Below are 60,948 nucleotides of genomic sequence, written 5' to 3'. Positions count from 1 at the left end.
GCGCCTGGGTGGCTCAGTTGGTTAAACATCCGACTTTGGCTCAGGTCATGATCTCACGTTCCGTGAGTTCGAGCCCCGCGTCGGGCTCTGTGCTGACAGCTCAGAGCCTGGAGCCTGCTTCAGATTCTGTGTCTCCTTCTCTCTCTGACCCTCCCCCGTTCATGCTCTCTCTCTGTCTCAAAAATAAATAAACATTAAAAAAATTAAAAAAATAAATAAAAAATAAAAACTTAAAAAATGTAAAAAACAAGTCCATCTTTTAACGTTAGAGAAACGTTTAGTAAACAGGCTATATAGAAAACAGCTTTATGATGACAAGATACAGATTTAGACTTAACTTTATTGTTTATAAACTGACTTGAACTATTTCTAACCTTATTCTGTGACTGTCTAATCAAAGGCTGATGATTGACATAGCACTCCTAGAAACTTGTGGGTGTGATTTCCATCCAGAGTGTGAACGAAGACTGGGACTATTAAAAAATTTTATTAAGAGACATCTTAAAAGACCTAAGTAATTGGGATTAGAAGACTCAGTGTTACAAAGACGTCAATTCTTCACAGAGGCATCTATAGATTCAACACAATCTCAATCTAAATTCCAACATTTTCTCATTGTGGAATCAAGCATGTGGAAATATAAAAGTCCAAGAGTGGCCAAAATATTCGTGGTACCAAATAGCAACATTTATTTTGTTTTTTTAAGATTTTTAAATTCAGGGGTGCCTGGGTGGCTCAGTCGGTTGAGTGTCCGACTTTGGCTCAGGTCATGATCTCACAGTCTGTGAGTTCGAGCTCCGCGTCGGGCTCTGTGCTGACAGCTCGGAGCCTGGAGCCTGCTTCACATTCTGTGTCTCCCTCTCTCTCTGCCCCTCCCCCGCTCATGCTCTGTCTCTCTCTCTCTCTCTCTCTCTCTCTCTCTGTCAAAAATAAATAAATGTTAAAAAAAAATTTTTTTTAAAAATAAAGAACTGCATGCTCCAGCCAGTGAGCAAGCCAGGTGCCACAACGACAATTATCTTAACGCCACAGTAATTAAGACAATTTGATGTCAGCCCAAGGACAGATCAATATAGTGGTGGAACATATTAGAATCCCGAAGTAGAGACACATTATAGATGGGCATTGACTTACGACAAAATAGCTCAGCAGAGCAGTGGTACTGGGTCAGTCAGAAATCTATATGAAACACTGAAATTTGGGATCTCTGGCTGGCTCAGTCAGGAGAGCATGTGACTCTCGATCTCAAGGTCATGAGTTTAAGCCCCACGTTGGGTATAGCGATTACTAAAAATAAATAAATAAAAAATAAAAACAAGTGAAAGCTATTTTTTTTTTTGAAAAATGAAATTTGACCCCTTCCTCACACTATACTCAAAAAAATCAGTTTCAGATTAACTAAAGCTCTGTGAACAGCAAACAAAATTTCTAGCAGGGTCATGTTTCTGGAACAGCACCCCAAGGCCACTGACCAGGAAAGAAAAGTTTGATAAATTTGAATACACTTAGATTCAGATCTTCTGTTCATTCACAGAGTGGGAGAAAATATTTGTACAATTGACAAATGGATGTGTAGCAGGTGGAACTCTCTTATGCTCTTCGTGATATACTTTTTCTGGAAAGCAATCTGTCATTACCCAGGTTGAGCATGGAGATACCCTACGATAATTCTCTTGGGTAATGACCCAGGAGTAGATCGAATTGCCTTGTGAACCAAGAGATAGGGGAGCACTATCCAAACTGGAAAAACCACCCTTATTGTGTGTATTTCCCAGTCGCTTGTTTTAATTGCTGTATCCTATCCTGTTATATAGTATATACCACAATCTATCCATTGCTTTTCTGGTAGAACTCTGACTAGTTCCTCATTTATGCTGGTTCATCTATGGAGGTGAGCATCTTTTCTTAAAAATTAACTTGTAAGAGGGGCGCCTGGGTGGCTCAGTCAGTTGAGCGTCTGACTTCGGCTCAGGTCATGATCTCGCGGTTTGTGACTTAAAGTCCCACATCGGGCTCTGTGCTGACAGCTCACAGCCTGGAGCCTGCTTCCGATTCTTTGTCTCCCTCTCTCTCTGTCCCTCCCCCCACTTGTACTCTGCCTCTCTCTCAAAAAAATTTAACTTGTAAGAGTTCTTTGTATATTAAGGATCTTAACCTATTATCTACCATATATTTTATGAAATGTATTACCTAATTTGTCATTAATCATTTACCTTTCTTTTTAATATTTTGCTCAATGAAAGCTTTACACTTTTATGCAATAAATTTATCATCAGTATTTCCAATTCTAGTTTGGGGGTGGTTTTTTGGTTTTGTTTTTTTATTTGAGAGAGAGAGAGAGAGAGAGAGAGAGAGAGCACATGCGAGCAGGGGGAGAGGGGCAGAGGGGGAGAGAGACATTTTTTTTCAATTTATTTATTTATTTTGAGAGAGAGCATGCACACAAGTAGGGGAGGGGCAGAGAGTGAGGGGGAGAGACAGAATCACAAGCAGGCTCTGCTCACGGTGCCCGTTGCAGGGCTCAAATCCATAAAACATGAGATCAAACACGCAACCGACTGAGCCACCAGGCAGCCCGAGAGAGAGTGAATCTTAAGCAGGCTCCACACTCGGCATGGAGCCTGACATAGGGCTCGATCCTATGACCATGGGATCACCACCTGAGCTGAAATCAAGAGTCAGATACTTGGGGCACCTGGATGGCTCAGTCGGTTAAGCATCCGACTTCGGCTCAGGTCATGAGCGTGTGGTTTGTGAGTTCGAGCTCCGTGTGGGACTCTGTGCCGACAGCTCAGGGCCTGGAGCCTGCTTCGGATTCTGTGTCTCCCTCTCTCTCTTCCCCTCCCCCACTCACACTCTGGTTCTCCCTCTGTCTCAAAAATAAACGCTAAAAAAAAAGAGTCAGATACTCAACCGACTGAGCCACCCAGGCGCCCCATGGCTTTGGGTTTTATGACATGCTTAGAGTAGTTTTTTTCCACACCAAGATTATACAAACACCCACCCATATTTTATTCTAATATGAATATGGTTTTACTTTTGTTTAGTCCTTGATCTATCCAGAAATTATTTATTTTTGTGGAGGGCTTTCCCTTCAGTGCATCCAAATGAATAGGCAATCATCATGTTAAACCATCTTTTATCATTTATTAAGGTCTCATGCATATATATATATATATATATATACTATTGTAAGGTATAGTAGATACCATGTGGCAGGCAAAATATCTTAGAATTCTTCAAGACTAAAAGGAAACAGCTATGTAAGGATGGGTGTTAGTATCAACACAGATGTTTGTACATAGAAAAAGACACCTCTGTGTTTAGCTGTCAAATAGAGAGAGACTAGGGGAGGGTCCAATGCACAGATGATATCATAAAGGATAGTAGAATTCCATTCGGAACTTCAGAGAGAGACCTTAAGAGAAAACTCTGACCAGCTTCTTCTGCACTCTGAACACTGAACCTAATTTACTGACTTCTTGGCACTAAGTCAATTTTCAGGTAAGTGTCTTCCCACCTGACGTGGGTCTGTCTCTCTCTTCTTTTTAATGTTTATTTATTTTTTGAGAGACATAGAGCGACAGAGCACAGACGAGGGAGGGTCAGAGAGAGAGGGAGACACAGAATCCAAAGCAGGCTCCAAGCTCTGAGTTGTCAGCGCAGAGCCCGATGTGGGGCTCGAACTCACAAGCCGTAAGATCTTGACCTGAGCCGAAATTGGACGCTTAACCGACTGAACCATCCAGGTGCCCCAAACGTGGGTCTCTCTACGCCTTATCAAACAACAGATGAATGTATTAGTTATAAATGACTTAAGTAATAGAAAGCCCAAATTAGAATGGCTCAAATAGGGATTATTTTTCTCATACGAAGCAGCCTAGAGGTGAACAGATACAGGTGCAGGCTTAAGTGACTCAAAATTTCCAAAGGGAAAATGGTGACACCGTCTCTTTTCTCGAGACAGCAAAAAGTCTTCCCAGAAGCCACCTGACCCATTTCTGTTATGCTTCATTGTCCAGAACCGTGTCACCTAACCATTGCTAGCTGCAAGGATGGCTGGGGAAGGCAGGATTCAGCTCTCCTAGCTTCTCCAGTAAGGAGAAGTGAGGAAGCAGAGGGGAGGCGTGGATGGAAGCAAGGAGACAGAGATGACCGTGGGTGGGAGTGGAGGTGGTGAGAGTGGCAGGAGTAGGGGAAGACTTGGTAGGTAAAGCTGACCAGGCTCTTCTGATAGTGGGCACGGGGAAGTGTAAAAGAAGAGTCAAAGACGAACCACACGTTTGGGCCCGAACAGCTGAGACCATTTGCACTCACGGAGCTGGGAAGCTTGAAGGGAGATCTAGACCAGGAGGGAGCGCCGCGTACCTGACCTGACAGAGCAAAGTTTCGTTTTGTGTTGTTTTGTTTTTCTTGGAGGGAGGACGCATTGTGCCGTGGACACTGACCGTGTTCAGGATTCGACAGTGTGAGTCGGGACATTCTTATGTTCGTGACAGATGAGAAGCTTTTTGTAATACAAACTAAACCACCATTTTCTAACCTTTCAGACGACTCTTTCTGCCTTGGAAAGAGCCAAGGAAAAAGGCGTCTCCTGCTGGCCAAATGAGCTAGGAGTACAGCAGAGGGGCCCTCAGGAGAGTCATGGAACCCCAGAAGCTGGTGAATGTAGGATTTCTGCTGTGTTCCGTGAACTGCCTCTTGTTAGAGACTGTAGCTTCCCCCGCATCACCTTTATCTGCCTCTGAAACACAAGACGCAGCAGGATGGAAACCACGGTCAAGGGGTGTGCTTGCCGTGAGGATGAATCTTCCCATCACCTCCGGAAGACGTCAGATTCATGTCTCAGGTTAGGAAAAGCTGATCTTGTATTGAAAAATAATGTGCACAGGAAAGCAAACTATTGTGGTTTAGTTCAGTTTAGATCAATAAGCACTAACCCACCTATTGTTCCCCAAACCCTTTGCTGAATTGATGAGGTTTGGGGGGGTGACAGTGGGGTTCGTGGGGTCCTGAACCGACGGCCAAGAAAGAATTTTTGAAGACGTCTTTGGTGCAAAACGGTGATTTTATTGAAGCACGGGGACAGAACCCATGACAGGAAGAGCTGCCCCGGGACCATGAGGAGAGACTAGTTATATACTATGGGGTTGAGTGAGGTAAAGTCCAGGGGAAGTCTCCAGTGAGAGTTTCACACACTAAAGAAGACTCCCAGGATAGTGGAGGCCTAGCTATTGCCAAGGGAAGGTTGTTTTTCCCTCCAGCAAAGCATCAGCCTTAACACAGTAGGGAGTTCTGGAGAAAAGTTTTACCGGCCAGCCTCAAGTTATTTGCCAACGGGCTGCAGGTTACAAGGAAACTTGGTTCTATCTGCCATTTCCTTCTGCCTTTGTTTCCCCCATCACTATGGAGGGGTGATGGAGACTTAGGGCCTGCAGGACTATGATCTCTATCAGTTAACCATTTGTTTTTCCCTTTCCTTCGTTCTTGGGCAGCCAGGAGCACCAGAGGAATATCACACATATCCCACCTGGTTGTGGGGGGTGCTGTTCATGGCCTGTCAGCTTGCCTTATGTTCCCTCATCAGAATGACACGGATTAGGAGTTCACAGTTGGGCAGCCAAAGCCAGAGATGCCAACCTTCTATGAAATATGTCAGAGGCTACTTGAGGACAAAGGGATCATTCAAGTTGCTTGGCGGGGAGGGGCTAGGGAAGACTTGCTTCCAAAGGCCAGCTTCAGACATGAACACATATACTGCTCAGATCTTTTCACGAAGTGCCCTCATGTACAAGGAGGCGAAGATGATGTTCCTCTGAGGGTACTTTTTAATTTTTTTTTAATTTTTACTTATTTTTGAGAGAGAGAGAGAGTGGGGGAAGAGCAGAAAGAGAGGGACACACAGAATCTGAAGCAGGCTCCAGGTTCCGAGCTGGCAGCAAAGAGCCTGATGCGGGGCTCGAACTCACGAACCAGTTTGATCATGACCTGAGCCAAAGTGGAACACTTCGTCAACTGAGCCACCCAGGCGCCCCATGGGATACCTTTTTTTTAATGTATATTCCTTGGATATCTGAGAGGCACCACACTAAAATCATTAAGTATATGGGCTCTGGGCAACCATAAGAGCATGATATCTGGGACAGCTATGTGAACTTGAACCAGGGTTCAAATCCCAGCGTTATCCCTTACTTGATCTCTCATCAGTGAATGTCTATGCTTTTTCTGCAGAAAACCACAGGTCCTGGCTGAGCAACTTCAGGAATTACTTGCAGGATCACATCAAGAACTCCATACCTTCAGCAGCCATTTTTGCTTTTCTGATCACCGCAACCATGATGGGGATCCTCTGTTGCCTCACGTAAGCTGCTCTGGGATGAAGAGAGGGAAGGGGAGCTTGAGGGAGAGGCAGGAACAATCAAGTTCCCCACCAGCCTGTACAACTATAATTAAGGGAAAGGTTTTTTTAATTTTTTTTTTAATGTTTATTTATTTTAGAGAGAGAGAGAGAGAGAGAGAGCAAGAGAGAGACAGAGCATGAGCAGGGGAGGGGCAGAGAGAGAAGGAGACACAGAATCTGAAGCAGGCTCCAGGCTCTGAGCTGTCAGCCTAGGCTCAAATTCACCAGCCGTGAGATCATGACCTAAGCTGAAGTCGGACACCCAGCCGACTGAGCCACCCCAGGCGCCCCTAATTAAGGGAAAGTTTTAAGGAAGGTAATTCTTGTTTCATCCAACCCACTCCATCCATTACCAATGACTTATAGGTGACATTGAATAACCAGTGTTTATAGCTGATCTTTTTTTTTTCTAACTTCATTAACTCCAAATGTCTTTCCCTTTGGTTTAGGAATTATACATGGAAAACATCTAATTACCTATGTGTTCAATTGCCTGAAACTCGGCCACAAAATTTATCTATGTAAATCATATGAAGTCAGAGAGATTCGTGAAATAGTTCACAAAATAAACATAGCTAGGAAAACCTAAATTTTATTGTCTGGTGGGTCAATGCTATGGTGGGAGACAGAGTCCAAGGCGGGGAACCTATGAAAACATGAGATGGGATTAAAAAGGCTTTGCCTGCTAAAGGACTGTTCAAAGTGCATAAACTAATAAAGTGACTGAGGGCAGAGATCGGTTTAAGGGTGTGGCGTCTCCGCCTAAAGCTCCTGATAATCTGAAAAGATCACACGATCAAGAACCCTATCTAGGAAACAACAACCTTGGATATGGTTACGGACACAGAACTGGAGCCAAACAGAAGTCAGCTAGGTTTTCGAGAGGCGCTTATTGCCAAAGAAACCATGAGCCAGAACTAAATGAGCTGTCTGTTGTTTGAGCCTTAAAATTGTATTTGGGCTTCTGACCTTGCATGAGAAGGACACAGGCTTCGGAGTTTCCCAGGGTGGCTCCCGGGCACTTGCTTCAGATGCAGCCACAATGACTAGTAGGGAGAGCCTCCCAGCAGGTGGGCAGTGGGCCCTGGAGCTTCTCCTGGAAAGCAGACCGGGCCTCATCGGCGTCTGCCCGGCAGGGTTCCGGCGCTACTGCTGAGCCAGAACTCTGTGTGGCGCCCATTATTCCTTTGCCAATGGGGATGTTCATGGTGATTAGACTCTTCCTGCTCCCTCATTGTATTTGGGTTGTGCGGATCAGGAGCAGATAACGTGTTTAACTTAATAAGTCGCTTAAACCAAGAAGAAAGAGCTGCACCCAGAATTGAGAGAACCAAGCTTCACCCAGGTACTCTGTACTTCGAGCTGGACACACTGATGAATGAGATTTTGGTCTTGGGGGAACATGGTGCCACAAATCAGGTGTTCTGGAAGCAATGAGACAGGAATTCGGTGTGCAGGACATTATCAGGGATCAACACCTGTGGAGGGTAGGGGGCGGAAGGGAGAGGTCGAACTGCCTCGCAAGCCCAACGAAGCCTCAGGTGACCCCAACAGAGTCATCTCACATTAGCCTGATGTGGCCGATACTTTATAGAGGCTGTGTGTTGACAACTGTCTCAGCAGCCGGAGAAACAAGGCCGTTCTCGGGGGGGAACCCAAGTGGCGTATTTCCGTGCGCACCACAGGGTGGGGGCATGGCACGTATGGAAGGGAAAATGAAATCGATTTCGGGTGGCCGGTAACACAGGCTGCAGAAGACGCCGGCCATGTGTTCACCAGGTCTGCTCCTTCTTCCCAAGCACAGAGAAAGGCTGCATTTCCCAAGTAAAGGAAGCCAGGACTCAACTCAGGGTGTATCTGATTGTCTATCTCTTGAAGTAGATGGCTCACCCTGAGGAGAAAACCCAGTAAGCCCTTGCTGGGAACAAGCAAATGGCTAGTGAAAGACACCAGTGAGGACAGTGAGAACAAGAGGGAAAGCAAGATCTAGCAAAACAAAACAAGACATTGATGAAAAAATATAAAAGGAGAGAGGGAAAACAGGATAAACAAAGCCAGCACCATTAAAGAGACTTAGTTGATTTAAAAAACCTTATTTAGGGGTGCCTGGGTGGCTCAAGCATCCGACTTAGGCTCAGATCATGAACTCGCGGTTTGTGAGTTTGAACCCCATGTCAGGCTGTGTGCTGAGTGTGGAGCCTGCTTAAGATTCTCTTCTCTCTCTCTCTCTCTCTCTCTGTCACAGGGCACCTTAGTGGCTCATTCCATTAAGTGTCTGGCTTCAGCTCAAGTCATGATCTCATGGTTCGTGAGTTCGAGCCCCGCATTTGGGCTCTGTGCTGACAGCTGAGAGCCTGGAGCCTGCTTTGGATTCTGTGTCTCCCTCTCTCTGTTCCTCCCCCACTCACGCTCTCTCTCTCTCTCTCTCTCTCTCTCTCTCTCAAAAATAAATAAAGATTGCACTGTCTCTTTCTCTCAAAAATAAAGATTAAAAAAATTTTAATAAAAAATAAAATAGAGAAAGTAAGATTAAAGGAAAAAAACGATATATGCAGGGGACACATAATTAATTTCTTCGTAGAAGACAAGCAAAATAATACAACAGGAAAAGACACTCAAGGTATAATTTGTTTTCGGGGCACCTGGGTGGCGCGGTCGGTTAAGCGTCCGACTTCAGCCAGGTCACAATCTCGCGGCCCGTGAGTTCGAGCCCTGCGTCAGGCTCTGGGCTGATGGCTCAGAGCCTGGAGCCTGTTTCCGATTCTGTGTCTCCCTCTCTCTCTGCCCCTCCCCCGATCATGCTCTGTCTCTCTCTGTCCCAAAAATAAATAAATGTTGAAAAAAAAATTTTTAAAAAAGGTATAATTTGTTTTCATGTTACAGAAATAAAGGAAGATTTGAGTCTATGATCATAAAGGGCACATGAAGCCCCAGGAATAGTAGAATCTCAACAACACTGATTTTTTAAAACCATATTTCACCATAAGGATTGGAAAGAGTTTCTCTCTGCCTCTTTATCCTCTATACTCACCTATACACCACTAGCTGAAGCTGTAAAGAGGCTTAAACTAGATGCTTTGTTGCCTGAGGAAATCAGAGAACCGTGTATAAGGAAGTTTTTGTGATTGAGCCCTGGGCCTCGGGCTGCGTGCTGATAGCACAGAGCCTGCTTGAGATCCTCTCTCTCCCTCTCTCTCTGCCCCTCCCCCACTCACGCTGGCTTGCTCTCTCCCTCTCTCCGTCTCAAGGAAATAAGCATAAAGAAGTTTAAAAACCTTACTAAATGTCCATTACCTGGTTAAAGAAACAACTTAAGGATAATCTCGTGGAATCATATTCAGGAAGTATTATAGTGGAAAAAGCAGATTATGACAGAGGATATACAATTGAAACCAATTTGTTATTAAAAACTATATGTACAGGGGGAAAAAAGCTTCCAGGGATGTCACCAAAGTATCAGACGTGGCTCACCTCCTTGTGCCGGCGAATGGGCGGCTGTGATTAGTTTCCTATTGCAGCTGCTACTGATTTTCACGTTTCTTTTCATCTGACTGCACTTCCCGGGCTTTTCCACAACAAATTGTATTGCTTAATTAGTAAGGTTCTTAAACTTTTTTATGCTTATTTCTTTGAGAGGGAGAGAGGGAGAGAGCAAGCCAGCATGAGTGGGGGAGGGGCAGAGAGAGAGGGAGAGAGAGGATCTCAAGCAGGCTCCGTGTTGTCAGCACACAGCCCGATGCCCAGGGCTCAATCACAAAAACCGTGAGATCACGACCGGAGCCGAAATCAAGAGTCCGACACTCAACCGACGAAGCCACCCAGGCACCTGTGATTAGTAAGCTTTTTTTCAAATGTTTATTTTTGAGAGAGAGAGAAAGCAACAGTACTGGAGCAGGGGGAGAGGGCAGGAAGAGAGAGAATCTCAAGCAGGCTCTGCAGTGACATCACAGAGTCCCGGTTCAGGTCTTGAACACGTGAACCATAAGATCGTGGCCGAAGCAGAAATCAAAAGTCGGATGCTTAACTGACTGAGCCACCCAGGCACCCCTGATTAGTAAGTTTTTTAAAAGATACTTTAACAACAAAAGAAGATGGGTGCCTGGCCGGCTCAGTCATTAGAGCATGCAAGTCTTCGTCTTGGGTTGGTGAATTCCAGCCCCACCTTGGCAATAGAGATGACTCAAAAAGAAAATCTTTATTGTGTTATTATCATTATTTGTTTTTAAAGAGAGACATAACAAGCAGGGGACAGGGGGACAGGGGCAGAGGGAGAAAGATAATCTTTTTTTTTTTAATGTTTTATTTTTAGTTTTGAGAAAGAGAGAAACAGAGCACATGTGGGGGAGGGCAGAGAGACGGAGACACAGAACCCGAAGTAGGCTCCAGGCTCCGAGCTGTCATCACAGAGCCCCATGCGGGGCTCTAACTCACGAGCCGTGACATCATGACCTGAGCCGCAGTCAGACGCTTAACCAACTGAGCCACCCAGGTGCCCCAAATAAAACCTTTTTTTAATTTTTTTTTTTTTGAAAGAGAGAGAGTATGTGTACGTGCCATGAGCAGCAAAGGATCAGAAAGAGAGAATCCCAAACAGGTTCTAGGCTCTGAGCTGTCAGCCCACAGCCCGACATGGGGCTCAAACTCAGAAACCGTGAGATCATGACCAGAACCGAAGTTGGACACTTAACTGACTGAGCCACCCTGGGACCCCATGACAAAGAAAGAGAGTCTTAAGCAGGCTCCACACTCAGCCCAGAGCCTGATGTGAGGCTCGATCCCATGACCCTGGGATCATGACCTAAGCCAAAATCAAGAGTTGGACACTCAACCGACTGAGCCCCCAGACTCCCTCAGAACACAATCTTTTGAAAAAAAGAACCAGAGGTGGAACCTCTGTTCTGTTTCTACTTTTTGAGTGAAAATGATTTCCCAGTGGAAATTCGTGCATACATACATCCAAAAGAAGAAAAGCCACGTGACCATACTTGTACATCTACCTCCAACCTCAACTACACAATTCATCAAAGCATTTTGTCTGAATGAAATCGTGTGGTTCATATCAAAAGAAGGCTTTGTCTAAAATCACATCCCGGGGGGTGTCCTGCAGCTTAGTCGGTTGAGCCTCCAACTCTTGGTTTGGGCTCAGGTCACGACCTCAAGGTTTGTAAGTTTGAGCCCCACATTGGGCTCTGCGCTGACAGGGTGAAGCCTACTTGGGATTCTCTCTGTCTCTCCTTCTCTCTCTACCCTTTCCCCTCTCTCTCTCTCTCTCTCTCTCTCTCTCTCTCTCTCTCAAACTAAATAAATAAAAACTTTAAAAATCATATTTTGGAAAAGGTAATGTAATTACAAAGTAACTCTGCAGACCAGGAATTCAAACCTCGTTCATCAGTTTCTCTTCTTTTCCCAGTATTCTTGTAGGTGAACCAGTCCAATGAAGCACTAGAAAATTCAGTTGGACAACTGTGGTGTTTGGCTTGCTGGATTCCGAGGGAGTGCAGAGTGTGCTATTTGCTTACAGTAAGGAGGAACCTGTTGGTTAAAATTAAATTGTCTTCCATGTTTACCTTTGCCTTTATTTTCTCCTTTAAAACATGCGATTGAAAAATGGGAATAGCCTTATTGCCGTTTTGATTATAAAAGTAATACATATTTTATTACAAAAAATTTCCTAAAATAAGAAGAAAAAGTACCCGTAATGCCAGTGACCCAGAAATAAATATTGTTAACATCTTGGCACATCTCCTTTCAAACTTTTTTCTATGCTTGTATTACCAGTTTTCCAAAGTCTTTTATTTTATTATTTTCTTAACGTTTATTATTTATTTTTGAGAGAGACAGAGAGACAGATTGCTAGAGGGGAGGGGCAGAGAGAGAGAGGGAGACACAGAGTCTGAAGCAGGCTCCAGGCTCTGAGCTGTCAGCACAGAGCCCGATGCAGGGCTCGAACTCATGGACCGCGAGATCATGACCTGAGCCGAAGTCGGATGCTTAACCGACTGAGCCACCCAGCCCTCCCCGCCCTTTTTTTTTTTTTAAAGAAGGATATCCATCATGTCACACAATTTAAGTTTATTTATTTATTTTTGAGAGAAAGCAAGCAGAGGAGGGGCAGAAAGAGAGAGAGAGAGAATCCGAAGCAGGCTCTGTACTGTCAGCACAGAGCCCGACACGGGACTGTAACCCATGTATACAGTGAGATCATGACCTGAGCTGAACCCAAGAGCCAGAGACATTTAGCCAACTGAGCCACTCAGGCACCCCTCCCAAAATCTTTCCTGTGAAACAACAGTTCTGTTTTAATAAATGTTATGAGCTAGGAGGGCTCAATCAAAGGCCAACGAAGTTTGAGAGGTGCCAGATTAAACATATTTAAGTATGCTTTTTCAAGATTTTATTTTGAAGCAATCTCTGCAGCCAACATGAGGCTCAAACTCAAAACCCCGAGATCAAGAGTGACACACTCCACCGACTGAGCCAGCCAGGTGCCCGTAAGAGTGTTTCTTTGCTCCAGGACTTGCAAAGGCCTTTTGAACGGCTAACATGACTCTCCACCAGAGGGTATGATGTGCGGTATTTCCCAAACAAATTTGAACATGGGATTTGTTTTTATGGATATCTGCACTCTTTGAGAAATGGATGCGTGTGCACACAGTCACAACCTGGTTTTTTTCACATAGTGTCGGTAAATATATGTCTATACAATTTTAAGTGTCGCATAGTACTCCTTGCCATGGATATGACATAAGTCATGTAACCATTTAGGGTGTTTCTACTTGTTTACTATTATAATATATATTATAATATGATACTATTATAAATGTAATGCTGGTAATAGTTGTACAAATTATTAATTTGCTTTTCCCCTTTGCTGTTCTGAGTTTGAAATCATTCATTCGGTGGATACTTACTGAACACATACTGTGACTCAGGCACTGTTCTGGGCAGGTAACAAAACAGACACTAATCCCAGCTCTTGTGGAGCCCTGTGCTGGTGGAAGGATCCAGATCACTCCAGCAAATTGGTGAACCTCCAACAAGACGTGTTCCAGGCACAAGGCGCAAGAGGGTACACATGCTGAGTCAAGAGTACCCCCTCTGCATTCGAAAACAGCAAAGAAACCAGAGCAAGTGAGGGCAAAGTAGGTCCTTGTGGGCCGTTGGAAGGATCCTGGGGTGATAGGGGAGCCAACAGAAGGTTTGGAGCAGAGAAGGGATATAATTCGATAGACGTTTTATAGCGTCATGTCAGCTGCCATGTTGAGAATATAAGGGGCCAAAAACAGGAGCAGGGAGACCAGTCAGGTGAGAGATGACCTCACTTGGACCCGGGTGGGGAGCAGCGGAGTTGCGCAAAGTGTCAGATGCTGGAGAGGTCGCGAGGGGAGAATCGGGCAGGATTTGATTCCAAGTCAAATGACATGCGGGAGAGAGGGAGGCTCCCAGGGGGCCTCCCAGGCTTCTGACCCCAGCGAGTGAAGGGAAACCTGCTGCAAGTTAGGAATTTCCCGCACGAAAAGAAAGACTGAAGTGGTATTTGACTTGATACTGAGGTGAGATCTAGGCAGCCGTCAGCCACAGGCCACCCCGCAGGCCAAGGTGAGCTCGGTTACAGAGGCTGCTGATGAAACCAAAAGGCTGTGCTAGAGGCTAACAGGGGACCAGAGGGCCAAGTGAACAGATTTGGTGTTCCCCTCCCCCTTGGCCCCTCCTCGCCCCCAGGGCAAGCCCTGTCCTGTCTTCTAATCCCACAGCCTCACCTGCTTTCAAACTGTATGTACTCTTCAGGGGGTTTCTCTGTTTACTTGCTTTATGTTCTGAGATTCTGCCACGTCGATGCTTATAGACGTGACTAAGATTTGCACCCGTCCTGTCGAATGGCCTATTGCCTGAGAAGAGCTGGACTCACTTAGCCCATCAACTGTAGAAGGACATTTATACTGTTTCTGGGGTTTGTTTTCTCTTCTCGACAAAGCTTCTAGAAGAGCATGTCTCATAGTGCGCACGGACAAGAGTGTCTCTACGGAATACAGCCTGTGATTGACTTGCTGGGTCAAAGGGTAAGTGCATGCTGCATCAATGCCAGCTTCCCAGAGTGATTGCACGGATTTACACTTCCTGCCAGCGTTAGTGGGAGTATAATGTTCCCATGATCCCACATGCTTCAGCACATGGAATATCAGGAGTCTTCTACCCGGGTAGATGAGAGGTTGGATCATCTTGTGCTCTTACCCTGCATTTCCCTGATAACCGATGAGGCTGAAGCCCTTTCCCTGTCTTTATGGATTATTCGTCTTTCTCTTATATGAACTTCCTGTTAGTGAATTTTGCCCATTTTTCTCATTTGTAGTGTTGTTTACCCATCTGTAGGAATTCTTGATATATCCTGTATACCATTGTTTTGAATGTGATTGAAGTGAAAATGCCTTCTCCCAGCTAGAAGATTCGATTTTCACTCTTGCTAGGATGTAATTTCAAGAGGATGTATTTGCTTGAAGGTAGACAAATTCACGCATCACTTTCTTCTAAGAAATCCTTTTCTATCCCCATGTCGTAAAGGAAGTCTCCTGCATTCCAAAAGTTTTGCACATTTGCCTTTCACATTTAAGTCCTTAAACTACTCCAATTAATTTTCGTAGGGTGTGAGACCGAGTTCAATTTTATTTTGTTACTATTGTGAGAAGCTATACTTTTCCACTCTTGAACCTTGAACTGAATTTCGGTGCCTAAAGGCAGTTCTCGGAATTGAGAGAAGCAGATACCTGCAATAAATTCCAAGAAGCAATAAATTCCAAGGAGCAGACCCAGATTCTGAGCACTGAGCACCCCTGAACCGGAACCGGCCGCCCAGGAAAGCCTGTGAGGCCGGCTTTTCTCTGAGTCAGCTGACTCGGTCGGGGGTACTTTTCCACCCTGAGCCTCCCTCAAAACTCTAACTAAATTTTGCTGGAGGAGTCACCCTCTCTGAAGTTCTTCTGACTGCGGTAGTTTGGATAAAGTGTTAGTTTTCACGTCTAACGAGTCTCAGTTTTCATTCTGATAATATGCATCCCCGATATGCCCAGTACTACCTAGTGCTAGTCTGCACTTTCCCTATGGCTCTACCTGTTAGGGTCTTGGAACTGCATTGGATCTATAGGCCGACGGAACCTTCCAAACCGTGAATATGACTCAGCTCTCCATTTTGTAGCTCTTCTTTAATGGATTCCAGTAGAATCTTGTAATTCTGGCTACACGATATACAGTTACGTTTACTCCTAGGTAGTTTGCATTTTACATGTCACACTGAATGGCATCTCTTAGAATTATATTTTCTTTTTTGAATGTTTATTTATTTAGAGAGAGAGGGGAAATAGGGAGCAGGTGGGAGAAGGGTAGAGAGAAGGAGAGAGAGAATCCTAAGCAGGCTCCGCGCTGTCAGCGCAGAGCCCGATGCGGAGCAAATTATATTTTCTGTGTGTTGTTGGTGTATAGAAGTGTGATTGATTTCTGTGTAATGACTGTAGCCAGCAACCTTACTAATACCACTTATTAATTTTAATAATTTATTGATAGATTTTTAAATATTTTACAAAGACAATAGAATATCTGCAGACGGTGACAATTTCGTTTCTTCTTTTCCAATCTTTATAGCTTCTATACTTTTATTTTTACCTGACTCTGCTGGATACGACTTGCAATACAAAATCTTAAAGGAAACGCATTTAGCTTTTTACCACTAAGTATATTTCTTGTAGATTTTTTACCAATAACTTTTTTTAATGGAAGATTTTTTTAAATGGCTATTTTATTTATTTTGAGAGGCAGAGAGAGAGGGAGAGAGCTCAAGTAGGGGAGGGGCAGAGAGAACCCCAAGCAGGCTAGGGGAACCATGAAATCATGACCTGAGCTGAAATCAAGAGTCAGACACTTAACCGACTGAGCCACTCACGTGCCTTACAAATAACTTTTAAAGATCAGGTTAAGGATGCTCCCATCTATGCCTAGTTTGTTAAAAGTTTGTTTTTTACTACCAAGAATAGATTTTGACTTCAATTGAATATTTTTCATCTACTGAGATAGATAATAGGATTTTCCCATTAATATGTTAACATGGTAAATTTGGATTAATACATTTTCTTTTTTTTTTCTTGATTAATACATTTTCTACCATTAAGCTAATCTTGAATTCAAATACTGAAGGTTTGGGACCAATTTGGTTATGTGCAGTTTCTGCCAGATCGCACCCCCTGGGGCCTTTTCTTGTTTGTGTGTAGTGATTTTTTGTATTTTACCGTGAGCTGCAGGGGCAAACTGTACTGACAAATTCTCAAGGGAGAATTTTTGTTTAGCCTCTTGTGGTAGACACAATTAGTAGTCCTGCAGAAAATAGATTAGTGGTCGCCAAGGGCCAAGGACCAGGGGGCTGGGGAGTGACTGCTAATGGGGCTGAGGCTTCCTTTGAGCGTGATGAAAATGTTCTGGAATGAGAGAGTGGTGATGGTTCTACTAAAAAACACTGACTTGTTCACTTTGAATGGGTGAATTTTATCCCGTCTTGGGCTAGTCCTCAGAGGAGGCCTGCTTCATGGGGAGGTGGGGAAAAGGAAGCCTGGTTTGGCTCGGAAGAAGTGAGGCCACGTGTACTGTGGTTTCTCTACCCAGACGAACGAGGCAACTCTAGTTCTGAATATATTCTCTGTGCATAAAGGAAGGTCTGGACAGTTCCAGAGCAAACTGAGGAGGGTTGCTCCCTCTGGAGAGTGGGAATCGATGAAGGGTGAGTGCAACTGCTGGCTAAGAGGTCGGACGCATGTCCAATTGTAAGACAGCGCTTTCCTCACTAGTGGTACCAGTTTCGACTCCCAGCAGCAATGTTCAAGAACTCACGTGGACTCCTATCGGCTCTAACACTTGATATGGTAAGACTTTCTCGATTTTGATAACTGAGTGGGCATACAGTGAAGTCTTGACTTGCATCTATCTCCCTGGTCACTAACGAACTTGAACATCTGTTTGTTTATTGATCATATGTATTTCTCCATATGTGAGATGTTTATTTCCTGTTTTTTACCCATTTGTCTACTGGATTATTTTACTCTTTTAAAGACTTTATTTTTAAGTAATCTCTACCCCCAACGTGGGGCTGAATCTCACAATCCCAAGATCAAGAGTCACGTGCTCTACTGACTGAGCCAGCCAGGTGCCCCTCTACTGCCTTTTTAAATACTGTTATAGTCCTTTATGTATTTATAACAGGAACTGTTTGTCATTTGCCTATACTCAAAATACTTTCTCTCAATGCACATGTGGTCTTTTTTGCTTTTTGGTTTGTTTTTTGACAAGTAAAAGTTCTTACTGGTAACAAAGTCAAACTTATCAGCGTTCTGTTTTATAGTCAGTCGTTTGTCCGCATTGTTTAAGAAATCTTTTCCTATCCCCGAAAGTAAGAGTTCTTTGCTGATGTTTTGTTTCCAGAGTTTTTTGACATTTAAGCGTGTTTTTGACATTTAAATTCTTAATCCATCTGGAATAGATTGTTTTTGCAGGAAGAAGGCTCTAATTTTATCTCTTTCAATATAAATAACCATTTTCCAGCTTCAGTTAATGAAAGTCTTTCTTGAGTTACCTAACATGCCAAGTGCATCGTATACCACAGTTGTACACGTGCAGGGTGTGTCTGCGTTCTGTAATGTATTGCGTTGCTCAGTTAGTATATCCCTGCACAAGTATCATACCCTTAATTTCGATAGCACCCTCTTTCCTTGTCCGTCTCTGTCTCTGTGTCTCTCAGCTTTCTATACTTCCTTTAGGGTAATCTTGGGGAAGGGAGCCATCAATCATGTGATCTCAGCCTCTTAACAGAGAAAACTGCGTGATGTCCAAAGTCTTCCGTTGGACTTTCTCCTCGTGGCTATATGGTACTGGAAGGTCCGCATAAGATTATATAGAGCAATGAACTGCTTATAATAGTGTGAGGTTACTAGCCTCGGGAAAAGGGGACCAGGTTTGGGTCAGGTAAAGGTATCTATGGATGTAGACAGCCCTGAGCCCTGTAAGCCCAGTCAATGTTTTGCTCAGAAACCCTTCCATGATTTAGACTGCTGCTTTAACGCCACCAAAGCATTAGGATGCTAAGGAATCCTGTTCTAGGATTCCTAAGGAATGTCGGTTCCCTTTACTTCCACTGATCCCTCAAAATTTTTGTGGCATTAAGAGTAGAAGATGTGGCGTAAGACAAGTAAAAACAGTTTGCTGTTCGGGGCAATCAGGCCTCCCATCACCGAACTGCAGCCAGCAATGTAAATGACAGGGTACCGGCAGCCCAGGAGCCTTAAAGGCATTTTCGCAACGCGCTGGGCCCGCAGAGATTTCTGGGTAGAGCCCGGAGTCGGAGCGACGGCTTCCTTCCAGTCCCCACCGATTCGGCCAGGGCTGTGGGCGGAGCCGGTGGGCCCTCCGCCGGGAGGGCGCGGTCTGCTGGGTTCCTCACGGCCCCTCTGTGTTCAGCCTCGAGGTTGGCCGGGGGCGGGGCCAGGTCAGGGGCGGGGCGGCGCTCCGTCCCCGCCCTTCCAGCGCACCGCCCGCGGGGAGGTGACGGGGCCGCGCCGCCTCCGCCGCCTCCGCCGCCCCGCAGGCCTCGGCGCTCGCACTCCAGGCTCTGCCCGCCTCGCGGCTCGCGGCCCCGCGTCGAGGCTCCGGCAAGATGACGCTCAAGGCGAGCGAGGGCGAGGGCGGGGGCGGCATGCGCACCGCGCTCTCCGACCTCTACCTGGAGCACTTGCTGCAGAAGCGCAGCCGGCCCGAGGTGAGAGGGCCCCGCGGCGTCCTGGGCGCGGGGTGCGGGGCCGGGGCTCGGCTCCAGGCCGCGCCGCCCGCCGCGGGACCTGCTCGGTCCGCGGCCCCGGCCGCGGGCGGCCGGCCTCGGAGCCGAGCCCGCGGCGGCTACCGGGGTTCGTTCGGGGGCTTCAGGTGCGGTGGGTCTTCCCCCCACCCCCGCAGCCCTCCTGGGTGGAAACTCGGAGAGGCCGCGGCCTGTACACAGCGCTGGTTAAGGTCAAGGCAAACTTCCCCGTGGACGGAAGTCAGGGTGACAGAAAGACTTTGGGGAACAGATCCAAGAAGAGTGGGTCCGTCTGCGTGTTGAACTGCTCGCGTGTCTGGGTCCGCAGAGAAGGTTGTAAAACCCAACTCTGCCTCTAAAGCGCTCACTCACCGTCCCTCCGCATTCGCGCACGGCCCCTGGGGCTGCGGTGCAGATGGGGTGGCCCGTGTGCGTGTTCGGGTGGACAAGGGATCCACGGGTGGCTGACGTCATTGTGCCCTCCGGATTCCTGGGATGGGTGGTAAAGAGCCGTTATCCTCTATCCTCAAAGATGCCCACAAGAGGTTGATGGTTTCCGTGTTATCTGTCATATAGTTCCGAGTGTGGGTTTCACCCACCAAAAGGAGGTCCTCTCGGGCGGAGGTGCAGCCAGCAGAATGCTCGCTCACTCATCCGGAGGCTGCGGCTGGCTCGCAGTTGGAGCCATCACCCCGAAGATAGGCCCGGCGACCCCGCACCTAGCCTGGCCTGCTGCACGGACTGGGGGTCAGGTACCACTGGTGAATGTGCAGAGAGAGAGAGCGAGAGCGTGAGCCAGAGCCAGGCAGCAGCTGTGTTTCTGCCCTGACCCAGCCTGAAGTCAGCGTGAATCTCTGTTCTCCACAGCAAGATTTTTCAGGGCAGGGCTATTTCATGCTCACGGTTTTTATTTTAAATGCCTGATAAATAGGTCCTCGGAAATGTTTGCTGAATTAATAAACGACTGAAGAGGTGGACATTAGAGATTTAGCATAACCTTCCACTTCCACAGATGATGATACTGAAGGTTCACAAGGTAAAGCAAACAGGAGAGCCGTGACTCTGGACTGGAAGCTCCAGGAAACAGTTGATAAGCATCAGTGCCATGTTCACACCTGTCTGTTGTTTCCAGTCATGATGGCAATATTCTAGGCTTCAGTGAGTGCTAGAATGACCCGGTGGGGGAGACACTATTGTTCTTCAAATGGCAAGACAAAATTGGACTTGCCGTTCTCTAGTAGAATATGCACTAAGAGGGAATCGGGGTCTAAAACTACCTGGCTCCCCGTAGGCTTGGATGTGTGATTTTGCTTCTCCTCTATAACTGGTTCACTTGGCTGAGCCTTGACTTTTTAATAAAAATCTCCTTATTAAATTTACTCTTGGCAGCTGTATTGAAGTATAATTAGCATACATATAATTCATAAATGAATTTGGTCTGTTCAGTAAGATTTAACAAATGCCTATGGTCATGTAACCATCACCAAAATCCTGATATAGAACCCTTTCATTTCTCCAGAAAGTTCCCTGGCGATCCTTTACAGTCTTATAAATGGAATCCAACTGTATCAGGCTCCTGTCACTGAGCCCAACAAGAGCCCCGTATATAACGAAGTGACCCGACTTTGTGTAAACCTCTCTGCTCCTTACGTGCAGGCTTGAGAGACTGCGTGGCTCTTTGAAACAAGGCCCCGTCACTACAAGAGTTATGTTGTGGCGCACCCTTTGAGTAAACAGTTTCTGTGGAGCTGGCAGTTGGTCCCAAAGTACTGCATATGGGCCTACTGGGTAGCCACTGTGTTTTGGTGTTATTAAAGGATTTGAAGAAGATGACAGAAGAAACTTGCTAGCTTGCTGAATGGAGTAGCATCCATATCTGGCAAGGTGTGGACATTGGAGGGAGAATCTCCAATGGTTTCTTCAGGTTCACCTTTCCTCCGGGGCTCTACCGTTCACTTGCCGTGTATCCCTGGGCAAGCTGCCGAAGCTGTCTGTGCCTTAGGTTTCTCCTCTGTCAGACACACCTGTGTGGAGGGTTGTGGAGGCAGTGACCTGACGTGATGCGTGTCGAGCACTTAGAACCGCACAGGGGCATCCTACATGTCCCTAAGAACAGCCTGTCCAGTAGCAGTCAGCACGGCCCCATACTGGTAAGAAGTACGAAAACCTGGGAAGGACTTGTGGGCTGTAATAGAATTCTCAAAATGATGTTGCTGAAGGCCTCGTGTACGGAGAGTGCTTTCTGTAAAAGTTCTCAAGACTCAAAACCTGAAGTTGCACTTCTGATCATAGGCCACATTTAATATTGAAAAAGTATTGCCAAAAAATAATTTTGCAGTAGGTTTGAACGATGGCCTGTCTCCCATATTGAAGTACATTTCTTTCCTTGGAGAAACTCATAAGCTACCTCTGGCCTTATTCTTTACAGCAGGGCTCATTAATGATTGTAAATTTGCTCATAGAATTCCTCTTCCATCCTGCTAAAAACAACACTTTTCCCATGAAGTAGTATGTCGAAAATCCCTCAACATTCACTTGGGCGTCTCCCGTGATGAAAAATGACCTAACATAGGTCAGACTACAGGTGAGCTTCCACTAAGATCTATTCTTTTTAATGTTTATTTATTTTTGAGAGAAAGCGCGCAAGCAGAGGGGGAGCAGAGACAGAGGGGGACGGAGGATGCAAAGTGGGCTCTGCGCTGATAGCACAGAGCCCGACACAGGGCTTGAACTCATGAGCCGTGAGATCATGTCCTGAGCCGAAGCCGGATGCCCCTAAAATCTGTCGATTCTTAGGCAGCAGATGCATTAGCCCACACTGGTCGTCCTTGGCTATGATGTAGTCTTGTTGATCGCCTACTGTGTGTGGACCTGGTTCTGGGGCTGAGGAGTCAACGATGAAGGCCACAGAGGCAGGCAGGTGTAGGGCGCTGTGAAGCTGCTAGACCTTGAGTCTTGGGGTATCTAGGATGTAATTGGTGAACAGCGCTCCAGGCGGGGGGGAACTGCTTGTGCGAAGCCATTGAGGTTCTTCTTGAGTAACACTTTGAGTCTGATCATTCTCTGTTGTGAAAAGTAATACACCCCCCTAGTTGTGACAATCAAAAAATGCCTTGATACACTGTAAAATGTCTTGATACACTGTAAAATGTCCCCTGGGGAAAGGGAAACAAAATCAGTTGACATTTCATGGATGCAGAGATTTTATCCATAAGTAGTGAATTGCTCATACCTCCTAAAAAAGGAGGACCCTGGGGGTGCCTGGGTGGCTGTCCGTTAAGCGTATGACTTTGGCTTAGGTCATGATCTCACGATTCATGAGTTCCAGCCCGGCGTCAGGCTGTGTGCTGACAGCTCAGAGCCTGGAGCCTGCTTTGGATTCTGTGACTCACTCTCTCTCTCTGCCCCTTACCCATTCATTCTCTGTCTCTCAAAAAATAAATAAATGTTAAGAAAAATTTTTTAAATAAAAAAGAAAAGGAGGGCCCTGGGTGTGGAGTGTAAGAAGGCAGGAGTAAGCACATCTCCAGCAGTGGCTGGGGGGAGGGGAAGTCACCCCAGGGTGGGGAACAGGAAGAAAAACTCTGAATTAGGGAACCAGAGTACAACTTTCATAATGTGAAATTTTCTCTTCTGATTGTTCACTTTTTCCTTTTCCTTTATATAAAGAAATATACATGAACCAAAAACATATGTAGGTCTTTGCTCAAAAGTCACCCTCCTTGCAAGGGAAGAAGCCTTTGCCTCTATACACAGTACACCGGGTAGATAAAGCACACTGGAAAAGGATCTTTAGACACTTGGCCTTTGGATTGATTGATGTATGTGTTCTCGAATGATTTAGTGCCTGAGAAACAGTGTGCCTAGTTAATGCATGATTTTTAAGATAGTACTTGGCCAGAAACTCCTGGCTCTAGGCCTTTCTCTCCCCAGTTCTTCTCCAGCTCTTGTCATTTGTGGTAAAAGTGCTGATTTCTGTCTAATACTTTACAGCACTCTTTTTTTTTAAATTTTTTTTTCAACGTTTATTTATTTTTGGGACAGAGAGAGACAGAGCATGAACGGGGGAGGGGCAGAGAGAGAGGGAGACACAGAATCGGAAACAGGCTCCAGGCTCTGAGCCATCAGCCCAGAGCCCGACGCGGGGCTCGAACTCACGGACCGCGAGATCGTGACCTGGCTGAAGTCGGACGCTCAACCGACTGCGCCACCCAGGCGCCCCTTTACAGCACTCTTGTTTTCTCAGTTTCTCTCTTTTTTAAAAAATTTTTACAAAACGTTTATTTTTGTGAGAGACAGAGCATGAGCAGGTGAAGGGCAGAGAGAGAGAGGGAGACACAGGATCTGAAGCAGTCTCCAGGCTCTTTTTAAGTTTATTTATTTATTTTGAGAGATGGAGAAAGTGTGGGTGGGGGAGGGGCAGAGAGAGAGAGAGAGAGAGAGAGAGAGAGAGAGAGAGAGAGAGAATCCCAAGCAGTCTCTGCGCCGTTAGTGCAGAGTCCGATGCAGGGTTCGAACTCGAGAACCTGTGAGTTCATGACCTGGACTGAAACCAAGAGTTGGACGCTTAACTGACTGAGCCACCCAGAGGCCCGTCCTGTTTGTTTTTCTGCCCCAAATTGGAAGCGGATCCTGCCCAGGCTGGAGTGGGTGTTTGCACCCCCCCCCCCCCACCATAGTCTGCCCTCTGGTGATGGCTTGCCTTCTTCGCCTGGCCTTCTAAGTCTCCATGTGAAAGCAGTTGGCAAAGAGCCTAACAGTAGGCTGAACAAATGTTTGTCCTCTCCTACGTTCACTGTCACTCTTAATCCGATTGTTTGGATGAAAAAACCAGCTTTAGTTGTCCCAGTTTTATTCCCCCCCCCCACTGGCCACCCCCCCGACCTCCACCCCCGCCAAGTGCCAAGTTTGTTTTTCATCTCTTTTTAAATCCCAGCTTCCTTTGACCAGCTGCCTGTGCCCTTTGAACCCTGCTGCAGATGTTTCCTCCGAAGGGGCTTTCAGAGCAGCGGGGCGTTAGCACTCCCACAGTTTGGATAATGAAAGGCCAAAAGGCTGCAGAGCAAAGGCCAGACATGGAGCCGTGGGTGGGTGTTTATGCCCCAATTTCTCCAGAATCCGAGCGGTGGAGCAGTCGTCTTTAACTGGAGCCGCTCCCACCGTGCCCATCCTAGCCCTGGGGCCTCCCATGTGCACCAGAGAGGAGGGTGGTGATTTTTAAGGTTGAAGTGAACCCTGCAAAATGGAATCTAGCACGTTTGACTTCAGTATTTGTTCAACGTGACTCGTGTCACCTAGTAATCGCATGGTGGTGGTGACGGGGGGGGGGGGTAGTAGTGGCCCAAAAAACAGCAGCACGTGCCTTGGGAGTGATTCATGTCATCAGTGAGTGTTGAGCAAACTCCCTAAATTAGAGCCAGGCAGAGTTCTAGGTGCCCGGGACCCAAGAGTGAGTAAAATGAAGACCCCTGCCTGTGTGGTACTTGTCTTGCAGCTTGAGGAGACAAAATAAACAGAAGGGACAGACAAATCTCTGTCTCAAAGTGGAATGTATTACCAGCTGTGGAAACAAGAAACGTTGGAGCAAATCAGGGACCAGGACACAAGCCTGCTCCGTGGCAGATGAGTGGATGACCCTGTGGGACAGGACTGCAATTTCTTCGGTCAGTCTTAGGCACGTCCATTACCCTGAGGCGAAGGCAGCCTCCTTCCCTTTCTCCTGAGTTCAGTCTGGGCCAGTTGTGTAGCAGGAGGATTGCAACGCGGCCTCATCGGGCGGAACTTGTGTCTGAGTCCTGGTTCCTCTGTCTTTGCGTCCCACTGAAGAGCAGACCGCTCCTTGGTCTGCCCCTAGGACTTCCTGTCGTCTTCCCCTTCATCCCCCATAGATGCCATCCTCCTCACCATTCAGAAAGCCTTGGTGAAGCTCCATTTCAAAACTTGGTGAAGCTAGTTTTGAAGAAAGTTGAAACCTTGTTTTGAGTCCTTTGAGCACATACAGTCTAAGACCATCTTAAACTTGATGGAGGAAATCTTTCCATTTATCATTTATGTTGGATACATGAATGAATGAATGAATGAATGAACGAACGACTTGTCCTTATAGTCATGAGCTGCTGAGGGCAGAGACCATGACTTAAGCATGTGGAGATCTGTACTTCATGGGGTCTCAGCCTCGCAGATTGAATTAAGAAGTCACCTTCACTCTGTGCGTGTGCGTGTGCATGTACAGACGTCAAATGTAAGTGTCTGTCTGTGTGTTGTTGCTCCTACAGTTGTCATGAGGAGACAGACATGAGGGCTGGTCAGAGGAATTTGCGACATGAGGTTGAGGAGTAGTGTAGGGAACTTCCAAGGAAGACAGGCCCCGGGGAGTGTAGCGTGCGTCTCAGAAGGACAGGGCTGCTCAGTGACAAGTCTGTGGTGGAGAACATCACGCTTTGCTTTTAGAAGCCTTACTGTTGCAAGTTGGTTCTTTAGTTAGCACATTCGACATTTCCGTTTATCTTCGTCATCGTTTGCAACTTCTGGGCGAGTGTGAGAGTGACTCTTAGTCATCTCGAAGAACATCTTGATGGATAAGCACATTTGAAAGACCAACCTTTGGGATGGCAGCTCTTGGACTTTTCTGACTGGAATGTGTTCTGCCTCTGGTAAGCTCTGCTGAGTCCTTAACTTAAAGGCTGACGCGTTCAAAAACGATCTTTGTAATATAGCTGAATAAGAACAACATGAGGTAAGTGCCAGTTTATCTGCCTGTTCTAGGTACACGACCGTGTAGGCTTCTTCCCCTTTCAAAGGTCAGTTTGTGTTCTCTGGACTAAGACTTTCTAATCTCTCATCGCTTAGAGCGTTCTGCAGGGGCCGCGGAGTCTGGAAACCGAGGTGAATCATCGTAAGCAGTTTATTGGTGCTACATTACAGCACACAATAAAAGAACACGATCCGTGTTTCCTGACTTTATGGCCACCTGTAAACCACTGTGCTTAGCAACGCACATAAACGGTAGCTGCTGATAAACCCGTGGAATGATTGCCTGAGTTTAGTTTTCAGCCCCATGGGTAATAGTGGTCAAAAATCAATAAATGAGGGTCAAGGAAAGTCCTGGGTTCTATTTTGGACTCGGAGGCCCGACATGCGAGATTGCAGCCCGTCGTGTTTTCACCGCGGCCGTGGTCAGAGGGCCTTTGGTTCCTCACCCCCCACATCCCTCCTGTAACATGCAGGGTGAAAATGTACAGACAGCGCAGGCGATTAATTTGTGAAAGGGATTCTTCCTTCCAACTTGGCACTGCTTCTCCTCTGATTTGCTGAATCCACCTACTTGAAATATTTAATGTCTCACCCTGTTGTGTGGACTGTGGCAGCAGCTGTTCAGCTTTGAAGAGGCTTAACCACACCGTCCCAGGTCACCACGGGCCGTGCTTTGGGGACCTGTTTGATCACCGTGTATCGTGGCCTCTGACTTTCCTGTCCCAGAACACGAATGGGGATCTGAAGACCGATCGTGTACGCTGCATACTTGTCAAGGACCTGTCACCGGTACCCATTCTTCGGTACCAGGCTTTCTCAGAGTTCTTTGGTTGCAGATGGGCGCTGCTTGCCTGCCACTTTGCTACTTATTTTATCCAAAGAAGTTCAGTTCTATCTACTGGGAGTTCAATCATAGTACAGTATGAAAACCACGCAGTTGACATCGGTACGACGTATGCGTGTAGTTCTGTCCTATTTTGTCATGTGTGCATGTGTATAACCACCGCCTCCACCATCAAGGTGCAGAACCGCTCTGTCACCACATTGCTCCTCATTCTTACTGTCGCTCTGACCTTGGCAGCCACTGATCTGTTCTCCATCTCTGTAATTTTTCATCTCAAAAATGTTATTTAGAGCTCCTGGGTGGCTCAGTCATTAAGCATCTGACTTTAGCTTAGGTTGTGATCTCATGGTTCATGAGTTCAAGCCCTGCTTCCAGTGAGCATGTTCCCTGCTTCCGGTGAGCCCCGCTTCTCTCTCTCTCTCTCTCTCTCTCTCTCCTCCTCTCCCTCTCTCCCCCTCATTCCCTTGTACCCCCCTCAAAAAAATGTTATGTAAATGGATTCATAGAATATGCAACCTTTTGAGATTGGCTTTTTTTTCACTCATCAGAGTGCCTTTGTTCCTTGTTGTTGCTGAGACATGTTTCGTGGTACGGATGGGCTGCGGTCATCTGTTGAACGGCTTACCCAATTATAGGCCATCTTCGTTGTTCCCACGTTTTGGCTATTAGGCATAAAGTTGTTATAAGGCTTCACATACAAGTTTTGTGTGAACATTTCTCTAGGGGTGACATGGCTGGGTTGTAAAGTGGTTGTTTCATTTAAAAACATTTTTTTTTAATTTTTAAATTTTATCTTATTTTATTATGTCTTGTGGGTTTTTTAAGAAAGTCCCTAACTCTCTTGTGAAATGGCCGTGCGATTTTACACTCCCGTCAGCAAGGATGAGAGATTCCGTTCTCTGCGTCCTCACGGGCATCTAGTGTCGTCTGTGTTTTATGTTAGCTCATCCCTTGCCGTTCCTCCTTATTTATCTTCCTTAGTGAAATATTTCTTCCTGTCTTTGGCCCTTTTAGGGGAAAGGATAGCAAATAATTCGTGATTGTTTTCAACAACTATACCCAGGCCTCGTGCAGTGCTGCCAGCATCGGGTGCGATCCTGCGCCCCGAGTGTGCGCACCCCAGGCCCGTGGTGGCAGAAGCTTTCCCCTTGCCTTCATGGTTTGCCGTGAGCCCGCCTCGTCCCCGAAAGACAGAAACACGCCGTCATTTCTCCGCTACGACTTTCGTGGTCCCGTTGGCACTGCTGGATGTACCTTCTCGGCTCGGGTTTGCCTCTCTGCACCGTGGCCATCACCGTGTCCCCGCGGCAGCGGCGGGGAGTCTGGTCGGGCATCCCTCAGTCCCCTCCGTAGAGATGATGCACGGAGTTTTGGCTCCTGTGTGGTCAGCACAGTTGATCACGGCTGCTACCGAAAGACCCAGGGAAGTCTGGAATTTCGCACCGGGGCACCCGCCGTGTCCTCTCTTCCACATCTTGAATGCTCCAGAACGGGATGCTTTGACCATTTTTTAATTAGATTGTTTTTTTAGTTTTTCTTAATATTCCAGTTACCATACAGTGCAATATTAGCTTCAGGTATACAATATAGTGATCCTACACTTCCATACGACAGCCGGTGCTCCTCACAAGCCCTCCTTCATCCCCATCACCTGTCTCACCCATCCCCCACATCCCCTCTGGGAACCATCAGTCTTCTCTATAGGGTTTTTTTCTTCAAGTTTTTAATTAATTAATTTTATTTTCTATTTTTAGAGAACGCAAGCAGGGGAGAGGGGTGGAAGGAGGGAGCGAGGCCCCACGCTTGCCCCAAGTTATCCAGCTGTTTGTTAAAAGACTCAGGGACTCCAATCCAGTTTGTGTATAATTGCTGTTGTTTATGTCTGTCTCCAACACAGCTCGTACATTTATAAGCACATATGAATATATTCATTGTGTTCACTGTGCTGATGATAGCATACCTTTCATCTCTCTGGTTTTTTTAGTGAATAATATGTCTTCAAGATTAACCTTGGAACCTCCTTTTCATTGCTACATACTGTGCGCACTGTTAACTGTGTTGTTAACCATGGCCTGGAGAGTTCTGCACTCCCAGGTGTCATAAGTCCATATGTTTTCTAAATACCAACCTATCATCCCCAATTCTGTTTGAATAGCGGTAATGAGTCTGTGGCCACGCCACCCCGGACGCACCGATCTCGTCCCAGCAGTGGTGCTGAAGGGTCATATGACATAGAGGTCATGTGAGCTTTTTGAAGTTTCAGTTGCTACATGGGCAGTTTCTCTTTCTCAGCACTTCCGTCTTTCGAGGCCCCCCAGTAAATAACACTCCTTCAAGCCTCACCATCTCATCGGAGTTTCTGATGACCTCTTAGGATGAGGTAAATTAAAATTAAAATATCAGGGGTGCCTGGGTGGCTCAGTGGGCTGAGCGTCTGACTCTTGACTTCGGCTCAGGTCATGATCTCACTGTTCGTGAGTTCGAGCTCCAAGTTGGGCCCCATGCTGACAGTGCAGAGCCTGCTTGGGATGCTCTTTCTCCCTCTCTCTGCCCTAACCCTGCGTGTGCTCTCTCTCTCTCTCTCTCTCTCTCTCAAATAAATTTAAATTAAATTATAAAGATTAAATTAACATACCATCCACAAGCCTGTCCCCTCTGATCTTCTAGCCCTTTTCCCCCCAGGGCCTGGGCCCAGGAGGAAGTGAGTGAATGAGTCTCCATCTCGATGGAGACACTCCCACCAGGGGATATTTCCGCTTCTGCTACCCCACAAACTGGATGACGAGGCATGCCCCTCACCCACCCCCATCTCGGAAAAATCTCCCTTAGTATCTCTGAGGGGCCCCCCAGGTGTAGCTGGCATGTTTTTGCTCTCCATTTTGAGCTTGGACTCAAATAGTCAATTGGCCCTTTTGTAAACCAAGCTCAGGCCTGTCCCTCCTCCTCTAGCTGGCCATGCTGTTTTTGATTTACTGTTTCATCTGGGGTGGGTGGAGGGCACCGTCGGAGGTTTCCACTTGACCTTCCCCACTGTCACATGTCTTACCACAAGTTCTGGGCCACTTCAACATTAGCAGATTAGACACCTGAGGAAGAAGCAGCAAAGGAGGCTGAGAGATTCACCCACGTTGCACACTCGCTGCTGTGTGGTATCAGTAATGGCTACGTGCGTCCATTCATCCTACCGTTAATGGACTTGGGAGGTCCTTCCAGATTCGGGCTTTTAAGAATAGTGCCGCTCTGAGAAGGGAACACCACCATTTCCGTGGGATTCCTGCCAAAAATGTACGACCTCAACCCAATTATGAAAAAACACGGGGCAGAACCAAAACTGAGAGCCTACAAAACAATAGGCCTGTCCTCTTAAAAAATGTTAAGGTCACGAAAGACCGAGAAAGACTGAGGAGCTTTTCCAAGTTAAGGGAGGCCAAAGCTTGTGCAAACTGAATGCAGTGCACGGTTCTGGCTCCTGGTCTGGGGAAGAATATATATAGCCGTAAAAGACATTATTGGGACAGCTGATAAAATTTTAATAGAAACTGAGGACCAGGTGTAGTATTGTATCAATGCTAAATTTGCGTTTTTCAGAAAGTTTTTGTTCTTAGAAAATACACAAACCTTTATGGGTTAAGGAGCATGATATCTTCAGATTATGGTCAAATGGTTCAAAAAATTAAATTGTACAGCATTTTTTTTTTTTTTTACAAAATAATGCTATGATGACGTCACTGTCCACATCTTTTGGTGCCCGTGGCATGTGGCCACACATCTGTGTTGAAAGGTTCGGACACGGACCACGTGTCTGCACTTTCTATTCCATTCCATTGGTCCGTTGTCTGTCCTCCTGCCGATGCCATGCTGAGTGCCTTACTGTCTGGTGGCACCAGTCATCTGGCTTTGCTGTTGTCAAGATGGGGGGAACGGGGTCACAGTGGAAGTGTCATCATGGGATGGCAGGAGGGGTGGCGGCAACCTCACGTAGAGGGACCCCTCAGGTTAAGCGGTATCGTCGTAGGCCGAGGGCTAAGCCTAATTCTCTAGTCCCGATAGAACTTCCTGTTTGTAGCCAAAGAAATGATTTGTGAGAGGCTAATGCTAACGCGAATCATCCTTACTGCAGCCTGATGCAAAGCATCAGGCTGTTTGAACGAATCCTACCTCGGGTCTTCGCTATAGACACCATGGGTGCACAGCCCTCCCCGCGGCCTCGGTGGCGGTGTGCCTTAGAAATCAGAATTTTGTGAATTGTATTACACCTCATTACAGCCCCAGCAGGGTCCTGGGCAGCACCCTGGGCATTAAACACCTTAACGCGTCTGCAGCCGACCAGATGAGCACGTCTGTTAAGTCGGATGATAGCATTTACAAATAGCCTCACGTCACTCCAGGTGAGGGACACCAAGCTTATGCAATAACCATTGGTTTGCGGAGCCCTTTGGATTGTAGAGTTGCAGCTCCAGAGTGATGGTGGGCCTTCGCCGCTGACTTGACGCATTGTTGTTTTGACCCGCCAGGCTGCGTCGCATCAGGCGAGCGCCATGACCGAGGACATGTACACCAACGGCTGCGCTGCCCCAGGCAGCCCTGCCCAGGCCAAGGGGCAGGACGTGAGGAAAGTGCGACTCATCCAGTTCGAGAAGGTCACAGAAGAGCCCATGGTAATCCCTTGTCCTGTTCTAGCCCACTGCTTACTCTCGACCCCTTGAGCCCCCAGGCCACAAGAGGACGATGAACGATCTTCCTCTGCAGAGATCCTCCTAAATCATCCTACGGATAAGCTCAGAAAGAGCTGCAAATAAAGCTTGCTGTCCCCTGTGTCCTCCTTGCAGGGAATCACCCTGAAGCTGAATGACAAGCAGTCCTGTACAGTGGCCAGAATTCTTCACGGTGGCATGATTCACAGACAAGGTAACTATGGGGGCCCTGGGCAGTGCTTCAGTCAGAGAACCATCAACATGCCAGTCAGTGCTGGGGGGCTGGAGGCTTACAGCCTTTACAGTGGGGAGCGTGTGTGTGTATGTGTGTGTGTGTGAGACAGGAGATTTTTTTGTGGCTTAGTAACTGGCTCTTTAACTGTGTTATAAGACCTTTGTATGAACTGCCCAGTGCCACTGTCTCTCCCTCTGAGCATTCTTCCACACCTCTTTACGCCAATACTTTTCCACCCAATATTTGACCGGTTAACTACATGCAGCCCATTGCATTGCACTGCGAAAATAGAATTTAGACAAATAATCATAAGTAACCGTTGTGTCTCCTTAATGTGAAGGTGCCGTCAGTTTTCAGATGCATCATTGAGTCAAAGCTATTTGGGAGGTTGGTGAGAGAACATTAAAATATGACCTGTTTTTAGTAGCGGATGATAACCTGTATTTGCCCACCTGATTCATCCCACGCTTTGAACCCTACCTTTTTCTGTTCAGTTAGAACTTTTGTTTTGTATCTAGGGTGGCACAAATATTGGTAATTACTCTTCACATAGAATCTAACCGTTGATGAACTTTACCATTAGGTAGAACAACAAAGAAACATTAAACTTGCTGAGGATGAAGTGCTTTTATTCGGCTTGACCAGGGAGGACGAGGTCATACTAAACTGTCGAGTGCTCGCCTTGATACATCCCTCAAGGGACTCAAAAGAACCATTCCCTCCCCGCATCCTTGAATATTCTCAACCCTGAGTGTTTTACACAGTCTGTTGTAGAACAATGCTGTAGGTCGTGGTTTCTTTTCTGCGGTATCTTGAGTTATATTGACAGCTCTTGTTTTAATGTTTATTCCTTGTGGACTGATTTTTCATTTCGTGGTAGGCTCCCTTCACGTCGGGGATGAGATCCTGGAAATCAATGGCACAAACGTGACTAATCACTCAGTAGATCAGCTGCAGAAGGCTATGGTGGGTACAGTCTCTGCCATTGTCTTTGTGAAGTGTGGAACCACATTGGTGTCTGCGTACATGAGTTTATTGTCAAGTCTTTGTACTCCTTGAGGGGACTCGTACCACCGCTAGTCTTTATTCTGTGCAACAAATGACAGTTCTTTGCTTTCATTTAGTAACTTTCTAAACCAAGGCAAATAACCCCGAGTGTCTATCTAGAAAGAACACTGGAGTGGGTGTCAGAAAGCTTTGGTCTTTGATGGCAGCTCTGAAATCCTGCTCTACTTTATTCTAGCCATGATTTTGAGCAGGTAAATTAACCTCTCTAAGTCATCTGTAAAATGAAGATAGGAATCCCTATTCATGGATTTGTTTTCTTTTAAAAAAAAAAAAACTTTTAAATGTTTTTTATTTTTGAGAGAGAGAGTGAGAGCCTGAGAAGGAGAGGAGCAGAGAGAGGGGAGACACAGAATCCGCAGCAGGCTTCAGGCTCTGAGCTGTCAGTACAGAGCCCGACACGGGGCTCAAACCCACAAACCGCAAGATCGTGACCCGAGCTGAAGTCGGACGCCCAACTGACTGAGCCACCCAGGCGCCCCATCATGGATTTGTTATAAACGGTGGATGGGATATTATAAATGAAAAGTTGAGGGGCATCTGGCTGGCCCAGTGAGAAGAGCCTGTGACTCTTGATCTTAGAGTTGTGAGTTTGAGCCCCACGTTGGGCATAGACATTACTTTTTTTTTTTATTTTTTTTTTAACGTTTATTTATTTTTGAGACAGAGAGAGACAGAGCATGAATGGGGGAGGGTCAGAGAGAGGGAGACACAGAATCCGAAGCAGGCTCCAGGCTCGGAGCTGTCAGCACAGAGCCCGACGCGGGGCTCGAACTCATGGACTGCGAGATCATGACCTGAGCTGAAGTCGGCCGCTTAACCAACTGAGCCACCCAGGCGCCCCACACATTACTTTAAAAAAACAAAAATCGGGGGGCGCCTGGGTGGCTCAGTGGGGCGCCCGGGTGGCTCAGTTGGTTGCGTGTCTGACTTCGGCTCAGGTCACGATCTCACGGTCTGCGAGTTCGAGCCCTGCGTCGGGCTCTGTGCTGACAGCCCAGAGCCTGGAGCCTGCTTCGGATTCTGTGTCTCCCTCTCTCTCTGCCCCTAACCCACTCACATTCTGCCTCTGTCTCTCTCAAAAATGAATAAACATTTAAAAATAATAATTAAAAAAAAATCGGGGCGCCTGGGTGGCTCGGTCAGTTGAGTGTCCGTCAGCTCAGGTCATGATCTCACATTCCGTGAGTTCGAGCCCCGCATCGGGCTCTGTGCTGACAGCTCGGAGCCTGGAGCCTGCTTCACATTCTGTGTCTCCCTCTCTCTCTGACCCTCCCCTGCTCAGGCTCTGTCTCTGTCTCAAAAAAATAAATAAAAACATTAAAACAAAAATTTTAAAAAGCCCTCACTTGGACTTCTGCTTCTGACTAAATGAAGTAACAGGGAGCAAATTTACCCAGATCCTAATGACAGAACTTCACCATACTCGAAGCAAAAACTGGTAGAGCTGCAAGGAGGAAAAGGCAGATCCAGAATCTGTCCCAGGTCTCAGTCTCTCTCTTTTTAATTTTTTAATGTTTTTATGAATTTTTGAGAGCGTACGCATGTGAGTGGAAGAGGGGCAGAGAGAGAGGGAGACACAGAATCCGAAGCAGGCTCCAGGCTCCTAGCTGTCAGCACGGAGCCCGATGCGGGGCTCAAACTCACGAGAGATCTCTCGACCCATAAAACATAGAAGATATGGTGTCTGCCCACAATGAAATTAAATTAGAAATCAAAAACAGGTATCTGGAAATCCCTAAATACTTAGACATTAAATAAGACACTTCTAAATAACCCATAGGCCAAAGAAGAAATCACAAGGGAAATTAGAAAGTACTTTGAAGCAAATAAAAATGAAAACACAGCATATCTGATTCTGTAGAACGCTGATTGAGCTGTACTGGGGTAGAGGTGTGGATCACAAAACACTTATCTTAAAAAACAAGAAAGTTCACAATCTGTGGCCTCAGATTCCACCTTGAGAAACTGGAAAAAGGCAAACCAATCCAAAGCTAGGAGAAGAAAAGAAATTATTAAACAGTCAGAAATAGATCGGACAGGACCTTGACAAAAGAATGTGGAAGACGAAGGGGGTTATAAAAAGTATCTGTAACTAGATTACTTGTAATTGTGTGTGTGTGTGTGTGTGTGTGTGTGTGTGTGTGTGTGTGTACGTACACATTATGAGCTAATTGGAGGATGTGAGGGAACCAGTTCATTACTCTGGAACGTGGTAAACACAGAGAATGATGCCTTTGTCCCTCTGTTCCCAGTATGAACTCTACCACTGGGTAACTCACAGTCCGTAAGGGGACAGTATTCCAGCTAGTTCACCAAGTGATGGTTAGAACAGCACCATTTGGCAAGTGCTAAGAAATTAGCAGACTGAGGAGAACAGGTAGGTGAAGAGAGTCTAAAGAGACGGATCACCCACTTGCAGGGTGTGGACTTCATTTGGATCCTGACGCAGACACACAGGGTGAAAGCATGTGCCCACAGGCCCGTGGGGGGTAAGAATGCCACTGCCATCCTGGGGCTGTAAATAGCCCCTTCATTCAGCGGTCTTCGGCACCCTGTGGGACAGGCCACCTGCTTCCTGCTGGAACGCTGATCCGTGGGGCCCATTCACCCGCTTGTCTCTCATATACGATGTCATCTGGGGCACCTTCCCGCCCAGAGGAAGCAGAACCGAGTGTCCCACGATGGGCAGCACGAGAAGGTTGATGTGTTTCCCCACAGGGCCTCCTCCACAAAGCAGGCTGCCTCGTGGCAGATTTGGCCTCGTGGTGCTTCTCAGTAAGGCTGGGTGCACTGATTCCTGAGCCTGCGGTGACACGTAAAGCTTCAAAATTTGTGCTTCATTTTGATGTGTGTAAATATAATTGACTACATAGAAGGTAATTTGTGCTATGTGGTGAAACATCCCAGAAACAGTAGGCTTGGAAAAATATTTGTTGCACATATGATAGGTAGAAAGTTAATAATTTTAACACTGTAAGAACTTCTAAACTGTGTTATAAAAAGACTCACAGCCAAACAGATAACTAGACAAAGGATATAAGAAAAAAAGCTTTTGAAAAGAGGTTTAACTTTATTTATGGTAATACAATTACAGAATGAAGCAACCATGAAATCCTTTCCACCTGTCAGATTGGCAGAATGTTAGCATAGAATTCTGGCAAGAATAGGGGGAAAGGGCCTCTCATATATTCCTGGTGAGAGTGAAGTCGCTGTAATCTTTTGGAAGAGTAATATGAGGACAGCTTTTAAAATGTTCTCACCCCTTAATTCTGCATTTCTACCATGGTATTTTATTCTATAAAAATCAAAATGCTTTGGGCACTTGGGTGGCTCAGTTGAGCATCTGACTTTGGCACAGGTCATGATCCCGTGGTTTGGGGGTTTGGGCCCCACAACAGGCTCTGTGCTGTCAGCTCAGAGCCTGGAGCCCACGTCAGGTTCTGTGTCTCCCTCTCTCTCTCTGCCCCTCCCCCACTCTGTCAAAAATAAGTAAGCATTAAAAAATTTTTTAAATATCAAAATGCAAATCTAGAAGGATATATGTTCGAGGATGTCTATTGTAGCAGATTACAGTGACAAAAAGATTGGCAGCAATCGACATGCCCAGTTGTTGTTAAAAACAAAAATACGTGCATGTGAATATGGACATATGTGTGTAAATATCTGGAAATGTTTTCTTTCGTGTGGAGAAAGGCATGGGTGTGTGTGTGCCAGGGTTCATTTTAGGTTCACTTTAGGTTCTTCTGGGGACCTTTTGGGGTTGAGTGTAGGGAAGAGGGAAAATCCTTAGTTTTTTCTTCATTATTCTCTGTACGTCTCCAAGTTACACTGGTTTATGGGGCACACAAGACTTCTGTATTGAAGGAGGAATTGTCCTACAAAATTTCAAAGTGTGTGGTCAAAATGTGTGTTAGATAAAAACGCTTTTTGGGACTTTGAGAGGGGAAATGAGAGTTTTTGAAATCGCAGATCATCCAAGTTAGTTTCCTTACAGTTTTATTTCTCTGCTTTTTTTTTTAATAGAAAGAAACCAAAGGAATGATCTCATTAAAAGTAATTCCCAACCAGCAGAATCGTCTTCCTGCACTACAGGTAGGTGACACCATTTTCTCTGTTGTGTTCTTTGAGATTCGATTGAAGTGATGTGATTCTAAGTTCTCAGTATTTCACGACTGTAGCTGCCTGCTGCTCTCTGAACTAAATTAACATCCATTACAAACAAGCAGACCTTCTTTCTGAGTTGCTTGTTGTAACCGATGTGAAAGGAAAGGGTCATCTCCTTATTCCAAGAGAAGAATGGGCAAAGCAGATGAAGAGGTAATTCAGACGGGGAAAAATACAAATGGCTATTGAACACATGAGAAAATATCCAGTGTCACCAGTCATCAAAAAAACACAAAGTAAACTGTATGCAGTATAATTATTCACAGGCAAATTGGCAAATGTTTTTAAACACAGTGGTTAATGGTGCCAAAGGAAAGCGTCAGTAGTCGAGAGAAAGTGTTCAGATAGGGCCTTGGCATATGATGTTTTGTAAAGTCTCTGTCCCGGGTCATTTATGTTATTGTGGCATGATTTTCTTTTTTTTTTTTTTTTTTACTTTTTTTAATGTTTATTTTCTTTTTGAGAGAGAGAGACAGAGCGTGAGCAGGGGAGGGGCAGAGAGGGGAGGGGGACACAGAATCCAAAGCAGGCTCCAGGCTGTGAGCTGTCAGCACAGAGTACAACATAGGGCTTGAACCCATGAACCATGAGATCATGACCTGAGCCGAAGTCGGATGCTTATCCAAGTGAGCCACCCAGGTGTCCCTGCAAATTGATTTTTATAGTTGCATGGTAATATATACAGTAGGTAGCCATACTTAAGTAATTTCCCATTCTTGGAAAATTAGCTTGCTTCCAGTATTTCACTTTTGTAAATAATGCTGTGGTGACTTTTCCACACGTCGTAACTGACAACCTCTGCATAGAAGTGGATTGTGGGTACAAGGGGTATCAGCATTTGGCACATTCCTATTGTTAATTGATGGACTGAGGAAATGTGCATTTCAGATAGTAGCTGCATTGTACTCTAAGACAGACGGATGGACAACTCAGACCAATAACCAGCTTCTGTGTCTCACCTTTGTCGCCTCCCTGTTGTCCCTGCAGTTCTGACCCTTTGCCTCATTTTGCAGATGTTCATGAGAGCGCAGTTTGACTATGACCCCAAAAAGGACCACCTGATCCCTTGCAAGGAGGCGGGGCTGAAGTTTGTCACCGGGGACATCATCAAGATAATCAACAAGGATGACAGTAACTGGTGGCAAGGGCGGGTGGAAGGTTCCTCCAAGGAGTCAGCAGGATTGATCCCTTCCCCTGAGCTACAGGAATGGTGAGCTTTCATACAGGTGGAGTCGGCCACACGAATTATTAGCCGTTTCACAATTAAAGCAGCAAATGAAATACAGTGTTGACCCTGCATGGTATTGGCGAAAGGCCCAAATACATCAGCTGTGGCTTCTAGGCCATTCTCCGAGGTAGCACGGTGGGGATAACATGCAGGTCCTCCTCAGGAGGACTCAGTGGCACAGTGGTATTCACACGGGGGACCGTGCTGTCACGGCACGTGCCATCAGTTTACTGGGTGCGACAAGTATTTCTTTTGAAAAGTGACATCGGAGGGAAGTATTGGAGTGTTTATTTCTACGCCTACATGTGCATGATACGGGGCGCAGTGTGCGGTGTGTTTCCATACTGCGGCCCGCTCGTCAGTGTTCAGAAAGCACCGCAGCCGAGAAAGCGAGCCGTTGCTGGCTGGTGCGTGCTGTCTGCTGACAGGTGCGGGCCCCAGGCTCCGGGTCACCTGTCTGAAGACAGCACCCAGTTCGCGGTGGCCCACGCGGCGCGCTAGGCACTCCGCACACGCTACGTCCCGCGGGCACAGTGGCCCTGTTCGTAGAGAACAAAGGCTCAGAGCTGGGTGCCGTGCAGACTCACACGGGAATGGCTTCTCAGGTCTCAGTCGCCTCCCATGCCTCTCTGGAGAGTTCTTTTGTGGGCATCCAAATACCTGGTGTTGCAAACGTGTGCAAGAGGGAGGGTCCCCCGCCTCCGCTGCCGCGTCACCCCTCAGTGCAGCCTGGCCGGGCCAGCCAGGCACCTTCCGCCTGTTTCTCGTGGGGCCCTCAGGTTCAAGTGCAAGACTAAAAATGCAGTGTACCGGTTGGCTCATGCACATTTTCCCTCACCACCTCCCTACTGGTCTACACCCTACTCAGCACACACCCAGAGCCTTCTGCTCACGGAGGAGGGGGTGGGGCGGGAGAGCAGGGAGCAGAGAGGCAGCTGAGGGGGTAACTGGCAGAGACAGAGAACAAGAGGCAGGGAGTGGATGTGAGAGACACACAGATTGGAGACAGAGATGACACACAGAGAGAGATGGGGGAAGCTGGGAGGGAGAGACAAGTGAGGGCTGAGAGACGGAGAGGACGAGGGACACACAGAGCAGTGTGAGAGAGGAAAAGGTCAAGGCCAGCACCAAGTTTCTGGCAGATTGGTCTGGAGGTTTGCTTTGTTTTTCAAGATTTTATTAAAGAATCTCCACACCCAGAGTGGGGCTTGAATTCACAACCGCGGGATCAAGAGTCGCGTGCTCTACCGAATGAGCCAGCCAGGTGTCCTCGGTCTGGAGGTCTAATGGAGAAAGGGAAGGAGGTCCCCAAGCCCTGCTCTGGGAGAATGGCCCTGGGCCTTTTACACTGAGGTTCCATTGACTTTCTTCATCACTTTTTCCTGCCAGGCGAGTGGCCAGTGTGGCTCAGTCGGCTCCGAGTGAAGCCCCAAGCTGCAGTCCCTTTGGGAAGAAGAAGAAGTACAAAGACAAGTACCTGGCCAAGCACAGCTCCAGTAAGCTTCCCGGCATCCTCTCCGCGGGCTCCTGGTGGCACAGGGGGGGCTGGCGTCCTGCACAGTGGACCATATGTTATACAGAAAGCATGCCGTGTCTTCTGGCTTTCTTGATTACAACCCTCATCTTCCCGGTACATGTACAGGAAGGCTAGAGGTCTGCTCACACCTGCTCATGATCCAGACCTTTCTCACCAAGTCAGTGCCATCAGCCTGGCCCACTGATGGTCTGAGCAACCCCAGAAAAGAGCACGTTTTGCTAAGAACTCATTTTGCCTTTGCTTTTTACCTACTGTGGTAGGTAATAGACTGAAATTACCAATGGGTTCAAGCAGATTGTAGATAACAAATGAATCATAATCTACCATTCAACTCCCGCTGGGAGTTTTCAAAACAAAGACAGGAACGTGAGCAAATCACAGCCTGAAATCACTTCATGTGTCAGGAGCCTACATGGAAGGAGTAGAAGCTGTGGCCGGAGCACGGGTTGGGGGGGGGTTGTGGCAGGAACGCAGGCTAAGCACGGAGACCGAGGGACTGTGTTCGCGCTCTGGGGTGTGTCTGTGGAGCTGGTGCGGGCTTTGAGCCGGGGGTGGGGGATGGGATTAGCCTGTCTCTCTGGCAGCACTGAAGAATGGGGGATGGGAGAACTGGGAGGGACAGAGAGTCAAGACGAGACTCAGGTTTCCATCTCGAGCAGCCAGATGGCATGTCCCAGGGGCATGAGGTAACAAACTAGGGACAAGAGAGAGGAAATAGAATAATGGGGTCCAAAAAATAAGAAAGAGTATTAGAGTCCAGAGAACTCAGTGACAGAGTCCTGTCGAGTTGGGAAACCCAACAAATAGACCCACAGGCACGGCGTCCGTGACCCTGGCCGTCATTCTCTGCCAGCAGCCACTGTGCTCGTTCCCGATGGTGTCCTGGCTTGAACAGTGGCTTAGCGCCCCCCTCATCCCTTGCAGGGCCACTAAGTGTGGTTTGCCCCAAAGAGCACTGGGGCAGCTCGGGGCCTCACTGCTTCGATCACGGCCCCTGCGGCCTGTGACCTACCAGAGCGCGACACCGGTGAAGCCAGGCCAGCGTCCCGGGTCACTGGCCCCACGGCCGGGCCTGCCGCTCTCCCCGGCTGTGAAAGTGAACACCGCTTTTCTCTGTCTCTAGTTTTTGACCAGTTGGACGTCGTTTCCTACGAGGAAGTTGTTCGGCTCCCCGCGTTCAAGAGGAAGACCCTGGTGCTTATAGGTACCGCTTCGCTGTCCTCCCGCCCACGATGCTCTGCTGGCGACACTGCATGTCCCTCCTGGTGGTCCCACCCGCACTGCATAGTGCAGCCCCACTCCAAAAAAAAAAAGGCAGTGAGCAGGAAAAGGGGGGAGAAAAGCACCACTCTTGAGCTCTCCGAAGCCTTACGGGTATATCCCATGTGGATTCGCTTTACAAACGAAACGAATCCTTACAAGGTTTTCAGCAGCTCGCTTTATGTGGGTGGCTCGCCCCACTGTCTTTGGAGCTAACACAGTAGTTGCTTAGCCAATCTGTACTAGGGTTCTGGAGAAACTTCCGGGGAAAACAGTGCCTTCAGTGCGGTTCCGTTAATTTCGGAGAGCTCAGCAAAGCGACATCTTTACAAAAGGGATGGAAAACCCCACGTGTTAGCTGGCTCCTCTGTGGCAACCAGTTAGCTTCTGAGTCCTGACCCCGAGCCCTGAAACGGAGCCTCCTCCCCTGACTGGGACGCGAGGGCCCGGAGCCCCGAGCCCTCCTGAGCCCACTTCACCCACGTCTCATCCCTCAACCTAGCCCCACGTTGGTTTTGGGGGAAAGAAGCAGAAGGCTTCGTGAGGAAAGAGCAGGCCACATTCTGTCTTCTCCAAGCTTCTGTCCTCCCTCCGCAGGAGCCAGCGGGGTCGGCCGCAGCCACATTAAGAGTGCCCTGCTCAGCCAGAACCCGGACAAGTTTGCGTACCCCGCCCCATGTGAGTACCCTAGGGGCCTTGCGGGCCGGGCAGGAGTGCCACTCTCTGTGTCCCATGTGATTTTAAATGTTGATTAGAAAAACAAAGCACCATTTGGAAAGATAGAAGCATATATGTGTCATCGCTCTGGATAACTAACTATGCCCCTGTTCTTTTCTGTGCTGTCTGCCTGCGTCACAGAAGTGGTAGAAAATAATTTTAAATATTGAAAATATTGACTATTACACACTGAATATTTAAAAGAATCAAGCAGGTAATGTTATTGAAAACATATACTCCTCAGGGTTGTGGGCTTGAGCCCCATGTCAAGTGTAGAGCTTACTTAAAATCTTTACAACACATCTATTACTCTTTTCATTTTACTTTATATTATAAACATGTTCTCATGAGCTTAAACCGCAGTCCGTTGAGTGGCTACGCGGTAATTTCCTTAGCTAGCCCACTATTGCTTCACATCTGAGCTGCCTCTCATTCTCCTGAAATGTCTTCTGAATCAAAGCAGCACTCGGGAGAGGCCCGGTCTCAGCAGCTGCCCTCAGTAGGAGAATCAGGCCGGGAGTCAGATACCTTCCGTTCCCAGAAGTGAAGCTGCGTAGTGTGATTGATTATGTGTATTCCCAGGAGGAGGCACTGTTCATCAGGGTAGAAAACCCTATTCAGAATCTAGTATTAGTATTGTTGCACTCCTTACTTCGACACTGTGCCTTTAGAGATAAGTGACACACAAGGGGCAGACAAGACAGCAGGTGTCCCGGGGTTCAGGACTGAGTGGGGGTGTCTGAAAGCAGAAATAACCAGTGAAGGAGAGTTGCTGTTTTGTAAGATGGAAAGAAAGAGAGGCATGTGCAGGTTGGGATCGAGCAGCCAGGAAGAGAGCTGTGCGGGCGACGCGCAAGACGGAGGGGCAGGGGGCTGGATGCGGACGGGCTGCAGGAGAGGTGTGCCGGGAAGCGTGTGATGCTGGAGTTTCAAGCTGTGCTATCTGGAGCACATTGTACCTAGATGACGACTGATATGAGTGGTAGTAAATGCCGTGCCTTAAGAACATGCCAACATTTAACGATAGCAGTTTAAACCAAACGAAAGTACCCTTCTTTCCAAGCTACAGAGAAGCAACTTAAAATGTTTTTTGGCATTTATTTACTTTTGAGAGACAGAGACATCGTGAGCAGGGGAGGGGCAGAGAGAGAGGGAAACACAGAATCTGAGGCAGGCTCCAGGCTCTGAGCTGTCAGCACAGATCCCGACGCGGGGCTCGAAACCACGAACCGCGAGATCATGACCTGAGCCAAAGTCGGACGCTTAACCGACTGAGCCACCCAGGCACCCCCAGAAAGGCAACTTTAAATGTCCTTACATGGAACGCTGCCCATGGCTCACAGATCTGCTTAAAAAGTATTTTCAGCTGTCATTTCTCAAATTGTGAGCTCTAATGCTCCTGGGGTTGGCGGTGGAAGAGATGAGCCTTCATATGGGGAAAGGGATAGAAATTTTCCACATTGGGCTTCGCCTCTTGAAAGGCACATGCATTCTGGGCGGACGGGGCATCTCCTGCTCCAGTGTCAGCCCTGTGGGACCCCGTGGGACACACCCCTCTGCTAAGCCCTCCGTACCAGAGGCAGACACCCCGGCCCACACCCCTAGGGGACGGTGAGGGATTTGTGTTCTGGCGCAGATACCACACGGCCGCCCAAGAAGAGTGAGGAAGATGGGAAGGAATACCACTTCATCTCCACCGAAGAGATGACGAGAGACATCTCTGCCAACGAGTTCCTGGAGTTTGGCAGCTACCAGGGCAACATGTTTGGCACCAAATTTGAAACTGTGCACCAGATTCATAAGCAGGACAAGATTGCCATCCTGGACATCGAGCCCCAGGTGGGTAGGCACGCCACGGCAGGAACGGATGGGGTTGTGTTCATCTAGAGCCGGGGCAGCGGTACCAGGAATGATGGGCTTGGTGCTGCCCGTCGTGACGGCTGACTCCGGTCCTCTCTTCTTCCTTCCTCGTTTTCCAGACCCTGAAGATTGTCCGCACGGCAGAGCTGTCACCGTTCATTGTGTTCATCGCACCCACCGACCAGGGCGCCCAGGTGGGAAGGACGGGGTTATGCAGGGGGGATGGAGGTTCGCTGTCTGGGTCTGCCCAGACTGGGACATCAGTCCAGAGCACAGCTCGTCACAAATCCCCCACGAGCTTCCTGGCTACTGCCATCCTTTCCGCAAGGCCAAGAAGCCAAAGGGCGTGGGCACGTTAGATTTACCGGGCCAGCGGCTAGGCCAGCAGCCGGGCCAGGTCAGGGGGCAAAAGGAATCAGACCCAGTCATTGTTCCCGAAGTGCTTAGGGTCTAGGGGCAGAGACGGACAGTCTGGCAGACCCCCACACCGGCGCGACAGGAGCTCAAGTGGGACAAAGCAGGGGTACCAGAGGCGGCCCTGAACCCACCCTGGGGTGTGTGCGGCTGTGGGGAGAGAGGAGGGGCTCCTAACCGCTCTGCATCATCCTCCATACGCTTCACTGTCCCCGGCCTGTTCGCCAGGCACGATGGAGATCTCACCATGTCGCTGCGTAGATAGCTTCTCCCGCCTTTCTTTTTTTTTTTTTTTTTTAATTTTTTTTTTCAACGTTTATTTATTTTCGGGACAGAGAGAGACAGAGCATGAACGGGGGAGGGGCAGAGAGAGAGGGAGACACAGAATCGGAAACGGGCTCCAGGCTCCGAGCCATCAGCCCAGAGCCCGACGCGGGGCTCGAACTCACGGACCGCGAGATCGTGACCTGGCTGAAGTCGGAGGCTTAACCGACTGCGCCACCCAGGCGCCCCTCTCCCGCCTTTCTTAGTACGCGTATGGTCTCCCATTGAGCATATGTGACATAACTGTTCAGTCTCGCCATTTCCTTCTCGAAGGCCACTTGGGTTGTTTTCAAAAGGACCGTTACAAATTATACTGCGGCGACCGGCCCGTACATGTGGCATTCCACACGTGCGCAAATGTAGGCGGAGGAGAAATTCCCCGCAGGGCTGCCCGGTCCGAGGATGTGTGCAGTGGGAATTGAGAATTTGGAGACAAATTACCCACGAGAGTGCTTGCTTCCGTGTGCCAGGCGCATATTATCCAAAGTTCATTTCTGGCCCATCTAATGGAAAACCGCAGTCTCGTTGTACTTCCACCTTTTGCTGCCAATGGTCGAGGAGCTCGCCAGACTACTGAGGGCTATTTGTGTCAACTCCTCTGTGAACCGCCTGCTCGTGTCCACGGCTCATTTTTCCGAGCTTATAGATAGTTGTAGATATTTTTTCCCAGTTTGGCATGTATTTTGGTGTTTATTGCTACGCATTTTTACTTGTATGGAGTGCTCAGTCTTTTCGTGGACACAGGTTTGGGATGCTAGACAGAGGCCCGGATTGCAGCTGTGGTGGTTCTGGGAAGGGCTGTGTTCAAAGGCGTGGACTGGGGGTGCTGCTCAAGTCCATGCCGTCTCGATGGAGCTACTGGTCTTCAGAGCTGTGATTCTCCAGTCACGGTTGCTTTGAGATGCCCTGAGACTTGTGTTCTTAATTGATGGCCTCCGTACATCCTGTTAACATTCCCAAGGAAGGCCTTCAGGGTTTGAGTGTTTAAGCAGGTGGTTCTGAGCCAGGTAGGGTCACGACAGTCAACGCACGCCGACACGCCATCGCTGGCCTCTGGGACCGCTTCATCCGTGGTTCTCTCTCCTTTGCAGACAGAGGCCCTGCAGCAGCTGCAGAAGGACTCCGAGGCCATCCGCAGCCAGTACGCACACTACTTTGACCTCTCGCTGGTCAACAATGGCGTCGATGAGACCCTGAAGAAATTGCAAGAAGCCTTCGAGCGGGCGTGCAGTTCTCCACAGTGGGTGCCCGTCTCCTGGGTTTACTAAGCTTGCAGAACGGGGGAGCTTCCGTCCGCCCTTCTCTAGCGGTGTGAACTCCATTCTCCTTGCTTTCAGACAAACAGGGACGCTCCCGTAGTTTTGTCAGCTTCCCGCACTCTGCTCCTATCCTACTTCCGCCAGTGGGCGTCAGACTGGTGCCGGCTCCTGGCTGGGCTCTGACTCTCCTGCTAGATGGAGCCCCAGTGATCAGGGCTTCAGAAGGCTCTCTGGAAACCTGAGGCCGAAAATACTGTCAAAACGCAACTGCTAATCAAAGATGGTGCACACAGAGAGGAAAAGCGACGGACCTTGTCCCTTAAAGCCTGTGCGCCTTCACCTCGAATCACCCCGGGCACTTCACTGGTCTTGGAAGCATCTGTAACCTCAGCCTCAACTTTCTAAAATGCCAAAATGAAACAGCTGTGCAATAGGAGGATGTCTGCTCTAGGGAAACCCTCAAAAGCAATAAAAATGTGTTAAAACGCCGATGTCTGTGTCTCCTTGCGTTTCCGCCTACACGGGTCTCTGGAGAGGGAAACCGCACCACCTGCTTTAAGCCTCCGAGGGCAGCATCAGTCCCAGTTACCTCTCCTAGGTCCTTAAGTCTCCCCTCCAGCATGGAACAATCTGGAACCTAGAGGTCAAAAGAACTTCCCGGGAGAGGTGTGTGTGTGCACTGGGCAGGGCATGACCCGGTGCTTACACGTGGACCCGGACACACGCACGCGCGCATACACGCGTGCGCGCATCTAAAGAAAGTTTGGCAACAAAGGTGTGATCACCCCATTTGTATTCCACAGGGGGAGTGCGCACATTCGCGTTTAAGGTACTGTGAAGATTCCCGAGGGAACGTTGCCCGTTCTACCAGCCGCTCCTTTCAGCTGCTTCGCTCTCCAGACCTGGTTTTCAGAACACCCACGACTACTTGCCCAAATTAAACTACCGTGTCCAGAAGGAAAACTCCACTCCCTTGTTCTCACAGCAGCTGCTGGGGTCACAAACACGTGTGTTCACGTAGAAATGCACACGAGACGCTCCCATCCTGCACGAGAACCCACTAAGCGGGGGCACAGTGAGCTTCCCACCACGACTTGCTGGAGGCTTGCATTCCGACCTCACTCACAGAGCGAAACCCAGCCCCGGGCCACGCTCAGGATCCCCCCCTCCCAGACCCACTCCGTAAATACTAACACCTTTCTCCTGTCATTTGCGGGATCACTAAATTTGTGATGATGTCCCCCTTTTTATCTAGTCAATGTCCCGAATGGAGACTCCAGAGCATTTGGTCCCATGCCAGATAATAGGCCCCGAGATGAACGTTGCAAGGCAAGAAAGTAACCAGGGGATCAGCAAATGTCAAACAGGACATAGTTCCCTGGATTTTTAATCAAAATATATTTTTTCTTCTACGAATCTGAGATCCCCAACAATCAGAAAACCCAACAAGAATACTTTTAAAAACAAGTAAAGTTTAATAAGTAAAAATTCCAACCTTCTCCCAGCAGTGAGTGATTGCATCCTTTGAAAGTAAAGGAGGGTTAAGAGTACAGAGCAGTTTCTAGCTTCTGTCACAAAACACGTAGGCAGATGGATCCAGGCGCACGAGGCTGTACACACAGGCTCTGAACAAGTACACAGAAGACCACTAAGCCCGAGATGGACTGGAAAACAGCTGATAAGTTTGGCCTGCCTCTGGCAGGGGAAATGGGGGTGACACAGGTGGCCGTGACGCCAAGGTAGACCACTGTCCTCATAGGACGCGGGAGGAAAAATTGATCTCTGCAGTGAGCAGCGTGGGTCGGTTCTATGGTTTTACTTGCTCTACACCATTTCATTGAGCAACGTGCAGACGCTTTCGATGAGCCAGGGCGGGGGACGGGGGCAAACCAGGAGAGAGCGAGGGTGTCAACACAGCCACCGGGCAACGGCTGAGACGGTGCCCGGGCTGCGCTGGGTCTGAAGGAGAGGGTTCCGACTCTCCCCAGCAGAGAAGTGGGTGGCATCAAATCCGCCTCCTTCACCCGTATCCTTAAAACAGGACAGGATGGGATGGGCGCACCAGGTGACCTCACAGAGCTCTCAGGTAGCAGGAAAACGTGCCGGGGCTCTCCACCCTTTCTGGGACCTGGGTTCCATTCCCTCAAGAACCAAAGGAATTAGGTTTTCTCAGTAAGGCTTTTTAATTTCTCCTCCCAACTGGACACCGGGCTTAAAGTGGTCTCCACTACTCAGAAACCACTTCCACTTTGATTTTCTTCTTCTTCTTCTTCTTCTTGCTGGCGTCACTGTCCTGGAAGAAAGAGAGAGCCTCATAGCATGTTAACAGAACCAAATCAGGGAAGTCCCGAAAGCCCCGGAAGCCTTTTCGGGATCGGCGAGGCTATTCCACGGTCATTTTGCGCGTAACTTTCAGCGCCGCCCCAGTGCCGGACCTCCACAGACCGCCCGGCCAGCAGCACACTTCTAAGTAAACGCTGGGGTCGGTTTCGGTGCCCTCCCCCCCAGGGCTGCTGGAGGGCACACGCACCGTGGGCAACGTGGGACTGCCGCCCCCTCCCCTTTCGTGTCTGCCGTATTTCTACACACCCCATCTCCCGGATCGTCCGCACTGTCTACACCAGCTTTGGCCTTCTTATCCTTCTTCTTCTTTTTTTCTTTCTTGACCAGCTGTGGTGACGTCTCGTCACTTTCACTCTCTCGCTTCCGCTAAGGTGGGGACAATCGTGTTAGGTCTTGGACAAACACGGATGAGAGAGGTTCAGTAAGAAAAGAGCCTAAATCTTGGGGCGCCTGGGTGGCTCAGTCAGTTGAGCGTCCGACTTCGGCTCAGGTCACCATCTCACAGTTCATGAGTTCGAGCCCCACGTCAGGCTTTGTGCTGACAGCTCAGAGCCTGGAGCCTGCTTTGGATTTGTGTCTTCCTCTCTCTCTGCTCCTCCCCTGCTCACACTTTGTCTCTCTCTCAAAAATAAACAAACATTAAGAAAAGAGCCTAAATCCAACAAACAGAACCCCCATTTACCGAGGACTCCAACACAGTCTCCTCCCTAGAGAGCAGGACCCGTGGGCGCAGCTGAGCCTGAACTGGTGGGCCGCGTGCCCTCAGAGAAGGAGGGTGAGCCAGGGGCGTGAGGCTGACGGCCCCCAGTGGGGCCAGAAGTCCTTCCCGGAACCCTCAGACTGGAGAGCTGCGGCACTGCCGCGTATTTTCGACGCCGAGCTGCTGTCGTCTAGAGCGGACTCTGCTCCCACACGAGCTGTGCCCGCGCTTGACCCCAGGTGGGGGCCAGAGGGACACGTACGGGCGCTCTGCTCCAGGGTCGCTGCCCGACCTCCAGGCCTGTGGAGCCCGAGGTGTGGCGCACGACCTGCATCGTGTGCTGCGTGCACCCCCAGGGGCGGGAAGCCTGCCGCGCTGAGATGCAACATACGGGGGGGACCGCAGTCCTCGACACGGGCCGAACAGAACCCTCTCCCAAAGGACACTGCAAACTGATCCCAGCACGTCACTTACCTTTGGAGCTTTCACCGCTTCATCAACTACTTTTGGGGCTTTTACCACTTCAACAACTTCCTGCGGGGCTTTTGCTGCCTTGGCCGCCACCTCTCTCTTGGCAGAGTCACTGAAAAAGAGGGAGCGATGGGTCAAACGCACTGAACGGCTTTCAGGCAGTGAAAGTCGCCATCCAAATACTGACAGTGGCCAGAAATCCCCACTCACTGCTGCAGAATGACTCCCTCTAGAGCCCCACGAACCAGACTACAAAGGGGTTAACTGTCTGCCACGGAGGCCCCGGCCCCTAACCGGCCTGGGCAGTCAAGGGTAGTACCTCTGGCCCCCAGGCCTCCTGAGCCACCACCCCGCGTTTAGCAAGTTTCCCCCAAACTGAATATGCCCCCCCCGTACCCAGGCACTCCAGGAGCTCCTGTCCTCCCTCCCCATGCTCACCTGCAGTCGAGGCACCCGTCTGGGCCGCCCCCTCACCGCACCTGTCCCCCAGGCTCCACGGCCTCCCACCCTCACCACCTATGCCCTCCTCACCTGCACTCTCTGCCCAGCTGGGGCTCGGAGACGTCCCACCCTCACCTGTAGTCCACGTACTCCTGCGTCCAGGCGACAGGTGTGCTGTCCGTGGGCTTGCCATGCTTATCCAGAAGGCCCTGCTTGATCATCAACTTCTTCTGACTTGCCTGGCAGACCGTCAGAGTTTCAACATCAGAACAGTGTCAACTCGTGAAGCAGGTACTGTGACCGCTCACATCAGGCTCCTCCCTCACAGTCTCACTTGGGCTCCACACTCCTCCGCACAACACTCAGAACCCATGTTCTCCAACAGGAGCAAACGTGGGACTTGGCGCAAGTCATAAAGCCCACTGTATCACTGACAGCCTCTGAAGCGTTGTTTTGTGGCACCTCCCCCACCTCATTCTCAACCCCCAGGCCTTTGCACCTGCTATTCCAGCTTCCCCACACTCTCCCCTCCCTGACACCTAACACTGCATCCTCTAAGCTGGCCCGGCTCCAGCAAATCTCTTACCCAGGACCCCCAACCAGGCCAAACCCCTCAGTTTGGACTCCCAAAGTGCCAGGCACCCCTCTGCATCCCTTGATAAGCCTTCAACTTGGCGGAAATTCACCATTCATTGCGCAGTATGACTGACGTCCATCTGCTTCCCCCTTTATACTAGGAAATCTCGAAGGTCTGAGATGGGCCCATTTCTACTCACCATCAACTCGCCAGAGCCCAGCACAAGGCAAGATTGTGGTAGTAGGGACACACTCGACAGCCATCCAGGTGAATATTCAACAACACAAAAATGAAAACATAACCCGGTGGGACACACACAGTCCCACTTACCTTTGGACCTAAACCCCACTTCCGAGGATAAGTATCTCTCTCCATGATCACTCTCTTGATCTTGGCTACTATACCATGGTCACAGGTAGAGATCACCGCTGTGGTCATTAATGCAATAGCTGGAGGTGTGGGAAAGAGATGAAAGAGGGATCTGGAGCGGAAAACGTGGTTGGCAATGAGCCCTAATTCCACTGTTTTATAAATCCATTGGAAACTCAAAGCTCTACTGCCTTAATGGAGGCTTCCTTTGCTGAGGATGTTCATATGGAGACAATCTGCCATTATGGGAAGAAAGCCTCTGAAACCATCTTATCAGTTTAAAAAACATTCACACTAATCACGTAAAACTCAATGCTTCCTAGATCCTCAGGAGTCCAAACATCTGAGGTATTCACTGACCGCGCCTCACTCGTGCCAGGAGGAAAGCATGTCATCAGACTCCCTTCTCAGTTGTAAGCAGGGCTCTGCGGGGAGCAGCCAAGAGGGGAAGGGAACACCTCGACAAGGCACCCTAGAGATACACTCCTCAGGCTCCAGGCTCAGGCCACACACAGGGAACGGCTTGCACACACCCTTCACGGAATGGAACACTCGAAGTTCTAAGCGACAACACCAACTAAACACTCACAAGTTAACTGCTACAGACAGACAACGAATGGACTATACTCTCCATATGAATAACCAAAGACATGCATTCTCTTCCTGGACGATTTCCTCCATCCTCACTGGAACCAAGCTGCTGAGATGTGGCTGCTAATACCAGCCAGCTAGACAAAATCTGGGCCCATCTACCACGATCCCCTGCTAGGACTACCTCTACAGGCCCCAGACAACACAGTGATTACGTGAACCTGAGGAGTTGGACTTGGGGTCCGCTCTTAGCAAGCCTGGCTGTGATGGTGCAGCAGGAACTAGTGCAAGTTCTCCTCTTACCCATGCAGATCGCTTCCCCTTTGGTGGTGATGACCACGATCTCCTGGTTGACTTCGATGCCGTCCTCGTATCGGAGAACTCCCGGAAGCATGATCTTTGCCCCATAGCAGATTGCATTCACCTGCAGGGATGGCATCGCACGTCAGAGCACCAGCTGCTCCGCTAGCCAGTGCCCTCCATCCGAACCCACACCAGAAAAGAACACGCGGGGTGGACCTGCGAGTGTACCCCCACCTACAAAATGGGGCTGATGGCACCGACAGCCACTGGCTGCGATCCGGTGTATGAAGCAACCACTCACCACGGGCTAGCCACCTTATCCCCACTGACTCAGACATTAAAGGGGACTGAAATACCTACTCCTCATCCACCCACAGGACTTCAAAGGTATCTTTATCTTAAACCAAAACCCAGCCTTCATTTTCCTTACTCTTCTCTATTTTTTATCCTTGAGGAAAACCCTGACAGAAATGGGAGACCTTTTTGCTTTATTGGGAGATCTGGCCTATTAACAGGCCCCCAAAGTAACCAGCAAGCAAGATTACCAAGGCCTGTGACCCGACCCCATGCAGGTTAAAAAGGCCACCTCTCCTGGGCATCAATGGCTTATGCCATCTTGCCTTCACTTACCTAGATACCTTGCTGACCGCATTCTTCCTCCCCCTAAATTCACCCAGACGGCACCAATCTGATCCCAGCATAATGAGAATTTATCACATTTCTGTTCTATTTCACGTGATTAACTTTTTCCAACTATGATAGCCTGGCTTAGTATACCTCTATAATTTTTGTCTCCTACAAACCATAACATACAAAAAATTCATCAGACGGATTCCTGGGTGGCTCAGTTGGTTAAGCATCTGACTTTTGATTTCGGCTCAAGTCATGATCTCACGGTTTGTGAGTTTGAGCCCCACGTTGGGCTGTGCTGATAGCATGGAGCCTGCTTGGGATTCTCTCTCTGCCCCTCCCCCGCTTATGCTCTCTCTTGCTTGCTCTCAAAAATCAATAAACATTTTTTAAATGCATCAAATACCCTTAACTTTGCTATCCTTTGTCCCTGACATAACTAATTATATCATTAAGAGAAGTGCTCTCAGGGTGCCTGGCCGGCTCAGTTGGTGGAGCGTGTGACTCTTGATCTTGGGGATGTGAGGTTCGAGCCCCACCTTGGGTGTAGGAATTACTTAAAGGAAAACAGTAAGCTCATATCATGTTTCATCTCTTTCCCACAGAGCACAGACCAGACCTCCTGCCTGGGGTCGTTTTATCACACTGCGGACGTGCAGCCCAGGACTTACCGCACTGTCTTTCATCACCAGCCGTTTGTGAGATGTCAGGAGCTTTTCTAAAGGGTAAACAACCCGCCGCAGGTAACTCTCATCCTTGTGGTTGTCATACAGCCACTGGGCATCAAGCACATCGTGCATCGTCACCATATGGTCCTGAAAAGCAGCCACGCGCAAAAATTGTTCAGTGTCACTGTATCTTAAATGGTCCAACAGACCCCAAACTTCCAAAATGTGAATGAATTTAGTCCAAACTCAGTCTTTAGTCTCTTCCCAATCATCTATCTTCCGCACATCTGTAAGCTGGTGACATACTTAAATCTAGGCAGTTTTGTAGGCTGTGGGATCAAAATGAATAGAGTAATGCTTCCTATCCAATCATCTCCCACAGCCCGGGTTTCAATGTTCCAAAGTTTAATTAACAGAACAGGGAAGCCGCCCTGAACTGAACTCAACACTTTGGAAATTGCCTTTTCCAGGATGTGAAGCAGGTGGCATTGCAGCAGGGACGGGAGGATGTTAAGGAGCAGCTCCAAAACTTCCAGCCCATAATGCTGTACCTTTTCACTCATGACTCCAGAACGCACCCGCCGAAGTTCCTGCATCTGACCGCCAACTCCCAACAACAAACCCAGGTGCACACACAGTGTCCGAATATACGTGCCGGCCTCACAACTCACCCAGAAGATTCCTAAGATGCACACACATAAAAGTAGCACATTTTCCAAAGTAAACACATTGCTAACTGAAAAACCCAGAGTTATTCTGTATCTGAGCCAACAAGACTAAAAACAATAGAAACAGGCCCTGACCACACCATATACTAAGGGCATCTATTCTTAATGAGAATCTAATTCTCAACAATGCATTCCTGGGGTGCCTGCGTGGCTCAGTTGGTTGAGTGTCCACTCTTGATTTCGGCTCAGGTCTCGATCCCAGGGTCGTGGGATCAAGCCCCTCGTCAGGCTCCATGCCAAACATGGAGCCTAAGATTCTCTCTCCCTCTGTCCCTCTACCCCAGTCACGCTCTCTTTAAAAAAAAAAAAAAGGCATTCCTGTCCACATATGGATGGCTTCCTCAAAGGCCTAAGGACCCACCTAATCTTCTTTCCGGATCATACTCGATCATCTTGCTCTCGTATATGGTCCGCACTCGGAGCTGCCTCTTTACTGCAGCAATAAGTGGGGGTCGCTGGAATAAGGCACCTGTCAGAGTTTCTAGGGCCTAAGAATAAGCACAAATCAAAATAAAGACTCTTGAATAAGAGCAAGGGTCTACTGTGGCAGGTTGAGGACACAACTGAAACACAAAGTATCTTTCAATCATTTAAGACCTATGATGCCCTTTCCATTTTTGCTTCTTTCTTCAAAGACACAGAAAGGACTCGGTGCCAATCAGAGCCCTTTCCTCAGAAGTGGCATGTCCAGAAGTGACCCTGCCATGTGCAGTTACCTGTCCAGGCCAGCTTTGGCAGCCCACTGGTAAGGGCACAAGACAGGACGGTCAGGAAAACCAACCTGTCTCCAGACGTCTACGGGCTTGGATACCCAAGTCGCCAAAATGTGCCCTCCCTACAATCACACTTACCCTAGAAAGTTGAGTCCCCCCTTCAATAGCATTGTGTAGCCGGACAATTCCCACATACTCTTTGCCTGAAAAATGACAAAAGAGTAGTCAGGTGTGGCCACTGAGTTTTCTGTAGTTTTAAAAATATGCTCATATTCACATTTTGTATAACAGGAAAAGCAGGCCATTTGACTCTGTAAAATTTGCATCAAGACAAATTTCATGGTTTGGACTTGGGAAAGGACTGAACATGCTCTCTCTCATTGGGAATTCAACTTTCAGTATGCTGACAGGGACCGCTGGAGCATCCAGTGTACAGCCTGCTTAGCAAAAAACCTTTTTCGGGCACCTGGGCAGCCGAGTCGGTTAAGTGTCCGACTCTTGATTTTGGCTTAGGTTATGATCTCACAGTTTGTGAGATCAAGCCCCATGTCAGGCTCTATGCTGAAAGTGCAGAGCCTGCTTGGGATTCTCTCTCTCTACCCCTCCCCGGCTCACACAGGCTTGCTCTCTCTCCCTCTCAAAATAAATAAGCATTTTTAAAAAAAAGAAGAAAAAACCTTGGAAGGTCAAGTATGAGAGATTCTCCTGATGAAAATTTCCAAGGGCCAAAAAATAGAAGGAAAGGAAATGTAGAAAGCCTTCCAGTATCAAAGTGGCTGCCTCTTTATTCCCTCTTGCACATACCTGCACTCTGTTGGGATTTCACCAAGCGAGTGGCTCGTTCTATGCACACGATTAAACAGCCAGTCACCTTGGGATCCAGAGTACCACTGTGTCCTGTCTTCTCCACCCGAAGTATTCGTCGGATCCACGCTACCACCTCATGGGAAGAGGGGTTGGAGGGCTTATCAAGATTAATGAAACCTGTCCTAGAATGGAAAAGAAATCACTGCACCATCATCGCTGGCCCTTTAATAAAAACTAAATCTGAAGAGGACAAAAGTTCACGATCAGTACGGGTTATGTGTTTAAGGCAATTCTAAGCCATTCTAAAATGCCACTATCTCCTTGAATAACTGATGTGAAAAGGTCTTTTTAAAAATAAACTCTATGTGCCATGTGGGGTTCGAACACATGACCTGAAGACCAAGTTGGATGCTCTATCAACTGAGCCAGCCAGACGCCCCTGAAAAGGTCTTTTTGAAAAGAAGTCTGAACAGTGCTTGCTCCCAACACACTTACCTGATATAGTCCCCAATCTCTCTCTTCAGAGGATTTGATCCACAAGGAAGAGGTGTATAGTGTGTTGTCCTTACATTTAGCTTATCGAAATTCTGGAAAGCAAGGATACAACACAAAATAAACTTAATAAACCATTAACATGTGTACGACAAGAGTCAGCACCACTATCAACCATGATATGGTTAACTTGCAAGTTCAGAAACCTGGATTCTACCCCTCGGTTTTCATTATGTGTGACACAGCGTTAAGCCCCCTTACACACTGGAGAAATTACCCACAGCAGGAGGATTTAGACAAAGTTAATCACTCCTCTAGAAATACTTTTTGTTACCAGGACTGGCAACCACGTTTCTCAAACACAACCAGCTCATTCCTGCTCCAGATGTTCCCATCTCTGTTCTCAGGTCTGCTCCTTTTTACTCTCCTCCTTTCCAGGGCTCAACTGCAGGTCTCAAAGAGCTCCCCTCAACTGAAGCTCACCTTTCACATTACCCAGTTTAGTTCCATCGTAGTGCTTCGACAAATAGCAATTATTTTTTTTAACCATCTACCTCCCACCCCTAGATTTTAAGTTTCATGATAGTAGGGACTTTGGCCTATCCAGTTCACTAGCATATCCCCAGAACCTATAACAGAAAAGCAGATATAAATGGAAGACCCATCTGGCCGGGCAGAAACTGAACAGTGTTGAATTACACGAGCAAATCTCATTCTTTCACCTAATATATATTGATTTATTAAAACACTTTGCCAAGAGGCATCTGAGTAACTTTCCCTACCCTAGCTTTTTCTCCTAATCTCATACATGGTGCCCACTAAGTTGTTTGTGAAACTTGTAATTCAACTCATCACTGAGCCAGCCTATTTCAAACCCAACACAATGGTCAGCAATTTTCTAGAGAACGTGTTACGTGCCAGGCACTACAGCAAAACACATTTCATGGATTACCTCCTGCAGCCCTTAGCTTGCCTTCCCAATAAAAGATGTCATGAGCAAACCACCTCAGAGGTTAAATGACTGGCTCAAAGTCACACACTGACTTTGTGTGGTCACAAAGTCTGACTGAAATTGGTCTGGTTTCAAAGCTCATGTTCTCAAGCACTAAAGCAGTCCTGCTCCAAGCGAGGCTCACAAACTAGTATGAGTCTGTAAAGTGGAGTTAAATACAGAAACCAAGAACTAATTATTTGTAAACTTCGATGGTGGTTTTACATTGTGACATTTTAACTGTATCATGTAAAGCGTTGGGTGCACTGGAAATGAAAACCAAAACAAAACAAAACCTGGCCTTCACGTCAGACACACTGAAAAACATTGCTTTAGACTGTGTCATCTACCATTGCCAAGGTCAAGGATGCTAGCGCTAATCACTCTTAACGAATCTTTTAACACTTCAATAAGGTAAAAGCCAGGCATTGATCCGATGCATAATCTTAACCACATACCTTGAGCAACAGGGGCCATTGAGATGTGTCCAACTGAGCCGCCTTGGATTCAGGTTTGATAAGAAATTCCTCAGCGTGTTGTATCTCCTTACATGGGACAGAAACACACCCTATTAGACTTCCCAAGTGATTTGGAAAAGTTCCACTGCTATCACATAAGTTTAAGCCTTTTAAATAGAAAACAAGGTAGTCTCTATTGCTCTTCACTAGGACCTCCAAAGAAAAACCAGGATCTCGGAAATGAACCACGATCTCAGAAAAGTAAGTGAAGTGCCACCAAGATGGGGTCAGGTCCTTATGAGAGAAAGAGGAATAGTGGGTCTGTGGGTGGAATAAAAAAAAAGCATCTCAGGGAGAGCAGCTGGTGTACCAACACCAGTCAGCAAACTCTACTTGACAGGAGACTCAGGTGACTGGGGTTGTGTATTTCCTAAAACAACCACTTAATTCCAACCCATTCCTTAGAAACTTGCAAAAAACAGTTGTTTTATGTAACCTGTTACCTACGTAACATTTCCTTTTTGTCAAAGCAAAGCAAAACATATTTCTACTCACTGCTACATCTTCTTCTGCTAACGACTTCCGCTCCTTTTTCTTCTTGTGTTTCTTCGGCACAATATACACTAAAACAAACACACACACACACACACACACGAGATTTGGGAGTTTTTCCCCAAAATAAGGGCAACGAAGCTTCAAACAGTGAAATCAGAGCAAGTAAAAATCGGATGTTTGATCTAGAATTGCTGGGGAAAGCCTAGTGTGTAAAAGCCAAACGCGTGGGCTGCACGGCCCGGTAACCGACCGCAGGCAGTCGCACATGCCTGCTTCCATTCCGGCTCACCACGTGGCCGTGGAGGGGCTTAGATCTGCCGCAGGAGCGCTCGGGCCAAGGGCCTCCAAGTTCCCTGAGTGACCACGCAACCGCCCCCTCCCCGGCCCCCGGCCTGTACAACTTTCTCTGCACTTGGAGCTGCGCGTACGTCCGAGCCCCTCGGCCCCTCTCCTTGCGGGGCCTCTTCCCAGCGCCCTTCCGCGTGGCGCCGACCGACGCGGGTGTGTGGGCTGGCGGCGGCGCAGGTACGGCCAGGTCTCCCGTCACCGCGGGGTCGCCGGAGAGGCCGACGCCTTTCGGCGACGACCCGGGCCCTCAGGCGGCTGTGCCATCGAAGGGAGGCCCGGGCCTCGCAGAGCCACGTCACTGCCAGCACCTCTCCATCTCCGGCCGTCACCCTTAGAGCCAAGGCCAAGAGGAAGGCCAACAGGAGGCCCGGCCCGGCGGCGACGGGGCCGGACCGGCGGCAAACCGGCGGGGATCTCGGCCCCCGACGCCGCCACCCTCCCACCCCGGCTCTCCGCACGGCGGAGCCAGTACTCGGCCCGGCCACCCACGAGGAGACGACCCTTTACCTTCCGTGTCCGCCATGTTGCCCCGCACAGCGTGCGAGCAGCGTGGGACACCGCCGAGGAAGCAAGCACAGACTCCCGCCGCCCTCAGGCCGCGCCACTAAGCCCCGCCCACCTCTGTGACGCCCAGTGCGCGCCGCGCCGCGGAGCGGTGGGGGCGGGGCCGGGCTCTGGGAGCACAGCCCGGGGCGCGCGCGGGCCGCCTGCACAATTTCATTGGTTGGGTTGCCCTCCCGCCCCCTCTGCAGTAGCGCGCCCGCGCGTGCGCCTTGAGCCTCGCCCGGCCCTGGGCTGGCCCGGTTGGAGGCGCATGCGCAGTCCGCCCCGGTGGTCCATAACTTGTGGGCGCGGTCCCGGGCCCGGGTCGCCGACTTTCGTTGGGTTTAACACGGGCCTAGGCACTCGGGCGTCCCGCGAGCACTCTGCTAAACAACAGCTAATTGCTTCCTTTCGCCGACCCTTTAAGGTTGGGTATCGGATCAGTCCCGATTAAAAAGCGAAGACGTTGAGGCACAGAGACGTTGAAAGCTCTTTGCTGCTTGCAATTCCCATCCAGCTAGAGCGCCGCTGGCCAATAGGAACACTGTGCGAGCTGCTTGTGGACTTTTAAATTTTCCAACAGCCACATGGCAAGAAAAAAAAAAAAGGAAAAGGAAAAAGGTGAAATTGATTTTAATAACAAAATTTGTTTAACCCAATGATCCAAAATATTTTCATTTCAACATATAAGCGATACACAACATTATGAATGGAATATATTACATTTTTTGGTACTGTCTTTCCAGTGTGTGTTTTACACTTACAGCACACCTCGATTGGAAGTGCACGAGGGGGCTCCATGTCAAGGGCTCTGTAGTCACAGATCCCTTAATGGCAGCAGTATCTGGCAGCCAGGAAGTAGCAAATCCTGGTGCAAGCTCTCTTCCCGTCTGTCTTTGGTGTTCATCTCACTCTTCTGTCTGTCAAGCACGGGTTCTTTTTTAAACACTTTTTAAAAGGTTTACTTGGGGTGCCTGGGTGGCTCACTCCGTTGAGTGTCCGACTTCGGCTCAGGTCATGATCTCACAGCTCGTGAGTTCGAGCCCTGCTCGGGCTCTGTGCTCACAGCTCAGAGCCTGGAGCCTGCTTCGGATTCTGGGTCTCCCTCTCTCTCTGCCCCTAACCCACTCGCATTCTGTCTCTGTCTCTCTCAAAAATAAAAATAAACATTAAAAAAATTTTTTAAGTAAAAAAAATAAAAGGTTTACTTATTTTCAGAGAAAGAGAGAGAGAGAGAGAGAGAGAGAACGGGGAATGGGCAGAGACAGAGGTAAAGAGAATCAAGCAGGCTCTGCACTAACAGTGCAGAACTCATGAACTGTGAGATCAGAATCTGAGCCGAAATCAAGAGTCTGAGGTTGGACCAACTGAGCCACCCAGGCGTGCTCAAGAGGGGGTTCTTAATCTAATCTGTGTGGATTTGACTGATTTTGACTTATTTATTTACTGCTATTGTAAATGAAATCTTTGACATTACCTTTTCTAACGACTTGCTGCTTTGCTTCCAGTTTTCCTCTGCCATACAAAAATTAGCAACGTTTGGGCATCTGGGAGGCTCAGTTGGTTAAGCGCTGACTTCGGCTCAGGTCATGATCTCACTGCTCTTGAGTTCGAGCCCCGCACGGGGATCTGTGCTGACAGCTCAGAGCCTGGAGCCTGCTTCAGATTCTCTCTTCTCTCTCTCTCTCTCTCTCTCTCTCTCTATGCCCCAACCCTACTTGCATTCTGTCTCTGAAAAATGAATAGATGTTAAATTTAAAAAAAATTTTTAACACCTATTTATTATTGAGAGACAGCATGAGCATGAGCATGGGAGGGGCAGAGAGAGGAGAAGACCCAGAATCCGAAGCAGGCTCCAGGCTGTGAGCCGTCAGCACAGAGCCCAACACAGGGCTCAAACACACAAACTGTGAGACCATGACCTGAGCCGAATTCAGGCGCTTAACTGACTGAGCCACCCAGGAGCCCCGAAAAAAATTTTTTTAATCAGAAAATTTTCACTTGTATTTTACGGTGCCTTAAAAAATAGATTTGTTTTTCCTCACCTAACTTTTTATACTACATGGAATTTATTTAGGTGTGTGCCCCAGTAATAATAATAATAATGATCTAAATTGACTTTTTTTTAAAATTTTTTTTTCAACGTTTATTTATTTTTGGGACAGAGAGAGACAGAGCATGAACGGGGGAGGGGCAGAGAGAGAGGGAGACACAGAATCAGAAACAGGCTCCAGGCTCTGAGCCATCAGCCCAGAGCCTGATGCGGGGCTCGAACTCCCGGACCGCGAGATCGTGACCTGGCTGAAGTCGGACGCTTAACCGACTGCGCCACCCAGGCGCCCCTAAATTGACTTTTTATAGATAACCAAAGTCCCCAGTATCAATCAATCCATGAGTAGTTCATTACTTCTCCCACTATTCTATAATGCTTCATTGGTAAATATTTTGCTGAGTAAATGTAGGCTTCATCTTTCTCCAACAGTCTTCATCCAGTCTGTTAGTCTCTCAGCTTTGGTTCCAAAGGAGATCCAGAGTCTGATGGTTTTTTACCACCTTCAGTGCTGTCACCGTAGTCCATGCCATCTGTATGGTTCTCCTGTATTTTTCCAATGGCCTCCTGCAGGGCCCTCTGCTTCTACT

The 60,948-nt window shown here is 48.2% G+C and overlaps 3 protein-coding genes and 1 non-coding gene across 4 annotated transcripts; 2 read left to right on the top strand and 2 right to left on the bottom strand.

Moving 5' to 3' along the window:
• Positions 1 to 3,407: 3,407 nt before the first annotated feature.
• Positions 3,408 to 11,923, top strand: SMIM9 (small integral membrane protein 9). The gene is made up of 4 exons (XM_043570572.1): positions 3,408 to 3,504; positions 4,551 to 4,849; positions 6,232 to 6,361; positions 11,811 to 11,923. Exons 2-4 carry the CDS (start codon positions 4,645 to 4,647, stop codon positions 11,836 to 11,838), a joined length of 363 nt encoding a protein of 120 aa, XP_043426507.1. The 5' UTR covers positions 3,408 to 3,504; positions 4,551 to 4,644; the 3' UTR covers positions 11,839 to 11,923.
• Positions 11,924 to 18,939: 7,016 nt separating this feature from the next.
• MPP1 (membrane palmitoylated protein 1) lies at positions 18,940 to 46,069 on the top strand. The gene is made up of 12 exons (XM_043570975.1): positions 18,940 to 19,187; positions 31,335 to 31,478; positions 31,650 to 31,728; positions 32,630 to 32,715; positions 36,841 to 36,909; positions 37,995 to 38,191; positions 39,599 to 39,705; positions 40,870 to 40,950; positions 41,604 to 41,684; positions 43,360 to 43,562; positions 43,703 to 43,777; positions 45,413 to 46,069. Exons 1-12 carry the CDS (start codon positions 19,086 to 19,088, stop codon positions 45,587 to 45,589), a joined length of 1,401 nt encoding a protein of 466 aa, XP_043426910.1. The 5' UTR covers positions 18,940 to 19,085; the 3' UTR covers positions 45,590 to 46,069.
• Positions 46,070 to 47,032: 963 nt separating this feature from the next.
• Positions 47,033 to 58,833, bottom strand: DKC1 (dyskerin pseudouridine synthase 1). Its single transcript, XM_043570974.1, has 15 exons — positions 58,273 to 58,833; positions 57,418 to 57,485; positions 56,863 to 56,949; positions 55,417 to 55,508; positions 54,919 to 55,103; positions 54,253 to 54,317; positions 53,763 to 53,889; positions 53,225 to 53,355; positions 52,677 to 52,820; positions 51,376 to 51,496; positions 50,443 to 50,561; positions 49,671 to 49,774; positions 49,098 to 49,206; positions 48,170 to 48,289; positions 47,033 to 47,873 (listed from the first exon to the last, which is right to left on the bottom strand). The coding sequence occupies exons 1-15, from the start codon at positions 58,286 to 58,288 to the stop codon at positions 47,808 to 47,810; spliced, it is 1,554 nt and encodes a 517-aa protein (XP_043426909.1). The 5' UTR covers positions 58,289 to 58,833; the 3' UTR covers positions 47,033 to 47,807.
• LOC122478131 lies at positions 52,994 to 53,129 on the bottom strand. Its single transcript, XR_006295881.1, has one exon. It is a non-coding gene; the product is annotated as a small nucleolar RNA SNORA36 family (small nucleolar RNA).
• Positions 58,834 to 60,948: the final 2,115 nt, after the last annotated feature.

Source organism: Prionailurus bengalensis, chromosome X (assembly GCF_016509475.1).
Source record: "Prionailurus bengalensis isolate Pbe53 chromosome X, Fcat_Pben_1.1_paternal_pri, whole genome shotgun sequence".
NCBI lineage: Eukaryota > Metazoa > Chordata > Mammalia > Carnivora > Felidae > Prionailurus > Prionailurus bengalensis.
Note: the sequence above shows the minus strand (reverse complement) of the source record. Positions and strands in the feature narration are given on the sequence as shown.

Bases quoted from the DNA above. Each gene is read 5' to 3' on its own strand.
- SMIM9 (XM_043570572.1), top strand. From the start codon at position 4,645: ATGGAACCCCAGAAGCTGGTGAATGTAGGATTTCTGCTGTGTTCCGTG. The intron at 4,850-6,231 runs GTTAGGAAAAGC...CTTTTTCTGCAG, and splicing joins ACGTCAGATTCATGTCTCAG to AAAACCACAGGTCCTGGCTG. The intron at 6,362-11,810 runs GTAAGCTGCTCT...TTCTTTTCCCAG, and splicing joins GGGATCCTCTGTTGCCTCAC to TATTCTTGTAGGTGAACCAG.
- MPP1 (XM_043570975.1), top strand. From the start codon at position 19,086: ATGACGCTCAAGGCGAGCGAGGGCGAGGGCGGGGGCGGCATGCGCACC. The intron at 19,188-31,334 runs GTGAGAGGGCCC...TTGACCCGCCAG, and splicing joins AGAAGCGCAGCCGGCCCGAG to GCTGCGTCGCATCAGGCGAG. The intron at 32,716-36,840 runs GTGGGTACAGTC...TTTTTTTAATAG, and splicing joins ATCAGCTGCAGAAGGCTATG to AAAGAAACCAAAGGAATGAT.
- DKC1 (XM_043570974.1), bottom strand. The intron at 53,356-53,762 runs GTGGGTCCTTAG...TGTGCATCTTAG, and splicing joins TGATCCGGAAAGAAGATTAG to GAATCTTCTGGGTGAGTTGT. The intron at 52,821-53,224 runs GTACAGCATTAT...GCTGCTTTTCAG, and splicing joins CTGGAGTCATGAGTGAAAAG to GACCATATGGTGACGATGCA.